The sequence below is a fragment of the Pinus tabuliformis genome, chromosome X, assembly GCF_031772625.1.
Source record: "Pinus tabuliformis cultivar Carrire ecotype Pingquan chromosome X, CPIR1, whole genome shotgun sequence".
In the NCBI taxonomy this organism is placed as follows: Eukaryota; Viridiplantae; Streptophyta; class Pinopsida; order Pinales; family Pinaceae; genus Pinus; species Pinus tabuliformis.
The window spans coordinates 417,857,776-417,929,864 of NC_142308.1; the positions used below are offsets into that span (position 1 = coordinate 417,857,776).

Below are 72,089 nucleotides of genomic sequence, written 5' to 3' on the forward strand. Positions count from 1 at the left end.
TATGCAGGGGATCTTCATTTACAAGGGAGTAGGATGGCGCCTGCATTCAAATGAGATTATCATAGAGCCCCATAGCACAGCTGTTCCTTTTTCTTGTACAGTGGGCTGATTGCAGCCTAGCAAGCACATTAGGACTTCTGTAATTGTTCCGTTGTTTGACTCAACTCAGAATACTTGGCACTTTAACATGCATCACCAAGCATGTGAAGAGCCCAGAATAAAAGAAATAGTTCATTATAAAGAGAAAACCTCTACTGTCAAGAACTATCCTCATCTACTATTTTAATTGCAAACATGAATCTGAAATGCATGAGACATAAAATTGCCTTAAATTCCAGGGATTTGTGGTGCTGGACGTGTGTTATTTCTGAAGGAAAACCATAGTTTCTGTTTCAAAGTTGCATTGGCAGAAGGTACCAACTACTGGGCAGAGTTAAGTGTATTTTCGATACTGGAAAATTTAACAATTAAGAAAGGTACTGCTCAAATCCAGATACTGGGAGTTTCAGAGCTAGTCATCAACTGGGTAAATGATAAAATACAATATGCAGATTTTGACCCTATTAACACTAATAGAAAGAATTAAAGAGCTGAATGAAAATTTCCCTAATAGGTTGTTGTAAACATCGACCTATCTAAAGTGAGAAACGTGTTTATTTATAAAAAAAGTTGTTGGTTGAATCATAAAACCCAAAACAAGGAGCAGTGGGCCATGTACTTGAATACTCTTTGTTCATACAACAGAGAACAGTTCTATTAAGATATAACTAAACATGCCAGATATAAGTAAAGATATATACAATGAAAGTTTTGTTGGCTTGTATGCATATGTACAATAAAAGCATTATGTAGAGATGTAATTGAGAAAGAGCCGCTAATCATATATGCATGATGGGCCATGGCATCGGCAACACCAGTTAGTGTTTATTGTGGTGCCATGTTGTGCGAGCTGTTCCTGCAGTTGATGTCGCATCTGCCTGTGTGCATCCCTTTCATGGATGTGAATTGTAAGCTTAAGTAGTTTCCTTATATTCTTTAACAACGTAATTGCTGGGCGCAAACGGTAAAGTGGCATGGATGGTTGTGGCAGGATCCTTGTCTGCATATCTTGTAATGTAAGTTCTTGTTGTTGGATTTCTTCGCAGCACTCGTACAACTGTCGAAGGTAGCATGTATTCATACCTGTTGGCATCCAAAAAGGAAACACTGTAACTGACAATGAATATGTTTGACGATTTTGTTTGAAAATTCGAAATAAATTAAACGATTCCAAATGAGTATAAAATCATATGAAATTAAATGTAATAGCAAGAAATCTATGTGAAACTTCGTTATGTAGTGAGTGGTGTTTACCATGTGGGTAATTCTGGAAGGCAGGTTGTATGATTGGCTAAAGTGTATTATCCTGGATAGATTTTGATGCAAGGAATAATTCCTCTTGCTGTCTACGCTTAAGATATGGATTCTTGTGCATTTGTGCAATACGGGAGAATGGGAATGCTGGATTGATGTGTATGTCCGCTAGTGACCGCACTCTTGAAATTGCAGTGAATGTTAGCCCTTGGCGTTCTCTGGTTCCGATGTCCACTGTTGCTTTGTCTAATGTCATTCCTTGTGACTTGTGGATCGTTAAAGCCCATGCCATTTGAAGTGGTATCTGACGGTGTGCACCCCTTGTGATGGGAGGAATGGGTACATATGTTGGGTGTGAAATGTCCCATGGTGTTCCTTTGTATTGTTGAAAGTCAATAACCACAAAGGATGGTAATGCTGGGGGCTTTGAATCAGTTGAATACAATATTGAGACGACCTTCCCAAGCGCGCCATTGACAAGGCCTACATGTACCCATAAGTTGCTGGTGAGTATAACTTTTTGTTCACTGCATAAGAGCACCTTTGCAGGTAGGTGCTCATCTTCTGTTGTAGTAGGAGTTCTCTGTCTTTGTTGTTCCACAGAGCAAAGTGCTACTAGGATGTTCAATTGTTTGAGCATTTTCTTATTATGCAAGACAACTGCGTTGTTTGTCGCGAATAGGTGCATGGACTCGTCGAATGTGCATTTCTCTTCATGTGTAAGAGAGGGACTTGTTCTTGACATTAGATGTTGCCAATCTTCAAGTGTAGATATTCCATTCCTAAGATTTGCAAGTATTTGCCGGAAAGCAACTTGGGACGAGCTAGCTCCTTGTTGACGGAAAACGGTTGAAAGTGTTATGAATATGTCGAAGCTGCGCCAAAGTGCAATGCCACGCGATGTCCCAGCATATAAAGGAATGTCTTTTACAGGTGGGAGTTGGCCTAAATCTCCGACAAGGATAATTGAGCGATTACCAAATGGTGTATTCCGATGAAGAGGGAATGCCTCTCTTAGACGATCGTCAATGCGAGAAAGCATTTTTGGACCAATGAAGCTCATTTCGTCAATGAGGATGTATTCTACATGATGGAGTTGCTCTTGCAAGTATAGGAGCGGCTGGGCCTTCAAGAGGATGCATTGTCTGGATAGGGATATGAAGGGCAGAATGAATTGTGAGGGCATTTATGTTGAAAGCTGCAACGCCGGTTGGTGCAAGTAACAATAAAGGGTTTTTGTTGGCTGGCGAGTTTTCCACAAATGCTTGGTGAAGGCATTTAATCAAATGGGATTTTCCTATGCCAGCTGTTCCTTGTACGATGATCTTCCGTGGGGATTTTGGCGAAGGGGTTTTGAAGTGTGAAAAAACAGCGGTGAAAGCTATGCTTTGGGTAGGGGATAATGTATGCTCATGGAGAAGGTTGGAAAATGAATGATGTTGGTTTTCAATGGGTGAGCGGTTGAATTCAATGAAATTGATGGCAGTTTCTTGCAAGGGGGGAGGGACAGTATTTTGTGACCAATTATGGTTGACATCGAAGTCGCGGTAGCCAATCATGTCGAGGTCATCAATTGCAATATTGTAACTTGGGTGTAGTTGAGAGAGGATTTACCATTCATCCATCTGAATGGAATCAGGGGGGGTGTGTGGGGTAGGTTGATCTTCAGTAGGTGGGCTTTGCGGGTTTTCGGGTTCGTGATGGACATGCCATGGTGTATATGCACCCTTTTTTTGTTCCCAGTGTGCAATAATTTCTGCATCAGTTGAACCTATATCATCAGGGAGTGTTCGGAAGGGGAAATACAAGAGTAATTCACTCCAACAGAAGGTGGCATAAGAAGGATTAGTAGAGGAAGGAATGACATTGTAATGGGGCAAGACATGTACAATCATTGGGGGGAATATGTGTTTCCAGTGGTTTCTTCTCCGCTGGGCAGAATATGACCACGAGCGAGCAGCTTCAAGGAGGGGCAGTGCTTCTAGTGAGGCAGGCATGTTCATATACGCAACGATAAAGTTGGGTGTCGAACCAGGATTTTCAGTATCTTGCGAAACACGTTTGAAAACAGCCCTGTTGACATTCAAAGAATGGAATGTACGGCTGCAAAGAGAGAGAGGTAGCTTTTGTAACATATGGCATATTTCTTGTGCACCAATGTCTCTATCTGCAATGGTTTCTGTAAGGAGTTTCCGGATGACACCACTAGTAGGTGCTTCTGGAAGGGCACTTTGTGATAGTCGCGATAGCATTTGACGGTAGCTCTCAGATCTTGTCTCTGCTTTTGTTGCATATTTTGAAATATATTTCAATACAGCATGGCGAGAAAGGACTGGTTGGCAATCAACATTTTCTCTCCAAATAGAGAGTAGATCGGCGTTGTGAATATTCAATCTTTCATCATTGTGAGTAGGGACATAGGTTTTATGACCCTTATCATCAATGAAAAGTGAAGAAGTGGACTTCAATTCCCATGGTACTCCATATCGGCAGCTAAGCACATTGTCTTTCTTACGCAGACAGGAAGATTCATGACACTTTGTATGACGTTGAACGCAGTTGACAAGCTCTGTGTAGTCTTCAAATTGATTGGATGCGAATATTGCTGCTGTGTCAAGGAGACACGGGTTATGAATTGTTGACTGGTGAAGCGGAATAGTTCGGTGTTCTGCCTGACGTGGATTCCAAGCAGTTACGTAGTGGTCGAAATATTTCTGTGCATTAGCAATTTCTAATGCATTGTCCCAATCAAGTGTGTCCATGTCTGGTGCATTTTGTAGCCAAAGGAAGCCATGAATGTGTGCGGATCCTCTATGTTGCCATTCGTATCTGAATATAACATGAAGGGTACAATCAGTTAAGACATGTATATGCAATGTATAAAATTAATATAGAGGGATATGGATATTAAATAATACCTGCACCAGTAGTCGGTTGCATGGAGGCCTTTTTGAAGGATTTCTTCAAGGAAAATTGTAAATCTACAATGCATATATTGGGCTGTTAGATGTGGGTTTTTAATTATGTTTTGGATTTTCCATTGGAAGGGGTTGACTGAAGTGGACTGAACACTTGTGGGCATGATCGTGTGCAAGTCATGCCATTTAGTATCAGCTGCACTGAGAGTGAAGAAGAATGTTGGGCTTCCTATTTGCGTGATCATGTCAGTCAGCTCAGATCGGCGTTTGTTCCAGAAAGACCGTGTTCCTCGTAGAGCTGACCCAAACCTCATTATTTGCTCTGGCAATCTTGAACCTGGAGAGTCATGAAGACACTGGCATAGGTCTGACACCGTTGTTGGCAAGTTGTTCTCAATGTACTTCTTCACGAAAACACTGGTTGTTGCTTGGCTGCGGTGGCGCATTAGAATGTTATAAAGATAGTAGTGGAATCTTGGGTGTTGGCCAAAGCGGTTATCATGGTAGTGAAGCAAGTGCAAAGCATATTCATGCATTTCAACTTTTGTAAGTCTTGGTTGCATGATCATTGCAATGCCTGTAGGGAAGAGTGTGGGGAATGCCATGGCAAGGAGGCTGATGGTTTTGTATTCATTTATAGCGGTTGGAGATATCAGAGGCCAATCGATAGAGCTTGTTGAACTTGAATGGGTCGAGTGCAAATAGTTACAAATGTGGTCACGCTCGGTACATGAATTTGGGAGGACTGGAACGAAAGAAGGGGGTTGTATTTCTAATGGAGGTAGCATGTCATCATCAGGATTATAAGTGGAATCAGTAGTGGTTTGATGGGGTTCAAAAGAGGAGGTGGTTACATTGTGGAGAAGAGAAGAAATGTCTGTAGGGAGATCTGGCAGCGTAGAAATTGTAGATGAATTCAACTGAACATCACGGTAGTAAGGGTCATATTTTATTTTGTATTCAAGGGCTGCAAGGACACGTGATTTGCAAACGTAGAATTCGTAAGCCTTTTCAGATGTATTTTGCCTTTTCACAATGAGGATGTCTAAGTCAGAGAGCATCCGGGGTAAGTATTTGGCAATACTGGTGATATCTTGAGGGAAACTAATTGTATGGCCACTATATTTATATTGACCACCACGGGAATGAGTGACTTGTAGAATGGGGTTGACACGTGCGATGAGCATTTCTTCAACTTGGGTTAATTGGTGAAGGACAAAGGGTTGTTCTCCAGGGTCCATGTTGTTTAGTTCAGAAAAACGATTGGTAGATTTAGATGATGCACAACGAAAACAAGTGAGTCTATTGTGGAAGAGCTTTGTTTTCATTCCTGGGTATGCTTCCTTGCATGTTGTGCAAACGTGCAAGGTAGAAAGTCCATCAATCCTTTCTCGAAAGCGACGGTGTTCTTCGTTAAGGGGAGGGTTATATTCATTTGAGGTGGGAAGGGATGTAGAGGAAGTAGTAAGGTTGTTGTGTTGTTCATAAAGTAGTCGACGTCGTGCATTTATTTGATCCTTTTGTTGTGCATAAAGAATACGCCGCCGCTTGTTTTTGTCCGCAAGTTGATTGTTTGGTGGCATATCTAAACAAGTACAAGTAGTAGTTGTTAGTTTTCATAAACAAGTAGTGCATGTTTGGTATCTCATTTTATTGTGTGCACATCCATTGTGAAATTGGAACATTATATTTTGAACATAGATTTAAATTTTTTTAGTTCAACATCGGTGAAGATAGGTAGATTAGGTAGAAGGGAAAACATGCAATTAGGAATGATATGAAACCATATGTTATTTCAGTATCTATCATTGAGAGGAGAGAAACAAGATTAAAAATAATTTGTTCCCTTTTCTTACAAAAATTGTTGTTTGACATGTTTGAGCGATAAAATGAATAGCTTAGGAAGCAAGGGATCAATGTGTAGCATGTAGACAACGAACGACAAAGATATGTAGTGACTCTTTACATCTGTTGATATTTATATTACGTAAAATGTAAATGGCAAACATACATATGTTGGAATGAATGGAAGAGAGTATTTGCATTGAAAACTACAGGGTTCATCATAAAAACATGGGTGTGTAATTTACAAAGATGAGACAATTAGTTGTGTGGAAATGTTTGTTTATGTACAAAAAGGCGTGGTAGATGACGCCCTAAGAAAAAGTTCACAGGCGGCGAACAATAGGTCGTTTTGAAGCGATCAGTGCTTGAATGTCAGTGAGTGCTTCCTTGCATGCAGAGGCATATTGAATTTCCTCTGAATTGATCAGTGTTGGTTGCAAGCGTTGAACACCGTTGAAGTAATATGTTTTAATGGAAAGTGTTAGTTGGAAGCGGTGCCCTGAAATCCGGCCACAAATTTCCTGTAGATCAGTTGGTTCGATAGAAAGTAGGAACAGGTCTTTAGCTGTGATGCCCATGAGCTCGTTCCCTGCATCATTGAAAACTGTGACGTTCTATAGATTCCCGATGTGGTCATGTAGATCAATTTTAAGTTTGTAACGGTAGTCACATTCTGGGAAGTCACCGTTACATTTTGTACAATGCCAAAGATTGTTAGAATGCTCCACAACCTTCTTCATGCACTGTTTTCCATTGAAATCTAGTGGACATGCTAGAAAGTAGAAGTCATCCATATGAAGAGCAGTAATTGTTGCTCGAACTGAAACCCAGATTGCTTTATTAGAGGGCTGCATGCCAGCAATCTCATGAAACATCTTTCGTGGTAGGGTACGTTTCGAAGCAACACCATAGTTTCTACTCAAAGATGGAGAAGAAGAGCTATAGCCGGTTTCACGGAACCATGCATGTAGTTGTTGAGTTTCTTCAATCTGTGGATTTATTGTGAGAGTGGTCGTTGGTATCGTCCCTATTGTGGTGCCATTAAATTCAGACACGCGGCCTCCTTTGATTGCAAGAATTGGTGGGTTGTCGAAAGAGTAGAATTCAGAAAGATGTTGTCCGATATAGTCACAGTGTTCTCCCCATAATGTTACATCAATGCTAAAACCCGACCTGTCCTTTAGTATGAGTGTTTTCCTTAATGTCTCACTTCCATCTTTTCGTCGAATTGTTGATGCAGGTGACGTGGAAGTAACAACACCAATGACATCTACATTTGTATTTGGAGGTGCATTTTTTACGTCAGCAATATTCTTGAAGTGAAAGCTCTGGTAGGGAAACGTTGGATCATCTGTAGGACATGGATTGATAGTGGAAGCAGCAGACAAGTAAATCTCCCATTTGTTCTTGAGGTGGTTGTAGTTTGGATTTGCTTCTCTCACTGTGCCATTTGATACAATGTATAGTTGCCCAACCTGAATTAGATTGTAAAGAGATTCGGCCAGTTCAGCAAATGCAGAAAGGTGGATCTCTTCCTTATCACGGTTGATAAGGTCAAATCCGAAAACTTTTCCTGAGCCTCGCACATTGTTGTATGACTTCAATGATGTCTTCGCAGATGCTCTACCTTGGATAGACCAATACTTTCGGTAAGGGTTGAGTGCCGTGAATGGAATTGTTGTAGTTGTTGCCGTAGTTGGTGGGGTAACTGAAGAGGGCAAGGTATCTTTAGCTGACGAAGAGCTAAATTGGGCTGAACCCGGCTGTGCATGTTGCAGCGTCGATGTGTCCTTCATCAATGCTGCTGTGCGCTTCACAACTTCAAGCTCAACGACTCGGATGGACCTTATGTAAACAAGTAAGAAATGAATTAATAAAGATTCCATTTTCCTTCGTTTGATGCAAAAAACGGCTAGGCGGGAAAAAAGTAAAAGAGGGTGATTTCAAATGGTGGGCCTTACGAGGAGTTTTGGAGCACTGTGCAAGCTGCTTTTTTGAGCAAAATTATTGATCCAATTTGGATGTCTCCAGAGACAACTTGTGGGCCATATGCGGATGGTAGCAAAGTCTTATGTTGATGTGCTCCATCAGATAGAGTAATGTGGAAGTGCGAGGATGTTGTTTTCAATGAGGTAACGGAACCTACATCGATTATTTGAAGTAGTGGTTGAATCTCGGTGCAACCATTCAGCAATAGAGGAATGGCATTCGGTGTCAAGGTTGTCTCCATAATAGAACAAGAGGTTTCTTTTTCCCGTGAGGGGAGTACCTGCAATTCATCAATTTCAGCACAATACAGAATTCTAGTCAAAGAAGATGTGACATGAATGGGGAATCTAATCTAAGAAGGTTAATTGTTGATGGTGAAACAATAATAAGGGCACAACCTACACGGGGAGGAGAATAACCTCTCATATTAACGACCGAAGGTAATCCACGTTAACAAAATGCTTGTTATTTGATTCAGGGAAAAGCTACATATTGTTGGAATTTAGAAGCACCTTAAGCGGCTCAAAAATGCTTATAGTCTTACAGCACCGGCAAAACATCAATGAAATAGGAACATTTCTCAGCCAATCCTAATACTGATTGTACACATTAAGAGATGTTGTTCAATCAAGGCATTTGCCATGTATTTCACTCACTTAATTTACCCTTTCCAGACCCTTCTAAAAGGCTGATTGGACTCCATATGGATTTGTAATAATTTATGATATATTAAGTATCATGTGAACAATGCACAATTTTTTTTCCTTTAATATGATATATTCGGGTGTACTCACTGTGCTTGTGCATTTCTGCACATTTTAGGGCTGTTGAAAAGGAGGCATTGCATATAGTGAACACGCTCTTCAAACACCATGTATAGCTATTGAATCTAAAGGTTCACACAGTCCTTCAGTCCAGGCATATAGAAGAACTATCAGAAACAGGACCCTGAAAAGAGCGGCCAGACCATACCAACAATCAGATTCCATCAGTCACATAACAGTGGCCAGATTGCGGACTATCATGGGCAGTTTCTATTTATTTGCAGCCTGACCAATCCACCTAAATGCAGCGATCTGCAAAAGAGGAGTAATTCAATTCCCATTTTCTTCAGGGAAAAGCTACATATTGTTGGAATTTAGAAGCACCTTAAGCGGCTCAAAAATGCTTATATTCTTGCAGTACCGGCAAAACATCAATGAAATAGGAAAATTTCTCAGCCAATCCTAATACTGATCCTACACATTAAGAGATCTTGTTCAATCAAGGCATTTGCCATGTATTTCACTCACTTAATTTACCCTTTCCAGACCCTTCTAAAAGGCTGACTGGACTCCATATGGCTTTGTAATAATTTATGATATATTAAGTATCATGTGAACAATGCACAATTTTTTTTTCTTTAATATGCTATATGCGGGTGTACTCACTGTGCTTGTGCATTTCTGCACATTTTAGGGATGTTGAAAAGCAGGCATTGCATATAGTGAACATGCTCTTCAAACACCATGTATAGCTATTGAATCTGAAAGTTCACACAGTCCTTCAGTGCAGGCATATAGAAGAACTATCAGAAACAGGAGCCTGAAAACAGCGGCCAGACCATACCAACAATCAGATTCCATCAGTCACATAACAGTGGCCAGATTGCGGACTATTATGGGCAGATTCTATTTATTTGCAGCCTGACCAATCCACCTAAATGCAGCGATCTGCAAAAGAGGAGTAATTCAAACTGCCCTTAAGTTTTTCAAATTGCTTTCACACTTATGTTTCAATTTCAAGGCACATGAAAGCTTGTTAATCCGGCCTCAAAGTTTGCACTCTTATGACTTTTCTATGAAGAAACAAAATTGTCAAACACTGCAAGTGGATTTTTCAGAACAGACTCTCTGTAATTTTGAATTTGCATACATTCAAAAGGGACCAATTTAGAAATAGGAGCTCATGGAGCTTTTTCAAAACTGGCACTTGGAGGGAACGTGGTTTCCCTCACCTCCTAACTATCCTTAGGTGTGCAATTGTTAGTATGTCAGTTTCTCCCTCCACAAATGATGCAAAGAAGGCCCTTCAAGATGCCACATCCAGCCTCTAAAGGCCTCCCAAGTACTCCTTTCCTCCACAAAAACCAGTAAGTACAATCTCTATGTATCCTCCAAAATGGGTAAGTGGACTTTCAAAGTGAATGCTCAGCATCAAAAGCCCCAAATATTCGATCTCCTCACCATCAATCTAGGCTTCTGAATGTAGTTTGATTCAAACCAATATTTTCTTGGGCATCACCACATTTTTACCAACAGACAAGAAAACTCAATCAAGACAAATGTGCTTCCCTGTTACAGTGATATCACTGGGACAGCCACCAAGAACACAGCATCAGAGCTAAACATGAGCAACTAAAATTGTTTTCTACAATGACACATGACTACGAGAAATAGTAATTTGCAGTTTGTCCAGTTCACTCCTTGGGGACCTCAAACTGAGTTGTGAACAGGTTCAACCTGTTCAATCTGCTGGTTTAATCAATTTGACCAGGGCCCAACCAGCCAGTTTGATTGTTTAAAATCTCCATTAAAATAATTAACATTTTATGTTTTTTTAGCTAAGTTACCAGAATATCGATACAGATCCAGATGGAGATCCACCAGATTTATGAAAAGCCAGGATCCAAATATGGCATGGAAATGACAAGTAAAAAGGACATAAAAATGTTTTTTTAATAAAATAAAAGAACAGAGTCAAGATTCAAAGCCATTCACGAATCACAAGAGTAGAATTACATGTTCTAACCATAACCAAAAAAGAGAATTCTCATACATATTAATATTCACCGTCCATGTACTGTAACTGATAATTTGATAAGTTATTACCATCATTGATTATTGATGATGTTAAGGACCATTTCGGCAGAAGCATGTAAGCAGGTCATGACTCATAACAGTTTTGTAAGCCACGTCTACATGTCCATGATAGTGGTGAATGTGGTTTTCTTGAAGGATATGACATGACTAAATAAAAGTGTAAGTGACCAACATCGCAGCACATAAGAATCGATTAGACATTGAGAACAGGTATTGACATAAGGATAAATCAAACCTTGATTAGGATTTAACCTTAAGTAGTATCGGATGAAGCTTTTCATTAAAAAATCAATTTCTCGGGTATCAACTGGTCAAAAACACCCCTGGAATATTTGGGATCCATTTCTTGGGCCCAACATCTGTTTCCTTCTCCAGGGGATCCGTTTCTGTGAACCTGTTCACAGAAACAATTCATAAACCTAGCCCTCAGCCGATACCGATCTGAGTCTAGTTTGATCCAGGACCTATTCAAGTCCAATTCGAGCTTCTAAAACATTGGTAGTTTGAAATTCAACATGCACTCCCTACGAAATAAAATATCAAAGACTTTTTAAGGGATTTCAAAATAGTCAAGGTAATTTTGGACTTGCAATTTTACATCTCGATAAGACTTGTTTAGCAAACTCAGAATACTCAGAAAGACGAGTAAAATCATAATTATATCAAGAAAGAACTATAACAAGGTAAAGCTATCAGGATTGAAGACCAAATTTACTATCTATGACTTGAAGATCTGTAAGACCATTTTAAAGAAAACGAAAATTGTTGAAAGCCAATGTTGGTGCAATATTTTACCTATACCAGGTTACAAGGTGTCCAGTTTTAATAGCTCGCACCCAGGTTCAAAAACCTTGAAGACATAGGTGTCCAGTTTTAATAGCTCACACCCAGGTTCAAAAACCTTTAAGACATAGCTGTGTTAATTTGACCAGTAGAATTATCTATCTAATCTGAGATTAAGTGGGAGTCTTAGCATCCTTGATAAGCAACAGATACCGAGTATTTCAACAGATGAGACCAGGTGAGGAATACTCGACATATTTAACAGAACAACCTCTGTTGTTGGGCAATCTAAGCCAAAGGTCGAGTCCATTTCCTTAAGAAAGAGCCATTTACCAACAAAACACGGAGGCCATATGAGATGCATGTGCACAGTTCATCGTAAAAAGGAGGGCAGTATAGGCCAGAATTTTAAGGAATCATCTGCTTGAGTCTAGGGATTTCTATCTCTGTCCAATGCACAAACTAAGGGAATTGACGTGATGTGCGTATACACGAGTTAGAGATTTTGCTGTAAACGATATTTGAACAGACTGTCAAATTAAGGTTTTACAACAGAACCTCTGCTGATGACTGGTCTAACTATAATGAGATAAATAAATAAATAAGAGATTATAAAGAAGGAATAAGATAACAGTCCATAACCACAGAGAAGATAGGTGGTTAAGGCATTATTGTGGAACAAAAAAATTTCATATATAAATAAACATCCAAAGACTAAGAAAGAAACCATGAACGAACTTGCCTGGAGCGATCACCTCTGTCACGGCTAAACTTGCAGGTAAAAATAGGAGGACTGTCTTCAGGGCGTCAGGGATTTAGGGTAAAAATTGACCACGTGATGAAAGCTACCTGCAGCGAGTTGGCAGCAGGGGTCAAAACCGTAGCTGTAGTGGAGAAAGCCGCCTCTCTTCATAACCAAAAAAGACGCAGCAGCAATAGTTGCATTCAACAGACCGATGGATAGAATGAATGAAAAGAAAATGAACACAGAAATAGCGATCACCTCTGTCACAGGTAAAAATGCGCTGATGAACTTTTCCTTGCGCTTGCAAAATGTGAGGACTGTCTTCAGGGCGTCAGGCTGTCGAAGAAACTGGAAAATAAACCGTGAATGAGGTTGTGCTCTAACATCCATAGGAACCCCAGAACAGTTAGACGACGCCGCCATTCCCTCGCAGAACATAAATATCCACGACGCCACTCCCTCAGAACTGTTCCGCCACTCCCTCGCAGAACCGTCCCGCTGAAAAACTCCTGGTTTTCTACCTGCACGAGACTGAAAAACTCCTGCAGAATCCGATGCCACGTGTCACTATGAGGAGCGAAGGGGCCATTCAGAATCCGATGCCACGTGTCAGCACGAGAGTGAAAGGAACGACGAAAGTCTGTTCCAAAGGAAGGCCTATCGGCCTAATTAAAACAAAAAAATTAGTTACACAAATGCTTAAGTGTGAGTGCAAAGAATTCCTAAAATTTATTTTTTATTTTATATTTTTAAATAATGATTAAAATTGTGAAGAAAAAAGAGAAAATCTTATTTATTGTAGTGTTGAATTAGATTTTATTTTTTATATTGCATCATGATTTAAAATTGAATTGTGAAAATATATGATATAGGTAAGGTTTATTGAGGAAAATGATTGAACCAAGTCCATTTAATAACAAAAATCAGCAAGGGAAAAAATTAAATAAAATCAGCAAGGATAAATCAGTATAATATGCAAGTTGTTACTTTTGTTTTTTAAATTGGTCATGGTTAGTAAAAGCTTGAAACATAATGGCAACAAATTATTATTTTTTGAAAAGAAAATGTTAATTATGGAAAAATCCGTAACTTTGGATTTTTTTTTTTTTTAATTAATTTATGAGGATACTTAGCATTTAGAGATTTTTTTTTAACAATTTTTAATTATGAGATTTTAATTTTAAACCACATAAAATTAGTTATCCACCAATCAAAAATTAGAAATTCAAATTTTAAAAATTCAAGAAATAATTTTCAATTTCTAAAAAAATAAGTTGAATATTTAATTTTACAAAAACTTTAATAAACTTTGGAAATAGTTTCTAAAGAATTGCAAATTAATTAAAAGTCAAAGCATTTTGACCCAAAATGATTACAATATACCTATTTTAAAAAATATATTTTAAATACATTTGATAAAAAAATATTTGAAAATTATATTTCCACAAGAATTTTTATAATACAATGTTGTTCATGATGATGATTAATGTCCATTAAGACTAATATGGTTTATTGGACCTTAAGAAAGTAACCTATTAACTAAGGCTCTTTCATTTTTTATTTCTATGATAAAAAAGAAGGGAGAGAAGCATCTTAAGATCATTATGGTTTTGTTGACTTAATAGGTCAAGAATGTTGGTAGCATGGAAAATGTTTTGAAAAGAAAAGATGTGAGTCATGGTCAGGCAATCCAAGAGAAAGTGTTTTTAATCTTCAACTCTCTTAGCATTGCAAAGGGGGGAGATTCTATTGTCCTAAGGTGTTTAGGAATATACCAACACTCGATTTCACTTCAAACCTCATGAGAGTTAGTTCTTATATTTACAATGCTCATTTTCTTCTTAGCATTGGTCAACACAAAAAGATAATTCTAGTTAGCAAGAGTGAGGTTAATCACCTCCTTATAATACCTTAGCTTCATTTTCCCCTCTAGCTCTTTATCATCCCATAACTTATCCTTAAATTTGGAAGTAATACCGTTTTTAATATTATCCTTATTTTCCAAGATGATCTCCTCCTTTATCCCCCAATGGTCGAGCCAGAATTGAGCATCCTTATGCCAACCTCGCTTGAGTCAGATGGGGGTTTTTTGGCAAGATTTAGAAGCAATTTTGGGGAACTTCTTGGCTTCCATGGTGTAAAACTTCTTATACATCAAATAACTAAATATAGTCATGCTTTTAATAGGGGAAATGCTAGCTTCAATCAAGAGAATAGGGTAGGGAGTATTTCCATTAAGCTTGAGGTTGTAAGTTATAAATTGTTTTTGGATCATCTCATTCTTCCTCCACGACTCTCTAGATATATTACAGCCCCAAACCTCACATTCATATAAAATAGCAAGGGTTACGAAAGTCTTAAAAAGGAACATTTTTTTATTCCATACCCAAATATCAGCCGACTTACAATTGTTTTCATGATCATAGTAAGCTTTCCAGCCTCCTAAAATCCTTTTATCAATGCTACAGTACCGATTGAGCTTGTTGTCCCTTAAGAAACCAACAGGGAAAATTTTAAGAAACCCCCCTAAATTTATAAATATAATAAATGGGCAAATCTCCATGGTATATAGGAAAAATGGAAGGCGATTTTATCAATAATATAATATGTATATATAATTTTTTGGCGAATCTCTCACCAAGCATGGCGAATATTTTACTCAATTATAAAATCTTGTAAGATCTTGGCGAGTCTTTCACTAAATAATAAAACTTTGTAAAGTCGTAGTGAATCTTAGCATAGGCTACATGCTGGTTGAATTCCCCCATTTAAATAGGCTACATTCCAGGTCAATACCATGGGTCAATACCATGTGCCATTTTGGTGAATACCATGGGTCAATACCATGTGCCATTTTGGTGAATACCATGGGTCAATACCATGTGCCATTTTTATTTTTATTAGAATATTTTACTCAATTATAAAATCTTGTAAGATCTTGGCGAGTCTTTCACTAAATAATAAAACTTTGTAAAGTCCTAGTGAACCTTAGAATAGGCTACATGATGGTTTAATTCCCCCATTTAAATAGGCTACATTCCAGGTGAATACCATGGGTCAATACCATGTGCCATTTTGGTGAGTGTTCGTAAATATAAGGTGACTTATGGAGTAAATATAAAAAAATGTTTTATTTGTTTACCATACCTCTCGTTTATTTATATTTTTTATTAATTTACCATACCTCTTTTACAAATGTGGTATTTGGCCCATAGGATTCACTTAAATAAAACCTCTTTCTTGAGCCTTCATAAATAGAACAAGGGTTATGGACTAAATATAAAAGAGGTTTTATTTATTTACGATACGTCTAATTTATTTATATTTTTATTTTTTTACCATACCTTTTGAGTTAGTATAAAAAGACGTTTTATTTATTTACCATACCTCCACTTTACTTATATTTTTATTTGTTTACACCCTTACATGTATATAAGGTGACTTATGGAGTAAATATAAAAAATGTTTTATTTATTTACCATACCTCTCATTTATTTATATTTTTATGAATTTACCATACCTCTTTTATAAATATGGTATTTGGCCCATAGGATTCACTTAAATAAAACCTATTCTTGAAAATGGGCGAATGGATTCACTTAAATAAAACCTATTCTTGAAAATGGGCGAATGGAAGGTTGTAAGTCCTAATTTCAAGGGCTAAATTTACCTTTTTTACCATCTCCCTTAAAATAAGGTGGGCTATTTGAGGTGATTTGTAAAAATGTACTATGATACAAAATATTCGCCCACTAAAAATTTAAAACCCCTTAATTTCGCTAAAGGGCGAACATTCGCCCCTAAAATTATCCTTGGAAACCAATTTCTTGGCTATGTAGAAATTGTGCTTAAGACATTAATGTTTATTATTCTTGTCACTTATTTGTATGATGTATCCTCAAGTGAAGGACCTGAAGGGCCTGACTTTTAACCCTTAATACTTCGCTGATATGAAAGTCTCAGAATGCCATATGATTGCTGGATATAAATGCTGAGTGAAGAATGCTTTTAGAAGTTAGAGACAATATGCTTTTTTTTCACATAAACTATTATCTGTAACTTAGAATAAATGTAGAAGTAGGAACTTTAAGTACAGGAGCGCTCTTTTAAGGAATTTGAAATTCATTCACATAAGTAAAAAAAGACCTGTAGCTTCATTACCATACTTAAAAAAAGGAAGACACATGATGACACATAACAAAGAAATTACGAAAGCATACCCAACAATGTGTGGAAAACTCTTGATTCTTTCATTAATCATCAATTTTATCAAGAATACAATAGCATAGCCTCTAGGCTCTTCAAAATTCGAACCCTTTTTCTATAATTTTGCCTCTTCTTATACATCATGAGACAGTTGGTAGCCACCAAAACTGTCAAACTGCTTAACTATTTCCTAATTGTCTAAAGTAACATTCATTACAAAACATTACATTGGAGGGTAAAAGACACCTCATTCTTCTCAAGAAAAAAAAATAGCAAGAAGTAACATAAATTATAATATGACTAGTGATGGTTACTCGTTGTTCGAATCAATGACTTGAGTATGTGGTCCTGTATTTTGCAAATTGTAATCCTGTAGATGTCTTGATGACAGTGAAACTACTTTAACGCAGCAAAGTTGCATCTTTACAGAATTCCGTGTGTAGACCTGTGGATTATGGGCCCACATATATATTGGAAGTAATCTGACTGGAAAAAACATAAAGAAACCCTTATGGCCCACGTATATATCGGAAGCATTCTAATTGGTGGAATCAAAAAGAAACCCAACCAATCATCGTCAATCTGTCATTAAACGCTTATGTACGAAACCCAAAAGGAAACAAACTCTAGTTCAGAACATATTGGGTCCGCCTTTTCCACAAACCTTTACCTTCCCCATGGAAACTAAAGGAAACAAAGCTGCAATTCATAGACTTCTCGGCTCCGAAATTTATAATAAAACACATGCACTTTTTGACGCAATATCCATCGGATCTCGTCCCTTCTTGATGAGTGGCTGTGATCGATCCGGACTTCAACGAATTAAATCACATTCCATAAACCATCGCGTCCATTTTCTGGATTAAAATTTGTCCTTTTTAACCATGTGATTACTGTTGTATCTGAATCCTTCAAGCGGACGACCCTGATTAACTGAGGTTTTAACTCGGTTTTATAATTTCTTGCGCCCGATTTTGGAGTTATCCTATGCGCTTGTTAGCACGCGATTACAATTAGACCTATTGCCTGTCGATCGGATGGCTCAAATCTTCTCTTGGGTTTCTCACGTTCAAAAGCCATCAATAATATGAAATAAATCACTTCTTTCGGATTTCCACATTTTCTTTAATTTTGTTAGAACATATTTTTTTTTTTTTTTTGAGATAAAACTAAAAATAAAATTAAAATGACAATGGATGCTACAACATCTGGCTCCACCTAGGGATAGTGCTTTTGAATCGCAGATCAGTGCCTTCACCTCCGGCATGGAGTCACATATTGCTTAGCCAATTTAAATTCTATGGAATTTGTACAATGAATTCACTCCAGTATCTATAATGATAGGATGCTTGTGCTTCAGAATTGAAAATAATGTTTGAGGTACTGCCCATTGATAGACAGTTGTAAAGTTTCACCATCAAGATTCTCTAGGAAGAATGTATTATTTGCCCTTGCTTCTATAATTCTGAATGGGCCATACCAGATAGGATCAAACTTCCCATGTTTGCCCTTAACTTCTCTTCTAGTATCCCACCTTAATACTAAGTCTCCAACTTTAAAATCAATTTCCTTGGCCTTTCTGCCAAAAATACCCTTCATCTTTGATTGATACATAATCAAATTATCTCTTACCTTATCCATGCTTTCACTCAACTCCACTACCTTATGCATTCTTCTTATCAGAGCATTGGGCTCTTCTTTTGCCTCCTGAATCATCACAATCACAGGCTTCACAAGATGACTAGGGAACAGAGCTTGAGTTCCATACACTAATTCAAAGGGTGATTTGCCTGTAGACCTTCTTATAGTCACTCGGACAACCCATAGAGCAAACTTTAACTTTGAATCCCAGTCTTTCTCATTCTCTGTAATAGTTTTCATAAGAATTCTCATCAATGTTTTTTTAGTGGATTCGGCCAATCCATTTCCTTGTGGATGATAAGCTGTTGAATGAGATAAGATAACATTATACTTTTGACAAAAAGACACAAACTTACTTGAACTGAACACTTGAGAATTGTCTGTTATGATTTTGACAAGGCATCCAAATCTGCTGAAAATATTTTCCTCTAAAAACTTCATCACCACCTCGCCATTTGCCCTTTTAGTAGGTATAGCTTCTACCCACTTGGTGAAATAATCAATAGCTGTAAGAACACACTTGTGTTTTCCACTTGAAGGTGGGTTAATTTCTCCAACAAAGTCTAGTCCCCATTGTTTGAATGGTTCTTCTATGAAGACTGGGATCAAAGGCAAGGGAGCTAACCTTTTCTTCTCAGCAAAAAGCTGACACTTCTGACAGCTTCTAAAAAACTTGTATATATCACCAAATAGGGTGGGCCAATAAAACCCTGCCTGGAGGATTTTATGTGCAGTAGCTTTCCAACTATAATGTCCACCACATAACTTCTCATGATAATCTTTAATGGTCTCTATAGATTCATCCTCTGTTAAACATAACAATAAAATTCCCACAGGATCCTTCCAATACAATCTGCCCTCTACAATCACATATGGTTGTGCTTTGATTTTTAATGCTCTATATCTTGTTCTATCTAAAGATTGAGGACAAGAGAGAAAACATAAATAATGAACTATGTGCTTTTACCATTCTAAACATAAAAGTTTATATCGAACCTTCATACCTGGGATTGATTTTTCTTCATCTTCTTCAATTATTTCCTCATTCACAGGTGTTAGCAAGTTGATTCCCAGTGCCTGAAAATTTGACTCTGTCAACATCTTTGCAAATCCCTACCCTTTCACCAGCTTTGTGGGCTTTATGTCCAGGTCATACTCTTGAATCTTGGCTATCAATTTTCTTCTTTTTCCTTCCACATCACTCTGGACTAAGACATCCTTTACTGCATCATTTGGTACATAAGAAATTATCTGTGACTGCAACACATAAGTCTTGAAGGAGTTTAGGGCTTTTACCAAAGCATATACCTATTTTTCAAGAATATTGTACTTTAGTTCAGCATCTTTGAGAATCATGCTAAAGAAAGCAACTGGTTGCTCCTTTTCTTCATCATTTTTCTATAACAAAACAACAGTTATCGAATTAAGTGATGCAAATGAAAAAAATTGAAAACGCTTTTGATAATCAAGGCTAATTAAAACTGGCGCTACTTTTAATGCTTCTTTAATCCTGGAGAATGACTCTTTGGCTTCCTTGGTCCAATGTACTTCATTTTCTTTCTTCAACGTATTGGTAATCTCTTTTACAATTTCAGCATAATTGGACACAAACCTCCTTAAAAAAATTATTTTTCCCAGAAATTTTTGAATGTCTTTCTTACCCCTAGGCAGGTGTATTTTCTGCACAGCTTGCACCCTTGTTGGATCTATCTTAACTCTATCTCTAGAAACAATGTGCCCAAGTAGTTTGCCTTCTTCTAGAGCAAAAATATACTACTTAGGATTCAAAGAAAGCCCAAATTTTCTACATTTCTCAAAACTCTTTTTAAGATGGTTCATATGCTTCTCATTAGACTTAGAGAAAAAAATGATGTCATCCAAGTATATCATTACAGACTTATCACCTACAAATTCAATGTCGATCACCCTCTAAAATGTTGTACCTGCATTCATCAACCCAAAAGGCATTTGAGCATACATAAAGGTTCCCCAAGGAGTTGTGAATGCAGTCTTTTTCTGATCTTCTTTATCAGCAGCCACCTTGTTATACCCAGAGAACCCATCCAGCATGGACATTCTGAATAATCCAGTTACCTTCTACAACACATGATCCATTTTAGGTAACAGATAGTTATCTTTTAAGGAAGCCCTATTTAGATTTTTGAAATCCACACATAATCTTATTTCTCCCTTTTTCTTCTTTATAGATAATAGCTTGGCCACCCAGTCAGAGTACCAGAGTGGAACTATTATCTTGGCATCAAGCAGCTTTTTGACTTCTTTCTTAATCAATGGTAAAAGCAAAGGGTTTATCTGCCTGAGTTTCTGCTTAAATGGTTTAATCCCTTCTTTCAAGGGAATCTTGTGTTGAATAATACTTACATCATATGTTTTGAGATCCTCATAGGACCAAGCAAAAACATCAATATAGTCCCTGAAAAGATCAATATATCTCTCCTTATAATTAAGTGGAACTCCATTAAATAATTTGACTAGCTTGGGCTCCTTCTGGGTTCCAATATTGTGATCTTGAATCTGATCATCCTGTGGAATTTTCTCTGAACTAACAGCTACATCATTGGAGTTAAAAAGTCTTTCAAGAGGGACAGCCCCCCCTGGCAGAATATTATCTTTCAATTGAATAATTTTTTGATTAACTATGGAAATTTTCAAACCAGTTACTTCTGCACCTTCTATTGTTTCATCTTCATCCTGATCAATCTCGATGCCATGAAAATCTTCAATCATAGTCAAGAATTCCTTAACCTTTTGATCATCCTCAAAAATATGCCAGTGTTTTATATTATCTGGAACATAAGGCTTGTGCCTCATTTCAACCTCATATCTTAGCTTTGGATTTATAGGAGGCCTAAAAGTACTGGTAGCCACAGCCAAAGAATCTACAAATCTATTTCCATCTCTTGAAATGAACTGTATGTTAAAAGCCTCAAAGAAGTTCTCAACTAAATCCCACACTTCATTTCTGTATGCCCTAAGCCTAGGGTTTTTTGTTTGACAATGGTTCTTTATTTGCTTTATAATCAGCTCTGAATCTCCAAAAACAGAAATTGACTGGACTACCATTTGTTTTGTTGTTTGCAGAGAAATGATCAAGGATTCATATTCTGCCTCATTATTAGTCACTTCAAACTCCAATTTAAAATAAAAAGGGATCATATTACCTCTCAGTGCAATTAAAAGGAAACCAACACCCGTTACTTCTTTAGAATAGGCTCCATCAAAGAAGCACTTCCACACCCCTTCTGTTTGCAACTCTATATTTACACTGGCTAGAGTAAGTTGCCTTTGGTTATCTTTAGCCAACTCTGCATTGTCATGCAACATGAAGCAAGAAAAGTCATCTTTTTCTTGGCTATATACAGGTGAATTACTTACTTCGTTCTTTATGATTTTTTTAACAAATCTTGCTTCTTTGCACAGTCTTCTTTCTTCTCCACCAAAAATTGGTATGATAGTATAAATAAAATCCAGTTTCAAAACACCACCCAATTTAGCCCCCCATGGCCTAGATAGCAACATTCCAAACCTAACAGGGATATCTGCTACCACTACATCCATTACCAAGCTTCTAGCTGGGATCTGGGCTAGTGACACCACCATATCTTTAATGACCCCTAGACACTTGACTTTATTTGAGTCAAAAGAATATAGGTCTCTACAAGGTTTTATTAACTTGTAGGTTTAATTGTTTCATCACTGATAGTGGCATAAGGTTATGTGAAGCTCCTGAATCAAACATACAATTATGCAAGAGGAAATCATCAATCAGAAAAGAAATGTAGAAAGGAGGTGTTGAAGAATCTACCTCCTCCACATATGGACCAAAAACCACTACTGGTTTATCTTCTTGTAGATTCACAGTTTCATTTATATTCACATTCTAAGATAGATTGATAAACTCAACACTCTCTTTGGTAAACTGGTGTCTTGACCAACTCTGTGAGGAGCACCTGAACTTTGATTTTTTCAAACTCTTTAGTACGACTAAACACATGAACTTTTTTAGTATTCCTTTCATTTTCATCTTCACTTTTCTTCATCACTAAAATCTCCTATTCAATGCAAATAATTCTTTCTAAAGGAGTTTTGTCACTTTTATCTTGAGAAGACTCACCTTGAAGTATTTGAGTCTTGCTTTTTGTATTTTGTTGTTGCTTTCCTTTATTTAATTGTTTTGCAGGTTGTGGTTCTTGTGGAGTCACATTTTGTAGGGGAGCTGGAACTTGTTGATGACCTTCATTTCTTGAATTCTAGATCCTTTCCTTGATCCCAAGTCATATTTCTTATGTAATTCTTCCTGCATAAAATCAATAAACTGCTTCCAATATTCATCAATTTCATTCTCATCATAAATGGCATCTATTTTAGCATATTCTTCTCCCTCAACACCTATTTTATCTTCATCTACTACATACAATGTGGAAATATGATCATGGTCCCTGGAATGCTCCGGTACTTCATCAAGATCTGCCTCTAAGTAAAGTGATGCTTGAACCTGATCTTGGTCTTTTCTCTCCTTCTGCAAAATTTGCAGAGGTTGTCTTCTATATTGAGGATTAAAGTCTCTATTATTTTGTGCTTGCCTCTGAGAATTCTTACTCTCCAATTCCAATTTAATCAATTTATTAGACAAATTTGTAATTACATTATTCATATCCTCTAATGTTTGACTTTGAGAGGATTCCTCTTTACCCTTTCCCTTATCTTGAGTAGGCTGTGTCTCTGGTGCTTTACCTGCAACCACCAGATTTTCTTCTATTTCTAAGGCATCAGTTTGGATCTAATCAAGGGTTGTGGATCTTCTCTCCCTCAATGTGAACCCAAAATCTAATTCAAATGCCCCTGCAAAAGTTATTTTTGCACCAGCAGGAGGGGGCTTGATCTCCACTGGAAGACTGTTGTAAATTTTATTGAACCTTCTGATGAACTCAACAACACTTTCATCAGATTTCTTCTTAATAGCATTAAACTCTGTGAGTGAATACCCATGGTCTCTTTTCTCTCCCCATCTCTGGTGAAAAGGCGTTCCATCTCTTCCCATGTAGGAATAGAGTTATTAGGAAGCCCTTTAAACCACTTTCTTGCTTCACCATCCAAGGATTGCACAAAAAGTCTTAAAACAACATCCAGGTGTTCAACATTGAGGTTTTCTGCAAAATTACAAAACACTGTTATATGCTTCTCTGTTGTTTGTTCATCCTCCCCTAAGAAACGAGGAAGAATTTTTAAGCATTATTGAGGCATTTGATTCAACTGTTGTGGCAATTGAATAGGTGCATACCTATTCAACAAGAATGCAGGTGCTGCCATGTTTGCTCCTGAACTTACTGAAACTTGAGTACCAATAGATGTAGAACTTGCCTGAGGAGTAAATGGAGTATGAAAACGTGGCAATGTAGTTATAGGTTCAGGTTGAATAACTATAACAGATACTGAGAAACAAACAAACTCTAAAGACTGTTCTTAACAGTTGGGTTCTTGAAATGAAGTGGATGTAAAAGGTAACTATTGGTCAAACAAAGGTGAATGTTTGGATGAAAGATGTGTTGAACTGCTGCCAGGTGCAAACAGTGTAGGACTTGGTGTAACTGGAGTTTCTGGCCTTCCAACCCTCTTGGAAACTAGTCTCTCTGGGTCTGAAAGGGCTTGAACTTTTTGTTTTGAGGTATCTGACCTTATATGAGACCTCTTTGAAGCCAGAGTTATTATTTTCTGTTCAATACAACCAAATATTTCCTCCTCACTGAACAACCAGAGGAAAATATTAAAAACCCAGGGAAAAGTGTTCTTGACTTCGTTCCCTGGCAATGGCGCCAATTAATGTTGTCCCTTAAGAAACCAATTTCTTGGTTGTGTAGAAATTATGTTGAAGACATTAATGTTCATTATTCTTGTCACTTATTTGTATGACGTATCCTCAAGTGAAGGACCTGAAGGGCCTAACCTTTAACCGTTAATACTTAGCTGATATGGAAGTCTCAGAATGCCATTTGATTACTTTATATAAATGCTGAGTGAAGAATGCTTTGAGAAGTTAGAGACAATATGTTGTTTTTCAAAGAAACTATTATCTGTAACGCTTTGAGAAGTTAGAGACAATATGTTGTTTTTTTACAGAAGCTATTATCTGTAACTTAGAAGAAATGTAGAAGTAGGAACTTTAAGTAAAAGAGCGCTCTTTTAAGGAATTGTAACTTCATTCACATAAGTAAACAAATACCCGCAGCTTCATTACCATACCTAAAGAAAGGAAAACACATGATGACACATAGCAGAGAAATTATGAAATCATACCCAACAATGTGTGGAAAATTCCTGATTCTTTCATTAATCATCATTTTTATCAAGAATACAATAGCATAGCCTCCAGGCTCTTCAAAATTTGGACCCTTTTTCTATAATTTTGCCTCTTCTTATACATCATTGGACACTTGGTAACCACCAAAATTGTCAAACTGCTTAACTATCTCCTAACTGTCTAAAGTAACAGTCATTACAGAACATTACATTGGAGGGTAAAAGACACCTCATTCTTCTCAAGAAAACAAAATAACAAGAATTAACAGAAATTAGAATATGACTGGTGATGGCTGCTCACTGTTCGAATCTATGACTTGAGTATGTGGTCCTGTATTCTGCAAACTGTAATCATGTAGATGTCCTGATGACAGCTAAACTGCTTTAATGCAACAAAGCTGCATCTTTACAAAATTTTGTGCATAGACCTGTGGGTTATGGGCCCACGTATATATTGGAAGTGTTTTGATTGGTGGAAACACAAAGAAACCCTTATGGACCACATATATATCGGAAGCATTCTAATTGGCGGAATCACAAAGAAACCCGACCAATCATTGTCGATTTATCCTTAAATGCTTATGGCCAAAACCCAAAAGGAAATAAACTCTAGTTCAAAACATATCGGGTCTGCCTTATCCACAAACCTTTACCTTCCCCATGGAAATGAAAGGAAACAAAGCTGCAGTTCATAGACTTATTGGGTCCGAAATTTATAATAAAACCCATGCACTTTTTGACGCGATATTCGTCGGATCTCATCCCTTCTTGATGAGTGGTTGTGATCAATCCGGACTTTAAAGAATTAAATCACATTCCATAAACCATCGCATTTGTTTTCTGGATTAAACTTCATCCTTGTTAAGCCCATGATTACTGTCGGATCTAAATCCTTCAAGCAGACGACCCTGATTAACTGAGGTTTTAACTCAGTTTATAATTTCTCGCATCCAATTTTGGAGTTATCATCCGCGCTTGTTAGCATGCGATTACTGCTAGATTTGTTTCCTGTTGATCAGACGGACCAAATCTTCTCCTGGGTTTCTCACGTTCAAAAGCCATCATTTTGTTCTTGAATCTGCTCATCCTGTTGTTTTTTCAATATGTTGTTTTTTCACATAAACTATTATCTGTAACTTAAAAGAAATGTAGAAGTAGGAACTTTAAGTACAGGAGCACTATTTTAAGGAATTTTAACTTCATTCACATAAGTAAAAAAATACCTACAACTTCATTACCATACTTAAAGAAAGGAAGACACATGATGACACATAACAAAGAAATTACGAAATCATACCCAACAATGTGTGGAAAATTCCTGATTCTTTCATTAATCATCAATTTTATCAAGAATACAATAGCATAGCCTCCAAGCTCTTCAAAATTCACACCTGTTTTCTATATTTTTTCCTCTTCTTATACATCATGGGACAGTTGATAACCACCAAAACTGTCAAACTGCTTAACTATCTCCTAACTGTCTAAAGTAAGAGTCATTACAAAACATTGCATTGGAGGGTAAAAGAAACCTCATTCTTCTCAAGAAAACAAAATAACAAGAAGTAACAAAAATTAGAATATGACTGGTGATTACTGCTCATTGTTCGAATCTATGACTTGAGTATGTGGTCTTGTATTCTGCAAAATGTGATCATGTAGATGTCCTAATGACATCTAAACTGCTTTAACGTAGCAAAGTTGCATCTCTATAAAATTATGTGCGTAGACCTATGGGTTATGGGCCCACGTATATATCGTAAGTGTTTTGATTGGCGGAAACACAAAGAAACCCTTATGGCCCATGTATATATCGGAAGCATTGTAATTGGTGGAATCACAAAGAAGCCCGACCAATCACCGTCGATCTGTCCTTAAACGCTTATGGCCGGAACCCAAAAGGAAATAAACTCTAGTTCATAACATATTGGGTCCGCCTTTTCCACAAACCTTTACCTTCCCCACAGAAATGAAAGGAAACAAAGCTGTAGTTCATACACTTCTCGGGTCTGAAATTTATAATAAAACCCGTGCACTTTTTGACGCGATATCCGTCGAATCTCGTCCCTTCTTGATGAGCAGTTGTGATCGATCCGAACTTCAATGGATTAGATCACATTCCATAAACCATCGCATCCATTTTTTGGATTAAAATTCATCCTTGTTAACCACGCAATTACCGTCGGATCTGAATCCTTCAAGCGGACGACCCTGATTAACTGAGGTTTAACTCGGTTTTATAATTTATCACGTTCGATTTTGGAGTTATCCTCTGTGCTTGTTAACCCTGATTACCGTTAGATCTGTTGCATGTCAACCGGACGGTTTAGATCCTCTCCTGGGTTTCTCACGTTCAAAAGCAATTAATAATATAAAATAAATCACTTCTTTCGGATTTCCACATTTTCTTTTAGTTTCGTTAGAACATAATATTTGATTTTTTTTATCTTTCTGATAAAACTGAAAATAAAATTAAAATGAAAACGGATGCTACAACAGAGCTAATGATGAATATCAATATATAAATATTTGTATGAGGAAACCTTCTCCAAGTAATTGTTATCATAAATTAAATTATCATAGTTGATCTTTTGGGGTTTAATTATCAGGAGTTTAGTCTTTGTTGGTATTGACAATCATACCCATCTTGGATCAATAATCATGGAGGATTCTAAGTTACTTGTCAAGATCATTAGGGCTTCTAGTTAGAAGAAATATATCACCAACATAAAGGAGAAGAGTAATGACTATACCATTGAGCTTGCATCCATAAAATCCTACAGCTTCTAAAAGCTCTTCTAGCTTATTAATGTAAATGCCAAAAATTATGGGGGACACGGGACATCCTTGATTAACTTCGACATTGCATTTAATCTCCTCATACCAACCCTTGGTGGTCTTAACCTTGCAAATATCATTCTCATATTCCCTAGTTACAACAACCCTCAACTTGAGAGGAACCATTATCTCATTGAGTCTATGCCATAACTTCTCCCAAGGAATTATGTTGAAACCTTTTCTAAAGTCAACAAACCAACACAATTAATCAATTTTACTATTTTGACACTCCTCGACAATGGCATTAAGAGTGAAAAGGTGGTTAGTAGTAGAGTGTGTCTCATAAAACCAACTTGCCCTTTAACTCTTTTACCATGGATTTCAAGTCAAAAGCTAATCTTCTTTTCCTAAATGAGACCATACAATTTGCCTAAAATATGGCTAATTATGATAGTCCTATAGTTAGAGGGAACATTTTTATCCCCACTTTTAACGATAGGAACAATAAGGCTTTGGGTCCAAGGCTTAGGGAAGTCGTGTTTCACCGCCAAATTGAGGAGTTTGTGTATATGAGAGATAAGAGTAGACCTTCCCATTTTGAAATTTTCAGCTTGGTAACCTTTAATATCCTTCTTAATCCTGAACTCCACGTCTACCAAAGAAAATATGTCTTCCTCTATAGGAGTCTTTACGATGTTGTCCATGGTGTCCAAGGAGTCATGAATGTTCTTAAGATAGATATCCCATTCCTTTAAAGGGATCAAATTATTTTCTTTCGTTTTACAGGTAAGAATATTCCTCCAAAACTTGTTAGGCTCAACTTTAGAGAGATTAAGAAGATACTCTTGCATCATATTTATATAGTACTTTATCTTCCTTTTGATAAGATCTTTGTACACACTTATTTTTTCAAGCTTTATAGTTTTGTTAGGAGCATCTCTAATTTCTTTCTTGGAAATCTTACAATCATTATCATACCCAAGGGTTGGAACTCCTATTGTTGTTTTTATACAATACCTTGGTAGAGGATCTACTAATGGTATTGGAAAGGGTTGTAGTAAAATTGTGGTATATTTTATCAATGTTACCATTATACATTGAGAGATCTAAATCTCTTGTTAAATCATTTAAGAAGAGATCCATTTTTATCTATGAGATCAAAAATATGTTCAAAATTCCTTGAAACCAATGCCAAATCGTAGTGCTCGTTGTCTTGATTCCAACGTTGCTTGAATCACCTCAATCCGATGTCGTATGAGAAAGCTATGATGTTTTGAAGTTTTCTCCCAACAGCTAAAAAGTTAACTTGCAGGGTTGACTTGGTTGTTGACTCAGCAGGTTGTACAATTAACGTCACCAGCTAACTATGCAGGGTAATGTGTTAGATGGACCAATTTTGTGCTGACACATGGCAGGTTCATATAGGTCGGGTTGGCATTTTGTGAATGGTTGTTGATTGAACGAGTGACCCAATTAGGAGGTGCCACATGGCCTAATGAGACAAAGCCACATGGCCCACTGTTTTTGGGGAAAAAAATGTAACAAGGTTGAAGGGCCTTGAGGGGGTTTGACCCCTAAAGCTCCTACAAAGTAATACCATCGTTTACCGTTAAACCACAACAATAGTTCTTAACTGAAATGGAACTCTAGTTATATTTGAATTGAAGTTGTTGGTGCATTAGGGGAAGGGAATAGGGAACCTGGCCCCATCCCCAGGTTTTTATGCATTGACATGACTGGGGTTAACAACATAGGGGGTGGGTAGATAGGCCTCAACCCTCAGTTCCAACAGACCAACGTAATTGTTGGGTAGAGTCATGGCGAAGGGGGCGGGTGGATAGGCTTGACCCTTGGTCTTATTGTTGACGCATGACCACTACCCAATGCATAGCCAAAGGGGCGGGTGTGTAGCCCAACCCTTGGCCACATGGCCCATATAACTAGGACCAATGCCAAAGAAATCAACACTTAAGGCCTTATGAGCGTGGTTAAGTAGGTGACAAATTGCACCAATTGTGACAAGAATCTCACTGATCCCAGGTGAAATTATCCCTTGGCAGTCAACGAAAAGGTGGATTTCATAGAATAGTTAGCCAATTGTATCAATTTGTAGGGCAGATGATAGAGAATTGGAGAAATAGGCCTAACTTGGTCATTCTTCAACGTTTTTGAGCCCAAGAAGAGCCTAGGCATGGGTTTTTGGGTGTTCTGAACTCAATGGCAATATCATTTTTTGCAAGTTGAGATATGTAAATTGATGTAATTAAAAATTTGAGAATATAATTTAAAGGCCCAACATTGGAAGCTAAACCTGCAGACGTATCCCAGGAGGGGTGATCTCCATCATCAAATTGTTGTAATCCTGCCAAAACCGGTCAAGGGACATTTAGGCCCAAAACAAGTGCCCAAACAAACAGGATTTACCGCAATCCCTCCAACACCAATCAAGGGATTCCTAGGCCCAAACAAGAATATACACTACTAGGTTGTACCACAATCCTACCAACACCAGTCAAGAGATTCCTAGGCCCAAACAAGCCTCGATGCCTTTATATTTCTTCATCAATACCTTAAGGAATTTTCTCATCTCCACCCTAAGGTTTTATCGTAATCCCACCAAGACTGGTCAAGGGATTCCTAGGCCCTTGGGAATTTTCCTAAGACAACCTCACCCGGTTCCAAAACCATCCAGCAATCCAAAGCTCTACCAAATGAAAGAATCCCATCACACCATGGCTATCTGAAAATGGCAATGCAAGGATGAAACCATTGTTGCACCTAGAAAAATCCATGCCAATGACAACAAGATAACCAAATACATACATGTAAGTACCATGCATTCACATACTAGCTAGGAACTCACACATGCAACCTGTTGCATGGAAGTATTCATGTTGAATCTTCTTGATCCAAATTTTCCTTGCTTGATCCTTCCCTTCCTTCGCTTTCTTGTCCTTCCTTTGCCTTCCTTTCTCTAATGCTAGAGTGCTCCAAGAATGATCTAAGTTTGCAAGAGTATGAGAGAATAGAGAGAGCTACAAGCTAAAACTGACAAAAGGTTAAGTAAAAAAAGTTGTGAACTAATCCTTAGAAGTATTTTTATTATTAGGGTCTCTATTTTCTTCAATTTCCCATAATTTTACTTCAATTTCCTCCTCACATGCAATTTTGTTACCTTTCACCTTCCTTTTCTCCTATTTTCCATTATTTTCATAAATAAAATTCCAATTAATGCCTCTTTTCCTTTTCAATTCTTTTGCCAATGCCTTTGCCAATTTCCTTAGCCATAATAAACTGAAATGAACACCCACTAGGATGTTTTGTACAACATTTAGCTTGGAATACATGTCTCATGACCTTGGTCTTATTTTTCCTTTATTAACTTTATTACATGAACTTTTAACCCGGGGTTGTGACAGACCCCTCCCCCTTAGGGGAACACCATCCTCAATGTTTTATGACACTTATGACCAGCAGACCACTGAAAAAAAAAACATATTACCCATGGAGCTTTATAACCCAGCTCGTTGCAGTATTTACAATGACGTCATGCTGAAAACATGACAATCATACCGTTTACTAGAGCTTATAACACAACTCATTATAGTATTTACAATAATAACCATGCATAAATATGTACATATACCAAAACTCCTTTGCCTCAACTGATAAATAATGAAGGATACATAGCCTGCATTGGCCACAAGGGAATATAGAGGCTCACACCTCCACCCTCAAAGTAATACCAGGATTCACCTCCTTCCTAAGAAGTCCAAAATCCACTGCCAAAGTCAACGTCTGCATCCAATATCTAGCACTATGATCTTTGCGCTACTTGTTCTCTCAGTGAACAATTATCGACTCATTGTTCAAGGGCACACTCAATATGCATCTGATTCCATCTAGCAATGCTAATGACCAAAACAAATCCATCCCCCAGCCTTCCCTTCTCTGCTACACAGTCCCTCGGGAAATCTGGTAACCCCCTTCTGTGCATTCACTCACCTTCCAAGTTCCTCAGCATCCCCTATCTCGGGTGATTCATACCTTGGAAAGGATTCCTCACATCAGAATGCCCAAAAAACCAAGGCATATCCCTACCTCAAAACCATCATATCGGTTATAGAATGCTCATTGTAACCAATGGACACTATTGGGTACCATTGTCCCATGATGGCCCTGCTCCTAAATGCTTTACCAGTACATTGTTTCTTGTTCTAATTCCATTTTTTTTTTCTTTCTATTTCTCTGGCATTCAATCCAAGCCCCCAAACCAAGCATTTCCATGCTTTCCTGTACCAAGCACATAATTCTCATTAGACTCGAAACAAATTGAAATAAATTCAAATCATACCTCATTAGTAGCTCGTCAATAAGGTACACCTACAATTCTATTTACTTCATGTCACAATAAGTCAAACTAGCTCTTTGATCAAATCATCATGTATAAGAATATCACATCAATTGAGCTCAAAACGCAACCATCATAAATCAAAATCATAGATCACATGCATAGTCAAAACTAAATTAAAATATTCATACTTATCCTTCAATTGGTTCTTTTCTCATGCCTTGGCTCTTTCCATACACACACTGGATCAATTACAACACCCAAAAAACACCCAGTGCCTCTGCTTCTCTTCAATCGCGTACACATACACCTGAGTGTACACCACACACATACAACAAAGAACACCATGCAATACATGCACACAGACCCGCCATATAATACATACACCTATACTCGATGTAAAACACAACAAATACACCTACACCCAGTGTACAACACAACACATACACCTACACCCTGTATATACCACAACACAATGCATACACCTACACCTCATGTACAATGCATAACATATACGTACATAGAGTACAACATAATGAACACACATGTCATGATACCACGACTACAAAATAACACATGTACACAACACAATATGTATGATATGCATGCAATACCACATGTACCACATGTACACAATACCACCTATACACAACACCACCTGCACAATTTGTACACAAAACCACATATATACGACACCACCCTCACAACGTGTACACAACACCACATCTACACATCATCGTGTGCACACGTCACCACCTGCACAATGTGTACACAACAACGCATGCACACAACACCACATGTATAACATGTACATAGCACCACATGTACAACATGCACACAACACTATATATGCCCAACATTGTACGTACAATGTGTACACCTCACCTCATGTACACAACACCATTTGTACATAGCACTACAACAATGCATATACAACATGTACATAACACCATATATGCATAACATCACATATACAAGATGTACGCAACACCATATATGCATAGCACCGCATGTGCACAACCTTACAAGTACAACATGTACAACATATACAGAATAATAGTATTGCACATCCAGAGACCACGTTGTCTCTACCGGGCACCTCTAGTGTATCTGCACTATCCATGCTTGTCCCAGCATGCCACAGATCCCACTGCTTTCATTCAATTGATGTATCCTTCAGTTTTACTTTCCATAACATAAACATAGGCATAGCATAAACACATAATATCAATTCACATCCACGTGATACTAACCCCATAGATTTGTCAAGGCTACTCTTTCCACTTGATTCCTCATAAAATCAGGAACCTCTTCATGCCATTCACTTGCATAGGCAATCATTCTTCCATGAGAATGATCCTTGACGACCCTGACAGACAACGACATACATACATATAAACATTAGCATAAATCAATCATGATCCCCGATGACCCTGTCTTACAATGGCATATGTACATACATATATACATATATAGGCATTAGCATAATCATCAACACAATTACCATATGTCATAAGTTCAAGGTTAAGAGAACTCCCTTTATCCATGCAACATATGCACAACGTTGAGAACAACAATTCCAAACATAGCCAAGGCATCTAATGACTCAAATCCATTTACTTTACCTTTCTCATGACTCTCATGTCACCGTCCATTTATCCCAATGGACCCAACCAATGTAATTGGTTGTCATAATATTGCCTCCAACTGCCCTTATACATGCACCGGGCTTCATCTGGGTCTTATATTATCTATTGGGTTTCATTCAACTCTCCCTGAGCTCCATTAACTTTCCTCTTTCCCCAACCAATTCCCAAGACCCTCAAAACATAAAAGGAAAGAACAAGAAACAAACAAGAAGAAAACCATGGAAAACCGATTGCAATACTACATCACAACAAAGTGGCATGGTCATGCACCAGACATAAAAAAAACTGCAAATCAAGCGCAAGCAAGTCACAAAGCACCGAAAGCACAAAACTAGTAAGAGACACCATGACTCAACCCCATGGGTTCCCAGTGCTTCCAAAGGAAAGCTCAACCCGAGCCTTCTTCAAGATTTCATGGCAGTCTCTTTTTTCATGCAATTACTTGCATCATACTGCCATAAACACACAATTGTTAGTGCATAAATAAATATAACAATATATTAATTACTTACCTCGTTGTTCCAAGCACACTATCTTGTAACTAAACATGTACATATATCATCTCTCAAGGGACTCCAATTCCTTGACAAGTCTAGTCATAACTGAAAATAAGTTATTATACCTGTCAAATACATGTTCATGAATCTAGCACATATCCACATAATGTCAGACAAAATCAAGGCTAAGAAGACCTCATGTATTCATGCAAAGCACTCATTCATTTGGAATTGTGGTTTTCAAACATAGAAAAAGGAATTACCACCCAATTCCTTTCTTTTACCTTTTTCATTGCTGCAATTGAGTCTTATTAGATGTTATCACATCACCCAACCATTAGTTATATAGACAAATCAATTGTTACCTTGTCATGTTAATACGAAGCATGTTTCCCTGCAACTGTTCACAAATGTCAATCACACATTCCAAATATCAAGACATTGTGTCTATTAATTTGAAGTCATCATTTACCAATACTAACGACCATGTCATAATCAACAATAAACTCAAATTCGTTAGTCATACTACTACAATTAGCACCCATTTTCACTCAAGTGCATATCAGTTGCCTCAGCGCATATTGTGTTAGTACAATTGTCTTAAAACAATATCATTCCTTCATGCAATCGTATAGACACATACTGATATCATGCAATTAATAAAACATTCAGACAACCTGTAAACATACCATGTTAGATAAAATAAACAGATGACGTAATCACACTCATACCTCAATGTATCTTAGGGGAGGCTATGACATCTGCACAAGTCAGTATAGATTAGTATGACACAATATCACAAGTATATAGACTCATACCTGAATATCATAACCATAACTATCTGCACAAACCAATCCAAAATAGAACAATACATAGTAGCATCAAGATCTTAAATGCAATGACCATAATCATCATGCATATGACCACAATTCATACAACAACAAGTTACTACCATTTATGACTATTCAATGCATGTGTATATGACCACACTGATCAACTAGAATTTAGCATGCATGTAACCACAACAGTAATAGAATGAAAAACATTTCCATAAACATAATGCTTATAACAACCACTAACCAAAATACATGCATGCCAAATGTACAAACATGTATGACGATCCACACTTACCCTAAGGTCTAGTGTTGTAACCTCTCTTTGATGATCTACATCTCCTGCTCTATCTCAACAAAAATGTCAACCTCATAAAATATGAACAACATGATAAACATCATAATGATTGTTAGGCCCCTATACTACTAGTGTAACCCCTTATTGTTATTAGTATAACCCACTTATTATATTGATGTACCCATGTTGTGCCCATATTGTTACTATTGTGCCCCATAGAAGCCCACTATTGTTATTATTGTGCCCTTACATTATTATAGTAATGTCGGCTCTGATTATGTTATGACCCCTTAGACTCCTATATATAGAAAGGAGGTCTTTTCATTTGTATCATCCAAGAATTGTTCATTTATGTAATGTAAAAGAGGTTTCCCCCTCGAAGAGGCTGAATTCTAAGGCGTTGATCTATCTTTTCTATCTTTTCTTAAGCTGGTTTCATAACATTTGGTATCAGAGCTTTGGATTCTAGGGTTTCGCTGCTCCAAACAGGTCATCGTGGAATTTTCGCTATAACTTTTTTTCTGTGACGTTTCAGAAGTCGCAAAAAAAACCCATTTGAGAAGAAATCGCATTGAACCTTGGATCCGAATTTCAGAGATTTTTGCGTGATATTTGCAGAGATATGATCTGAGGAAGTTGGTATTTTTGCAGACTCTTGAATTACAATCAAAACAGGTGACCTGGGGAAAATCGTCATAACTTTCTCTCTGAGCATCGGATTGAAATTTCGTAAGAAGTTACAGAAAGAGGACGGACTTCAGTTTTCTTGTATATATTTTTCAAAGTCAAAGGTTGAAAAATTGACACGTGGAACTTCATACAAGTTCGCTCTTCTGGACTGGTGGCATTGGAAAGAGGACACAGAGGGCTACTATAGGTAGCAATTTCAGAACTTAAATATCCGCAAGTACAGAGTTACAGTCGTTTCAAGATCGAGGTCCTAAAATCAAGAAAAAGCAAGATGAGGAAGTTTGATGGCAAGGATCCGGTAAATTGGATACTTCAAATGGAGAAATATTTTGATCTACATGGTGTACCACTGTTACAAAAGGTATGTATTGCATCTTCATATTTAGAACCGGATCAATTTTTATGGTATAAAGGGCTTTGTTCTCGTAAACAACTTGTTACGTGGTCAATTCTCACGGAGGAAATGATAGCACATTATGAGGATACAAAGAGCAACACCTTCTTTAGGGCAACACCACAACAATTGGAAAGAGTAAAAGGGTTTTGTGACATATTTGAATGTAAAATCATGGCAACAAGGAAGTCTACCGCTCACAAATTTAAAGATGGACGTGTTGTTTCTTCTAGCCTTCCACAACCTACAAGGGTTACACCACAACAATTGGAAGAAAAAAGAGAAAAAGGGCTTTGTTACAATTGTGATATCAAATTCACTAAAGGTCATAAGTGTGCTGAGAAGAAATTATTTTACATAGAATATGAAGAGGAGGAAGAAAAGGATCAAGAAACATCAAAAGAAGAAGATGTACGCCAGGACCCCACCCCAAAGAAAGAAGAAATGAATCAGACCATATCTTGTAAAGCATTGGCAAGAATTACCACTCCTCAAACTCTCAAGATAGAAGGACATATCAAGAAGAAAAAGGTGCAAGAAGTGAAAGATAAAATCGGGAAAGAAGAAATGAATCCAACCATATCTTGTAATTCATTGTTCGAAATTACCACTCCTCAAACCATCAAGATAGAAGGACGTATCAAGAAGAAAAATGTTCAAGAAGTGAAAGATCACATCGAGCATCAAGAAATGAATCCGACCATATCTTGTAAAGTATTGGAAGAAATTACCACTCCTCAAACTCTAGAGATAGAAGGACATATCAAGAAGAAAAAGGTTCAAGCAGTGAAAGATCACATCGAGCATCAACAACAAGTTCTCCAACTTTTGAAGGATAACGCCACTGTGGTGCAAAATCAAACGAAACAACAGGTAGATCAACATCGTAGTGAAAAAAATTTTGATGTAGGTGATTGGGTATTTTTACTGCTACATCTCAAGCAAGCTATTTATGAGAAGGAAATGTTGGCAATATTACATGCACTTAAAAAATGGCAACCTTACCGAATGGGAAGACTCTTCAAGGATGAGGATGTGGAAGCATTATTTTGTTCTATTTATATTATCCAACCAGATTGGATAAATGAAGCAAGGGATGAATGGAAGAAGGACGAAGAAGTATGGCCACTTATTCAAAAGTTGCAAAAGATCCCAATTCAAACAATATTGCCAGAAATTGAAGAGGAAGTAAAAATCACATTGGAACCTGGAGCAGTCACCGAAACAAGAACCGGACAGCTACGAAATCGATCAATTTTAGAGTATCTCATCAAGTGGAAGAACTTACCCGCTGAATATTCCACATGGGAGGACAATAATTTTATACAGAAGCATCAAGAACTACTCAAGCGTTGAGGACAACGCTTTTTGAAGGAGAGGGGCATGTTAGGCCCCTATACTACTAGTGTAACCCCTTATTTTTATTAGTATAACCCACTTATTATATTGATGTACCCATGTTGTGCCCATATTGTTACTATTGTACCCCATAGAAGCCCACTATTGTTATTATTGTGCCCTTACATTATTATTGTTATGTCGGCTCTGATTATGTTATGACCCCTTAGACTCCTATATATAGAAAGGAGGTCTTTTCATTTGTATCATCCAAGAATTGTTCATTTATGTAATGTAAAGGAGGTTGCCCCCTCGAAGAGGCTGAATTCTAAGGCATTGATCTATCTTTTCTATCTTTTCTTGAGCTGGTTTCATAACAATGACCACCATGATGCATTCACAACAAACACATAGACAACTAACACGCATGCATGACAAACACATTTTGCCCATCTAGTCCAAGTGTTCAACCAGGAAGCTTTAATATCAACTTGGTATCATAGATCACCCAAAGAGAATGAAACCAACTCTTATACCAACCTGTAACACCAACCTCCTAAGTCCTCTTAAGGAAGTGGGGTCAACTAATGACCACTAACTCGCCACTTGACACCTCCTACAAGAGGTATTTTTCACTCAGGGGATAAACAACCACCCTAGGTGGCTAAACCCTGATCTAGACCTCTTTTTCACAGCCTTGGGCTCTCAACTGCTCCCACAAAAAGTTATCCATGTAGTTGGAAGCCTCCAACTGCTCCCACAAGCTTACATCCCAGCAGTTACACCCCAAAAAGTTCAATTCGGACCATTTGATCCCAGATTTTGAGCCTAAATTTAGGTCAGCCTCCATACCACTACCCAGAACTTGGTGAGAATTTCCAGAATGATAAATGACATCAATACAAAGACATCCATATAGAATTTTCTCAAAGACTTGACCTAACAACGCCTAACCATGACAGTCATTTCGGCAAACACATTGTGAACATGTAATCTATAGGTCATGAATGCATATCTAAACATAGGGGTCTAATACTTATTTGAGAATCATAAATAAGGTCTAATGCACTCTCATAATAGTTTTAGTAACATCTATTAGGTCATGCATTCAATAACCATTCATTTACTAATCAAAACATGATAAGAGCCATAACTACAATCTATCATGAAACCATGCTTATAACCAGAATAATAACAATGATAGAACAACCATCAAAGCCACATAATAACAAGTATAAATAATCACGAAATAAAAGAGGAAAAGAGCTCTTATTAACATATGCAAAATCCAACCAAGTCAAGGACTTCCACATACCACCCGACCATAGATTGGGTTGAACCAAATATTTCTTTCGGCCAATCACCCTCGTTCCATATTCCAAACATGAATGTGGGACTCACAAAAAAACAACCATGGATCCCTCAGGCTTACTTCAATCCCTCCAAAATCGGTCAAGGGACTCCTAGGTCCAAAACAATCACCTACAAAATCAAGATTTACCGCAATCCTGCCATCATCGATCAAGGGATTCCTAGGCCCAAACAAGAACATACACTATCAGGATTTACAGCGATCCTACCAACACCGTCAAGGGATTCCAAGGCCCAAACAAGCTTGGATGCCTTCAGATTTCTTCACCAATACCTTGAGGAGTTTGCCTATCTCCACCCTCAGGCTTTACTGCAATCTTGCCATAATCAGTCAAAGGATTCCTAGGCCCTTGGGAATTTTCCTGAGACCGCCTCAATCGGATCCAAAACCATCCAGAAATCCAAAGCTCAACCAAATGAAGTAACCCCATCACACCATGGTTATCCGAAAATGAAAAGGCAAGGTTGAAACCACTATCGCACCTGTAAAAACCCATGCCAACAGCGGAAAGAGAACTAAATACGTACATACATTTACCATGCGTTCACCAACTAGCTAGGAAATCACGCATGCAACCTATTACTTGCAATTATTCTTGTTGAAGATGCTTAATCCAATTTTTCCTTGATTGATCTTGCTTTTCTTTGTTTTCTTGTCCTTCCTTTGTCTTCCTTTCTCTAATGCTAGAGTGCTCTAAGAATGCTTTGAGCATGCAAGCATATGATAGATTATAGAGAGCTCTGAGCTAAAAAATAAATAAATAACCAACAAAAGTTGTGAATTGATCCTCAGAAGTCTTTTCATTATTGAGGCCTCTATTTTCTTAAATTTCCTCCTCACATGCAATTATGTGACCTTTCACCTTCCTTTTCTCCTATTTTCCATTATTTTCACAAATAAAATGTCAATTAATGCCTCTTTTCCTTTTCAATACCTTTGCCAATTTTCTTAGCCATAATAAAAACCGAAGTGAACACCCACTAGGATGTTTTTCCAAGCATTCAATGCGGAATACATTTCTAGTGACCTTGGTCTTGTTTTGACTATATTAACTTTATTACATGAACATTCAACCCGAGGTTGTTACAAACCCTTTCCTGTGTGTGAATCATCCTATTATTATTTTCCTTGCAACTTTTGATTTATGCCTTCAAACTTCTCAATATATTTTCTATATCAGGAGATTATTCATCTCCTTGCGGTTAAATAGATTTGTAAGTAGAGTCACATGAACTATAGCCCACCATTCTACTCGTCATCTCTAATCGTCTTCTTCCTGCAAGCATACTACATTAGATAAACTAAATACAAACATGATCAAACCATACCTTAGTGAAGTTAGGGAAGCTTATCACATCTGCACAAATCAGTCCAGATTAGCACGATACATATACATACATCATGATATCAATAAATCAACATCATGGATGATGACATCAGAATGTAATAATAACCTCATGCATGAAAACCATAACCATCACAATGCATGTATGACAATATACATTTATCCCATCCATTCCACATGTTTGAACCTGAAAGCTCTAATACCACCCTGTGGTATCAAATATCACTCAAAGAGAACAAAACCCGCTTTGATACCACCCTATAACGATGCCTCCCACATTTACCCGCTTTTACAAGCTCTCCAGGGTAAACATGAGTTGAGTACTACTATGACATGACCCGACCTCCAAGTTCTAGTTATGGTAGTGGGGCCTACAAACCAACAACTTACTGGCACCCATCAGAGACTTCATACCACTCAAGATCCCAACAACCACCCTTGGTGATCAATCCTTGAGCTGAAACTCTTTTCACTGACTTAACACCCCAACTGCACCTTTGACACACTATGCATGCAGTTATGAGGCTCCAACGACACCCATAAGCCTGCTTGCATGTTGTTATGACAAAAGATCCCAATTTATGTGCATGCGATCACGAGATCTATGCCACTTTTTCAGGAAATCCTTCATACCGCTACCAAAAATTGCCTGTATGTTTCCAGAAACATATAACATGATAACAAGGGTATCCATTCAAAATTTGAACATGATCTTGACTAGAACATGCCTAATACAGGATAGACATTTCATCAAACATATTTTCAACATGAAAGCTACAGGTTATGAATGCATATCCGATCATAAACTTCTAAAATTCATATGATAATCACCAAGAAGGCTCAATGCCCTCTCAAGTTAGCTACAACAACACTTGTTAGCCCATTCATTCATAAACCATTCCATAAACTATCAAATCATGAGCAAGATCCAAAACTAGAGTATATCATAGAACCATGTTTATAACCAACATATAACCATAATAGAAACCATCACCAAATAACCTTAAAATACACATAATAACAAATACATGTACTCATTAATTACATTAGAAGAATAAACCATATTAGCATATGCAAACCCAACCAAGTCAAGGACTTTCATATACCACCCGACCATAGATTTGGCTGAAAAAAATCCTTTCTTTTAACCACCCTTGTGCCATATTCCAAGCATGAATGTGGGATCTCATGGGATAAACCAAGACATAAAAAAACAAGGACTCCAGAGGTTAAACAACCTCCATCCTCAAGCTACTGTGATCTCACCTAAACCGGTGCTGAGATCACAAAACCAAACCATGCTTGAATGCCTCAGGATTTCTTCAACATACCTTAAGGAATTTTCCTGTCTTCGCCCACCTGTCAAGGTTTCCAGGAGAAAACCATCTCTACCCCCAACCTTTGGTATTTTCATGAGACCACCTCACCTCATTCCAAAACCTTTCAACAATCCAAAGCTCAACCAAGAATGAATCCCATCACACCATGATTGTCCAAGAAATGGAAAGGAAAGGCTAAAATCACTGTCAAACCAGGAGAAACCCATGCCAATGACAACAAATGAACCAAATAAACAAATACATGCACCATGCATTCACATCCCAACAAGGAAATCACACATGCAACCTGTTACCTACAAAATATTCCTGCTTAAGTTTTTGATCCAACTTTCTCCATGTTTTCCATGATTTCCTCTACTTGTCCTTTCCCTTACTTTGTTTTCCATTGTTTGCTTGCTTGTTCTCACTCTCTCTCTCTCTATAAAATTGATCCAAGTTGACACTGACCAAAATATGTGAATTGTTTCTCAGGTGCCTTTTTATCATTGATGCCTCCTTTCTCTTCATTTTCCTTCATTTTTCTTTAATTTCCTTTGCATGCATATTTGTGTCTCTTCACCTTCATTTTATCCTATTTTCTTTATTTCCTTAATTAAATGTCATTTATTGCCTCTTTGCCTTTGCCAATTTCCATAGTCATTATTGAACCACAAGTGATGACCACTAAAGTGTTTTCTCAATATTCAACTTGGAATATGTGTCCCATGAGCTTGGTCTTATTTTTCCTTTATTATCCTTTATTACATGAAACTTTAATACGGGGTTGTTACAATCCACGCATCCCTATGAGGCATGGAATGGGAGGAAGCCAAGAAATCTATGTGTGGAGGTGTTTGGGCACCATGTTTATCTCCATGTACAATATGGGAAGGAGAGGCATTGGGTGAGAAAGTATGAAGTGGATTTATGGTCAAATATGATGGTTATTCAAGTATTTATATAGTCTAAGATATAGTAAACAAGAAGCTTATCAAAAGTAGGTATATTGTATTTGATCAACATACATTATTGGTTAAAGGAGTGGGAGATGTGACATGGAAAGTGCTACTAAGAAACCAATGCAAATATTGGACTTTAGGGGTGATAACATTGGTGTTAGTTCTTTTAAAACCATCAACATTGTAAGGGGAGTCAATTCCCATTTGAGACACAATGGAGGAATCTATGGATAAGGAGAATATTAAGGGTGTAGAGGAGTTAAAACTAGGGCTTATGAGCATTGAGGAAGTGGACAATATTAATAGTGAATCACTAATAATTTAAATAGATTTCAAAGGCCATCACAATGGTTCATGATTATTCTATAATGTCAAGCATACTTATTTCATTACTATCAAAGGAGCCTCAAGGAGTCAACTACCAAAAAATATTTCACTCGTGGTGCAAATGTCATCAATTAAGGTGTGCTCATACTTGCTAAATTACATGGTATAAATGTGTATCAACTTTATGTAAATGAAAATTTCCCCAGTGGAGAGTTAGAGAAGATATACATGTTGTAGCCTAAAGCATATTTGAAATCCACAAGATGACGTTTGGTTTGAATGTTGTAGGAGGTTTCGTGTGGTTTAAAGCAATCTTCCAAAGTGTGTTGCCAAAGGATTGATGGGTACCTAAAGGCACAAGTATTTGAGAGAATCCGCCTATTGATTCAAATACTTACTTCAAGTATACATGTTAGATCTTCTAAATTCCAGCAATGATGCAATTTTTTTTGCAAATATTTGTCAATATTAAAAGTTGAAATCCAGCATCACAACTAAATTTTATATGGTCAATTATCTAAAGACATGATTCCAAAGATGTAGGTTGAGTTGCAAGCAATGAAAAAGTGTTATTTGTAAATGAAAATTCCATCATGATGTATATTATGGTATGTACAAGAATAGACATCATTTTTGTTTAATTTGATTGAGCCAATTTTCTTTAGGTCTAGGCTAAACCATTATTAATCAATAAAGAGAGTTTTAAGATATTTTTAGGGTACATAAAACAAATCTCCTACCAAGTTTCTAGGGTATGGAAATGCAGAACACAAAAATGCATCTAAGCGATATGCTAAGACATCCCTTACATTTTAAGATTTTAGGTTGAGTGTCCCGAGTGGGAAACTTTTCACACATAAGTTTTCTTTTAGGGAGATAATGTGAAACCTTCAACATGGATTTTTTCCATCTTGAAATGGTGAGGAACACAACCCCATGTAGAACTTCTTCAAACATGGACATTACTTTTGATGGAAATTGATACATTAAAGTTAGTAAAATTTTGTGATGGAGATTTGAGCAATGGATGTGGATGATCAAATATTTAAGTCCAACTAATGTTTCAAACTGATTAGAGGAATAATATCATGAGCAATTAAGTAGCCAAACATTGATGCAACCAAGGAATTGATTTGGTTTAGGAGATTAACAAATTAAATTTATAAATTGACTGGAGGAATAATATCATGAACAACCAAGAAGCCAAGCATCTAAGTAGAGTATCTCATCTGCAATGCAACCAAGGAATTAATTTGGTTTAAGCGATTTAATGGACAACATTGCAACACATCAAGGGCTATTCTCTGGTAACAAAATAAATAAAGTTTCTTTTGAGAACGAATGACATACAATTACATTGAGAGGTGCTCTACAACCCAATATGAGGGAGATGTTGTAAAGTCGTGTAACATCATGTAATGTTATGTCTGCTCAAAATTAATAATTAAAATAATAATTATAATTATTAATTAAGAAAAGTGAAATTATCAAAATAAGAATTATAATAATTAAAAATTAAAATTTGAAAGGTTAAATGTCAACTCACACATTTTCAAAGAATCACAACTACAATGAAAATCAACTTCTCACTTCTCAAAATGCAACTATAGTAATAACAAAGTCAACTTTTCTCTTCAGGTACAATCTAGAAGGGCTTCCAAACATCCAATGATATTAGGAAAATTATCGATGACAAGGAATATTAGGAAAATTATTGATGACAAGGAATGTGTTAAGTTTTGTCCTTTATCATTATGTTGAGGTATTTCCTGTATTTTTTGTGTTTATTTAAATGTACACATGTGAATGCCAAAGTTATCATGTGTTTCTTTAAATCTACATGTGTGAATGCCAAAATTATCATAAGCATTTACGTATAATTTATTAATGTATTCTAGAGAAAATTTTAGAGTTAAAACTCTCGAGGTTTCCCCTGCATGGGGTGATTTCGTTTAGGAGATTAACAAATTAATTTTATAAATACACTAAAAGAATAATATCATGAAGAACCAAGAAGCCAAGCATCTACACGTGTGAATGCCAAAAGTACCATAAGCATGTACGTATAATTTATTAATGTAATGTAGAGAAAATTCTAGAGTTGAAACTCTATAGGTTTCACCTATATAGGGTATGATTGCTTTCCCCTGCTCCACAACAATCAACCTGAAACTAATATTATTAGCAAGTGAAAATTAGAAATTTCTTATAGTTAAAATATTTTATTAATGTGTTATTCAAAACTAACATACATCCATCTGATTCCTCTCTGCTCTTGGTAGTAGATGGAAAGTTAAATTGAATCTATACTAATTGTAATATCATCAAACCAACATAAAAAAGACTTGCTTTCCCAAATAATGATATTAAACCAACATAAAAAAAACTTGCTTTCCCCAATAAAAACTTGTTTTTCCAAATAATAAATGAAAAATAAGAAATACATGCAGAAATAATTTATTTTAAGATTTATAAAAAAATAATAGTTTTTTTACATAACGATCAGCTACTCTATTTGATTTCAGAAGCATTACAAATCTGATCCCTCAAATTTACCAAATCACACATAAATTTAGTGATTTTTATTCTATGCTTGCCCAATATATTCTACTCATACAATCAGGGTTCATAGGTTTCAATACTAAATTCTGTGTAATACCTAAAATGAGTGAGTTTACCAATTTATTCTATGCTTGCCCAATATATTCTACTCATACAATCAGGGTTCATAGGTTTCAATACTAAATTCTGTGTAATACCTAAAATGAGTGAGTTTACCACTTCGGTTCCAACATCTGCTCAAACGTGCATATGGCAACAAAATGTTACTGTAATTCTTTTTAAAATCCATACAACTTTGGTATGCAATTTACAGCGACCTCTTGTTTATAATATATTAAAATATATTTTTTCCTATTCAGTTTCTAAACTGAACTCAACTTCAAAGACCAAGAAAGCCTAGACCATCAAAGCATTTGGGAAGACGATTTTGATTATTCAAGATAAGATAATTTGAACATAGATTCTTCGTAACAATAACGCTTGTTCAAAGTTCAAAGCTTTTAAAATTCAAAATTGTAACAATTTTTACAATACTAAAATTCTAACGTATTTCTACAAACCCTTTCTGTATTGAATTCAGGGAACCTCTATATGTCAAGGAATTTAACTTCAAAGATGCCATCCACCACAAAATCTGTAAGAAACTAAGGAAAACTTGAGATATCACTGTTGACTTCCTCTCGGACGTTTAATTGCCAATCACGTTTATCACACATCTCAGACTCTCGCCTTTAATCATGTAATCAAATGCCTTGTTGATATCGGCAAATGAAACCTCATGTGTGATAAATTTCTCCAATTCAAGCTTCTGCCAAAAAAAAGAAGTTAGATTGAAAGACTAATTACATGGAGATCAAAGAGTAGTGATGTTTGCCAGGAAAGGAAAGAAGCAGCAGCAGGCATGGCCTGGGAGAGCCATTTCTATCCTAAAATCTAAGGAAATGAATGAATCTTCATAGAATAAGAAATAAAAGAAAGTCCTACCTTTTCCAAATACAACTCTACAAGGCCTGGCAAATCGGTACGGGGCTTATAGTTTCCAAAGAAAGTTCCTTTCAATGTCCTTTCGTTCAGAAAATTCACGGGGCTGGTTGCAAAGACTGCGTCTGAATGAGGTACACCCACTAAAACGGCTACACCCCAACCCTGAACAAACACAACCATTTGATCAGTATATGCATAGTAGCTAAAACTGAGTGTACATTTACAATTTCGGAAGAAAGGGAAGGGAAGGCAGAGTAAATACGTCATGGCAGGATTCGAAGGCTTGAATCATGGCCTTGACATTCCCTGTGCACTCGATGCTGTAGTCCACCCCTCCATCAGTTTTCTCGGCAATAACCTGATAAGATAAGCTCCCAGAGTTTAGTTTTAATTTAAAACATTTCTCCGAATACAATACAACACAAAACTGAATTGAGCTTTAACATAATTTCTTTTACACATCTATTGAGCACCAACAAAGAGCAATAAATTTGAAAGAGAGAAAGAAAAGAGAAGTTGAAATCATTGTAGGCAGCTCAACCAACCTCTTGAATAGGCTTCTTGTAGTCCAGTGGGTTTATAAATTCCGTTAAACCAAAGAGCTTTGCTGAAAGAGGACAGATTACAAAAACGATTCAAACAACGAAATAGAAAGGAAATTCTTGAGTCAACAGACATACAGTGATTAACAAATGATGGAAATGGGCATTTTACAACCTTTTTCAAATCTGTCACTGTTTAAATCGATTCCAATTATTCGAGAAGCTCCTGCAATTCTTGCCCCTTCAGCAGCCTGCGTGCGTAGTTAAGCCCGGGTCAGATGTCTAACAGAAAATTCAACAGTAAACTCGTCATATTGATCCCATAAAAAGAAAAATTCAGAAATGAAGCTGAATTTTACTTACGGCAAGGCCAACACCCCCAAGGCCAAATATTGCTACTGACGAACCCTTCTTGGGTTTGGCTACATTCAAAGTCGCCCCCATCCCTGCATCCACAATAAAATGAATTTTGAATAGGAATTCCAATCAAGGAAACGATCATGGTGATTTTATTAACAGTCGAGCGAGCAGAACTCTAAGAATTCAATCACCCACTTTATAAATCAATAAACAATGTAAACTAATTCAATTATATCATTGTGATCTTTCACAATCATCAGCGAATTAAGTTTCGAAAACCCCAGAAAATAATTTACCTGTTGAGACCCCACAACTCAGAATACAGACTGTCCAGAGGAGCCTCTGGATTAATTTTGGCAAGGGAGCCAACATGAGTAACTGTATACTCGCTGAAAGTCGATGTACCAACGAAGTGGTAAATAGGTTTCCCATTGATTGAAAACCTCGACTTCCCATCACTTATCATAACCCCTCTGTCAGTATTAATTCTTAAAAGGTCACACATGTTGCTCTCCTCTGACTTGCAGTGTCTGCATTCTCCACATTCTCCAGTAAATACAGGAAGCACAGTGTCACCCTCCTTGAGGTCAGTCACCCCTTCTCCAACACTCTCAACAACTCTGTGTCAACCAACCTATAGTTAGTGACCAATAAATCACAAGAAAATTACTGTCCCTTTTGCCCTTTTTGAAATTCTATGTCTGCTAGTATGCCTAATTAACTTTTTTGAAGTATCGATTTATGGACAAGAACAGAGTGTATACCCAGCTGCTTCATGTCCCAAGATGCGGGGAAAGAGAGGAGTTTGGCCCTGCAACCAAAGCAATAACAGTCAAGATTTTTTTTATAATAAATATTTAAAAGTAATTTAATGGTATAAAGAGATGTCAGTGTGTTATACAGTATCCAACGTTAATTCTTCTGTATGTTTAATAAGTTTAGTTCTAATGATAATTATTCATAGTATACCTTTGCTTCCCAGAAATAAAGGTCTGTATGACACAAGGCAGTATAATGAATTTTGACTCTGACTTCCATTGCCTGTGGGGAGCCACCTCCACTTCTTCAATCTTCAGAGGCTCCCCTGCTGCCCATGCAACAGCAGCTGCAACAAAAGTACAAATATCAAAATATATCAGAACACACATACAGTAAAAGTACAAATATCAAAATATATCAGATTTCAAGAAACACATATACAGTCTGCATAAATCCATCTTAACCCTGAAAATCAATTTTGCCTGAAATGATATACATGAAATAAATAGAATGTGGGTATGATTCCTTGCACTGAACTAATTAGTTCACCTTTGCATTTGATAACCTGGCCTGCAGTAGAGCTTGCCATTTTCCTTTCTGCGCAGATGGTATTTTCTTTTGTAATCGTAGTATGATGGTGAACAAACAGACTTTCGCATTGGTGTTGCAGGCACATAGGCTTCCTGAATTTATATTCCTACTTTCCTTTGAAACACCGACAATCGATTGCGGGTGAATACTTTGGCATTAGTGGGCATCCAGCTGTGATATTCATTTATTTAATTGACCATGGGGCTTCCATCTCATTCCGCACATGAATTTGATTTGTTGAGCCTAACTACCTTAATACTGGCGCCAATGGTTCCATGCGATAGGTTAGAAGTTCGAGTTACTTTACAGATTGTCCAAGAGCGCGGGAGCGGGAGCTGCGAGGTTAAAATTAAAAGTCTCCTTTTTAAAATTTGATGGTTTCAGCGCACCAGGTTTGGCGGAACCGCTGGTGTTAGTTGACCATTATGGGGTCCTACTATTATCGGGTCCTACTCGGGTTCAAAACCGTTGTGTGTGGGCAGATACCGTGGGTTCAGATATACAGGGGCAGCCCGTCTCACCGCCTCTGTGATTTATCAAATTTTCTATTAAAAAATTTAGTAAGGGCGACTTTTATCTTCAACCATTTTTATGAGATTGAAGTCCGATACTGTGCATTCGTTATCATTCGCTTCTAAATTCTAACAATATCTATCGTACAATAGCTTTACCAATTTAATAAAATTAAATTAAATAGATTGATTTTTCTTTTAATTGAATTTTTTAAGGTTAATATATGTTATTTTTATGATATTAGCATGATTAGTTTATGATTTGAATAGATATAATTTAGAAATATTTAAATAGTCAAAATTATAGAAATATCTAAATAGTCAAAATTATTTAGAGATTGTATCTGGTTTAGACTAGACTAACCCATGTCTAAATTTTTATAAATTTCAAACCTGTAATTTTTTAGGATTTGAATAGATACAGTTTAGAAGTATTTAAATCATCTAGAAATTGTACCCGGTCTAGACTAAATTAACCCATGGCTAAATTTTTATAAATTTCAAACTTATAACCTTTTCACAATAGAGTGTCTTAACAAAAATCCTCTCACAAAATTATACCCATAAATTCAATTGAATAATTTTTTTTTTTTTTTTTTTTTTCATACTTTGATTTTTCTTTAAATATATTAAAACTTTAAACATAATATTTTATTATAGAAATAGAAAGATTTACCATTTAGCTTAAAAAATGTTTTATTATAAAAAAAAAAAAATCATTCACTAAATGAAAATCTCATTTACTTTTAAAATTAACTTTTAAACATTTTTAAAACTAAATAAATTAAAACGTGAATACTTTTAAACATTTTTAAAACTAAATAAATTAAAAGGCGAATGAATTCAATTTATTTTATTAATTTATCTTTTCCAATCCTATAAAATTTTATTTTAATTTTTAATAGTTCAAGTTTTCTTAAAATCTATTAAAACATCAATACAAAATTTTATTATAGAAAGTCCAATCAATTAAAGTTTTATTATAGAAATTCCAATCAATTAAATGGAAATATAATTTTTTATTTTTTTTTTATCAAATTTATTTTAAAAATATTAAAATTATTTAATTTTTCCTCCCAAAATTATATATTTTAAAAATAATCTATATAAATAATAATTTTTATTATAAATTTGGAAAAAATAAAATTATTCAAAATTAATATTCACTAACTAAAATTATCTTAATAACTAGTGCTTAACCTATGTGGCGCATTGTGAAAGTAGCCACGGCAATCACCTTGAAAGAAGCAGAAACCCCTCCTTCAAGAATGTGGTCACGAGGGATGGATGTTATGATTCAAGTTGTCAAATGCAAACACCCCATCAATTGACTTCGTGCCCAAGTCCTGTGGACAAAATAAAGATGATCCTCCACTAGGGGTGAATTGGCAAAAGGTAAATGCCTCCTTAAGGCAGTCAAACATTTCAAATATGAAATAAAATCAGACAAAATTGAGAGCTACATCCAACATATGCAGGATCATGCTTTAATATGCAAGTTCATCAACATTTGGCTAATGGAGAGAGCATTGGTTGGATGGATCCAACAAAAATGGTAGTTAAAGGGGCACGTTTGTAGAAATTTTGAATAATTTAACACATATTCAATGGAGATTATCCTGATCATGTACTATTGTGGAAAACATACACAATACATAAGCTCCTCTACGTTGATCATCAATATAGCAGCATCAATAACAATAAAACATCAAGAGCATTCACACATTAACACAGTATGTATCCCGGGGAAAGCATCTCGCTAAAAACCTCAACTATCTGTATATTAATGATTGGGTCATGTAACATTACACAACATAATACTTCTCACAAGTATCTCCACCTCTGTTACACACAATACAGCTCAGATCTGATCTCCAAATCTCTTCCACTGCTTGCCTGCCTCCACTGCTCAATACCTGCTCAAGAACTGATGAGAATGGCTCACCAAACTCGATTTTCACCTGCAAAATAGTCACTCACTCTTTGTGGACGTGAGCAAAGGCTAAAATGTGGGCCAAATACGTGAGCAAACTCATTGGCATACTCAATCCCTTGATTGTGCAAGATCTGATGCACAACTATAGTCACAACTGATAGCAATCTGATTCTCTACCACTTGTCCCTGTTGAACTGAACATGCACTGACATGCAACTGAGTTAACTGATGTATTCTTTAGTTGTATTATGAGTTAATAATTAGTTTAACAACTCATCATTAGTCTATCTGCAGTTAGACTAACTACAACTAGTTTAACTAAGTCAAACTGAACACAACTCCATCAACTGTACCTCCAGTCCACTAAACTCAACTCACTTGAGTTCTAACTGAAGTCATGCATGCAACAACTCAACTGACTCATAAGAAAAGCGTATTTCCTTCTGACAGCTGCATGTGCCACCTCTGTAGCTCAAACTGAAGTGCTCCAAGAGAATAAGATCAAGTTTATAGTCCAAATATTATTGTGAGATAATAATATTTGACTTTTCTATTTTTGACAGCCAGTCTAAAAATAGACTTTGATCACTCACACTGTGATCACTCACACTTTCATCAAAAATAGAAGTCCATCTATTTTTCCCAACTTGATCAATCATCCATAAACATAGACATGATCCATATGTCTAAAAATAGACATAGTCTAAAAATAGACTTGCGCCAAAAATAGCCTGCGGGCCCACTTAGTGAAGGCGACTCTTTTCACTAAGCTCCATCATCTTGTTGTATTCTCAACAAGCATTTCTTGTTGCACACTTTTCAACACTCCCTCTCAACAACAAAGGCTTCCTCTCAAACCCGATCCTGTAACTCTGGAATGTTCTCCATGCAACACATCTGGCTGGTCCACTTGCTTTGTCATCAAAGTCTCTGACTGCTATTGCCTCTGTCGACTGAAACTCTGCATCTCTGTGCTCTTCAGTATCTGACTACTCTAGCCTCTGTCACTTTGATCTCTGACTGCATCCGTGCTGCTGCTGGTTCTATCTCCCAGCATTGCATCCGCACTGCACCTCCCAACTGACCTTCCTGTTGGGATAGAAACACCCTCTGATGCTGAAGCTCTACCTGCTGCTGACAAGTGCTCCCTCTCTGACATCTGCGCTACTGCAACATCTCCATGCATCTCGCACCATTGCACACCTCTCTGTGCCACCTAGCACTGTGCAAAACACTTGTGCCTCTCGCATTGCTACAGCCTGCTAGCTATGCGCTGTCCTGGGATTCCCTGCACTGTCGCTCTCTCTGCCGCTCCATCCGCATCTGTCTCTACCCAATCAGTCAGTTCCTGCTACTACACATCGGGGCTCCCGTAGCAAGGTCTCATCCAAGAGGTTGGGTACCTCAAGGATCCTGCCCCTCCTCCTTGGGACAATCAATCCACATCACCCCACCTCCTACCTGAAGGTATGGCTGCATGCGATCCCTCAGCCCACCTGGCTTGAAGTTTCCCCCTACTGGAGGTCTCTGGATGAGTAGATATCTCTACTCGATCTCCTTTCAGCTTCCCTTGTTGTGGCTCCTCCACAACCTCCTGAAGCTGCTGCACCAATCGTGGCTCCTCCACAATCGTCTGAGACTTCTTCTGGCTCTGCATGTTGAGAGGTAATATATGCTCCCTCTCAACCACCAAGTCTCCATCAGTTGCCTTGTTGCTCAAGGCTTTGCATGCATCTTGAACCTCAAGAGCATACAGGTTCTTGACCCGTGAACCAATCTTCTTCACCTGTCTGGTGATGATGTGTCTAAGGAAAACCTTTCCCTTACTGAAGACTACATCATAGCCTCTGTCTTCCAGCATCGCAATCGACACCAAGTTTCTCTTCAGTCCTGGTACATACTTGACATCGGTCAAGGTAAGGCGAGCTCCATGCTCCCTCTGAAAAATAACTGTGCCTACACCTGAGACACTATACTTCTCATCATTACCCATCCCTATGAGTATCTGGAGATCTTTCTCCTCCAAAGTACTGAACAAACTTTTGTCACCGGTCATGTGGAAAGAAGCTCCACTGTCAAGAAACCAACCACTTCCCATCATGGATGAAACCATGCATGCGAAGAGTGTGAAGTCCAACTCAAACTGTGAAGCAAGTGAGGCTGCCTCACCTTCAGATCCTTCCCCGGATCCCTTCTTGGACTTCTTCTTTGGGCAATTAGTAGCATAATGACCCAACTCATGACAACGAAAGCATCTCACCTTCGCCTTGTCAACCTTCTTCCCATCATTGGAAGAACTGGATTCGGAAAGAGAAACCTTCCCCTTCCCCTTCTTCGCCTTACTCGCTAAGGCACAGTTCTCCTCATCCTGCATGGATGAAGAACCATCTCTGGTGCTCCGCCTGATCTCCTCCTGCACAAGATCTGACCATAGTCTTTCCCATCCTGGCAACTTCTCCCGACCATTGACAGAGTCCTGATAGGAATGCCAATTCTTCGGAAGACCAAGGAGAGCCAAGCTCACCAAGTCCTCATCATCAACAGTAACCCCCACACTTCCCAGCTCATCTCGACACTGAGTGAACTTCGTGAGATACTTGGGAATATTGTCACCCTTCTCGCATTTGATGTTTCTGAGTTTATCTTTGAGCGCCAGCTTCCTCTGATCACTCTTACTTTGGAATAATTCTGTTAATGATTTCCACATCAAATATGGAGTAGCCTTTCCATGGAAGCTGGACACAATGTGATCCTTCATGCCCTCCAACAGAATTCTTCGACATTTTGCGATCTTCTTTTGCCAAGCATCAGCTTGAGTAGCATCAGTAGGCTTTGGGATATCCGTATCTATGAACTCCTTCAGCCCGTTATCATCCAATACTGCCTCCATCCTGTCCTTCCATGCAATATAGTTTGAGCTGCCCTCAAGAGCATACTCCAATCGCAATCCGTTGAAAGACATTGCTGCGTTGTCACCAAGAAAACACTGCTGCAAATTCGAATTCCACCAGCAACCAACTCAACTGCTTCCGATCTAGAATTCGTGAGAACACAATATTTCTCGTACAGAGATTGACTGTATGGGCTTTCACCGAATATTTCACCTTCCAAAGGAAGGATGAATCCAGAGGCTACCTGGCCCGATTACAGGCTCTGCCTAGAGAAATAGAATGTAAACACTTCCTGAATAGTAGATCTGATGATCAATCCTCGCTTGATATCCTGTAAAAATCTCTTCTACAAATCAAGCAGCTCTGATACCATGTAGAAATTTTGAATAATTTAACACATATTCAATGGAGATTATCCTGATCATGTACTATTGCGGAAAACATACACAATACATAAGCTCCTCTACGTTGATCATCAATATAGCAGCATCAATAACAATAAAACATCAAGAGCATTCACACATTAACACAATATGTATCCCGGGGAAAGCATCTCGCTAAAAACCCCAACTATCTGTATATTAATGATTGGGTCATGTAACATTACACAGCATAATACTTCTCACAAGTATCTCCACCTCTGTTACACACAATACAGCTCAGATCTGATCTCCAAATCTCTTCCACTGCTTGCCTGCCTCCACTGCTCAATACCTGCTCAAGAACTGATGAGAATGGCTCACCAAACTCGATTTTCACCTGCAAAATAGTCACTCACTCTTTGTGGACGTGAGCAAAGGCTAAAATGTGGGCCAAATACGTGAGCAAACTCATTGGCATACTCAATCCCTTGATTGTGCAACATCTGATGCACAACTATAGTCACAACTGATAGCAATCTGATTCTCTACCACTTGTCCCTGTTGAACTGAACATGCACTGACATGCAATTGAGTTAACTGATGTATTCTTTAGTTGTATTATGAGTTAATAATTAGTTTAACAACTCATCATTAGTCTATCTGCAGTTAGACTAACTACAACTAGTTTAACTAAGTCAAACTGAACACAACTCCATCAACTGTACCTCCAGTCCACTAAACTCAACTCACTTGAGTTCTAACTGAAGTCATGCATGCAACAACTCAACTGACTCATAAGAAAAGCGTATTTCCTTCTGACAGCTGCATGTGCCACCTCTGTAGCTCAAACTGAAGTGCTCCAAGAGAATAAGATCAAGTTTATAGTCCAAATATTATTGTGAGATAATAATATTTGACTTTTCTATTTTTGATAGCCAGTCTAAAAATAGACTTTGATCACTCACACTGTGATCACTCACACTTTCATCAAAAATAGAAGTCCATCTATTTTTCCCAACTTGATCAATCATCCATAAACATAGACATGATCCGTATGTCTAAAAATAGACATAGTCTAAAAATAGACTTGCGCCAAAAATAGCCTGCGGGCCCACTTAGTGAAGGTGACTCTTTTCACTAAGCTCCATCATCTTGTTGTATTCTCAACAAGCATTTCTTGTTGCACACTTTTCAACAACGTTGATCTCGAGCCAGGTGCAAAGGGTTTCTTTACAGTGATTTTTGCAAATTTAGAGACAAAAACAAGGTGTTTGAGAATGACCTACATTTTTCCAATATTGCAGGGTTATTCATGAAATTCTAGCAAGAAAGGTGCAATCCAAACAAGGAAAAATTCCTAGTAGCCCTAATTTGAGTTTGCATATTTCCTCCGCCAAAATAATTTTGGGAGAAAATTTTAAAAAGTATTGGAAACGCAATCAAAGATTTTGTGAAAATATCTGAAGTGACCAAGCAAGAATGTTACATCTCATATTGGAGGTGTGTATATGGATATCTTCGAGCTTTCATATTTATGTGATTGTTATCGTGTTTCAAAAGGTTTTTTGAATCCTTCGCATTTATGCTAGTTTGAATCAATCAAAATCTTCTCCCTTGATAAACTTTGGAAACAACCTCTAGATTATGAGCATGTACCATTCAAATACCGTAGGTGCCATGAATACAACCATATTTTCAAGAATTGTCTCTTGAATCTCACAAAGGCAACAAAAGAAAATCAGTATAAATTAGATCATGAGGGCTTTCAGAAATTCCAAACTTGTCAAAAAAAACCCTTTGAGCACAAAATGCGACTAACAACAGAAGAGCACCTTCAATAAAAAAAACCATTATGAGACATTGACAAGAGAAGGGTAGGAAATGTCAAATTAGGTACATCCTCAAGAAATATATCAAGATAAGGGCAATGGAAAACCAGAGGAAACTCATAAGCAAAAAGTTCCAGAGGAATCCACAAAGAACATACCAATAGAAGAAATTGATATGCTAGACATACATGGGACAGGGAATGCTGATGGACATGGATATGGATGAAATCACACTCTCGAACCTCATTGAATAATAGACAAGCAAGGACCCGGAACATATACTAGATCAAAAAAAAATGTTGTTTAGATAGACATATCTTTGGCTAAAAATTAAAAGGAATGTGACTTCGAGGGGAGCAAGATCATCTCCAACAAGTCTTGAAATCCAAACACAATGCTTCAAAGATACTCCCAAGAATATGAAGGAAGACAAAAAGAGAGGAAGGGAAAAAGAAAAAAAAAGAGCTAATACAAGAGATTGGGTATGCACTTGTTAATTCTAGACAAGTGACATTTTAACTAAGGTGTTTTCCTCTACCCAACATCATTCTTAATGCAAATAATTATTGTGGTTTTCCTAATTCATTTGGAATTTACTGGTACCGTGGAATAATGTATTGCATCATGAAGTCTTGGTCAATAGATCTTTTTGTATGTATCTGGTTAGTCTATGGACATTTGGGATAAACGACATTAACTTTTTTCATTGGCTTGATTTCCAATGAGGAAAACCACAACATAAGGATTTTGATATTATGTAATCTAATATCATTTTAATAGAAAAAAGCTTAGTTACCAAAAAAAATAACAGAAACAAAAGCATCCCACAAATAATAGATTAGATCATCATAAATTCAATAAAATAAATATTATCATAAAATAAATAAAAAAACAAGATGACTTTTTAATTTAAAAACCACTTAGGTGGGCACTTCTTTTTAACTACCATATATATAGCTTTATTAGTACCCACTTAACTTGTGGTCGTGAATGTTGATATGGGAAAGACGATGAAAATAAGGGATTGGAGAGGAAAAAATAACCTTCCATTAGTGGTGACATGTTGATATATTACATTTCTCTATAACAACAATTGTTGTATTAAAAATTATACTCAAAGGGGAGTGAATTGGTATAATAGAATTTAACACTATTTAAAACATTCAATTACAAAATAATATACCAACCACATAAGAGCAGTGAATACGGGTTATACATTGAATCCGATCTAGGAGAAAACCACAAAACTTCTTTTAATTATTTGATTGAAGCAGGCACCAACCAACTGCTACAATATAGTTAGACACCAATCTACAAGAGACACCAATCCCCTTAGCTTTGCAAGCACCAACTTGTAGTAGACATTGATCCCTTAATATTTGAAAGCACCAACTTGTAGGAGACACCAATCCCCTTTGATTTGCAAAGAACCAACTTGCAAGAGACACCAATCCCCTTTGATTTGCAAGCATAAACTTACAATAGACACCAATCCCCTTTGGATATGTTGATCCAATTCATTTACCTTCTAGAACTCTGTTTCATCACATTTTCAGAGTGGATCTAGAAGCACCATTCTAAAACTCTTATGCTTCAACAAATTTTAATTCATATCTACTTCATTTTTTTCTCCTCAAGAACAAATCACTCTCCTTGGTTCACGTGCAACCATTTAACATACTATGAAAATTCCATGTAATAAAAGTAAATGAAGGAAAAATAATAACCACGGATGATGGAACACTTATTCCAAGCTAAATGTTGAGCAGAATCCTAGTGATGGGGATAACTTGTGATCGTTTATGGCTAAGGAAATCGACAAAGGAAATGGCTAAGGCTTTGGAAAGGAAAAATGGCATTTTTGGCACAATTATTTATGAAAATAATGGAAATTAGGAGAAAAGGGATGTGAAAGGTGATAGGTTGCATGTGAGGAGGAAAATAATGGAAAATGAAGAAAATAGAGGCCTCATTCATAAAAAGGCTTCTAAGGATCAGTTGCTAATCTTTTGTTAGTTCAGTTTTGGAGCTCTCTCATTATTCTCTCTCTCATACTCTTGGAGACTTAGAGTTTTCTTGAAGCACTCTTGGTGAGTGTGGAATACTTGGATTGTCGGACCAAGAAGGCAAAGGAAGAGTAGGAAAGTGTAAGAGGACATCACTATCAACAACTACATTAGATTTGCTTGCAGGTAACGAGTTGCATGTATGATTTCTTCACTAGTTTTTGTATGCATGGCATATGCATGTGGATTATTGGTCATGATCAGTCATTGGCATGGAGGATTTCTTGTATTGGCAGTGGATTGCCTAGCCTTTCTAATTCTTGGATAGTCATGGTGATTGTGGTTTTACTTTCATTGTTGGTTTTTGTTTGGTTCTCGTGTTTCCTTAGCTTGGGTTGAGTTATTAGTTCCTGGAAGCCCTATAACAGCTTGGTTTGGGTTACTGGTCCTAGAAGCCTTGGTTGGACAAATGCTTTGGAAGCCCTTGGTGTGTTGAGTCACTAGCCCTGGAAGCCTTGTTTGGACAAACGCTCTGGATGCCTAGTAGAAGTTGTGGGTTGAGTTACTAGTCCTGAAAGCCTTGGTTGGAACAAACGCTCTAGAAGCCCTGAAAGGCTTGGATGGAGACCAATATGATGATGGTTTTGTGATGTCTGACAGTGAGGTGGAATTACTGTTTGATGGGTTGAGGTGGATGGCCTCTAGAAGCCCTGGAAGAGTTTTGATTGATGTGTTCTATGAGATCCCAAATTCATGCTTGGAATATGGCGCGGGGGTGAATGGCTAAAGAGAGATTTGGATCAGCCATTCTACGGTCAGTTAGAATGTGGAAGTCCCATCCCAGGTTTGGATTTTGCATCATTAATGAAAGATTATTTCTCCTTGTATTTCTATGAACATTTTGATGGATTATATGTGGTCTATATGACTATACTTTCACGAGTATTTTTGTTGCTATTATGCTGCTTATGTATGTGTTTTTTGACAACAGCCATGTGTGGCTCTCATCATGTTTTTACTTGTAATTGAATGATCAATGTATCTATGACCTAATGGATGGAATGGCAGTTGATGTTTTGATGCATCAATGGTTTTTAGCGATTCTCAACTAAGTATGAGACCCCTATGCTCAGAACTTTTATTTACACCTATAGATTACATATTCGCGATATGTTTTGCGAAATGCCTGTCATGGCTAGTGGGGGTCCAGTCAAGGTATTGAACAAGTATTTTCTTTAATACTATCATTTCCATGTTATTTTATTGATCTGAAGAGATGGTTCAATTCTGGGTAGTGACCTAGGCTTTGGGCTTGAAAAGTGGCTCAAATTCAGAAGTCACTGGCATAACACTGGAAAATTTAGTCTTTGGTTGCTAGCAGGCAAGCCTGTGAGAGCAACTTTGAGTTTCTGGTCATTGTCATGCTTCTAGCATGAGAGAGATTGAGGATTAAGTTGTCCAAAAGTTCAGTGAGACCCAAGGGTAAGTTGTCTAAAGTATTGGATTGGTTTTTTAGGGCCCTGTAGCTGATGTTGAATGTTTGTATGTTGTGTTTATGTCGATTCCAATTCCTTAACATGAATTAGGAGGTCGAATCATATCATAGTGGCCTCTTGTCACATGTTTACCCTGGCTGGCCGGTTTCTTGGGTAGATGTGGGAGGAGGGTGTTACAGAGTTGTATCAAAGCATGGTTCACCCTTCGGACTGGATGGGCTATGTGTTGGTCATCCATGAATGTCAGTTGCATGTGTGTCTCTCACACTTGTCTTCCATGTGCTTGTTGAATTTGCATGATGTTGTCCATGGTTGTAGTGATGTCATCATGTGAAACTTGAGGTTGTTGTGGTGGAATGCAACGTCGTGAGTGTATGACTGGTTACATGTCAATTTATGTCGCTTACATGTATTGTTGTAGTATGCTTGGCTACATTCTTGCATGATTGGTTACATTCTTGTATGCTTGGTTGCATGTATCATTCTTGAAGGTTTGATTTCAAGTATTTTTCATTCATGCTTGATCATATGTGTTTATGCCTATGTTTGGACGGGTTATGCATCGCTTATGCATGTTCATGGTTGCATGTGGTCAAGTGTATAGTGACATAATGATGGTGGTTGTCATGCATGAGGTCGTGGTGTGTGTTGATGTTGAGGTCATGCATTGATGATTAGACCCTAGCTAGAATGATGGTTGCACGGTCATGTGCTTGTGTTTTATGTCTATAGGTTTTCATGATTATGATATATATGTATCATGCTGATTTATTTATCTTGCAAACTTGGTATCCTCCCCGAGCTATACTAAGGTATGTTGGTTTATTGTGATTTGGTTTAGCTGACATGATGTTAGGTCCCTATACTACTAGTGTAACCCCTTATTGTTATTAGTACAACCCCCTTATTATATTGTTGTGCCCATGTAGTCCCCATATTGTTATTATTGTGCCCCATAGAAGCCCACTATTATTATTATTGTGCCCTTACATTATTATTATTATTATGTCGGCTCTGATTATATTATGACCCCTCGACTCCTATATATGGAAAGAAGGTCTTGTCATTTGTATCATCCAAGAATTATTCATTTGAGTAATGTAAAAGAGATTTCCCCCTCAAAGAGGTTGAATTCTAAGGCGTTGATCTTTCTTTTCTATCTTTTTGTGAGATGGTTTCATAACATTTGGTATCAGAGCTTTGGATTCTAGGGTTTCGCTGCTCCAAACAAGTCGTCATAGAATTTTCGCTATAATGTTTTTTCTGCGATGTTTCAGAAGCTAACAAAAAAACGCATTTGAGCTGAAATCATTCTAAACTTTGGTTCCAAATTTTAGGGTTTATCTCACTATATTTTTGGATATATGATCTGCGGAATTTAGGTTTTTTGCAAACTCCCGAATTACATCCCAAACAGGTGACCTGGGGAAAATTGTCATAACTTTTGTTCTGAGCATCTGATTGAAATTTCATAAGAATTTGTAGAAAGAGGATGGCCTTTAGTTTTCTATATATCAGTTTTAGGTACTAAGGTCGAAACTGTGACACATGGCACTTCGTACAAGTTCGCTCTACTGAACTAGTCTATAATCAAGTCACTATGGGAGATTTGGCATAAATCTTCCTTGGAGAATCCAATCTTGATCAGACTTGTGGGGTTAGAAATAGGAATCAAAGGGCTAATGCAGGACATGATTTTAGATATTTGAGATCCACAGTTACAGAGATGCAACAGATTCAATATTGAGCTCTTACAAAGTGAAAAAAAGGCGTGTAGTTTTTTTTTAAATTTTGCATAAGATTGGTCTGAAAGCTCTAGCATGACTCGTGAAGAAGAGGAAGAAATGCAACACGATATATCAAAATTACAAGACCAAGTACAGCAAATTTCACTCTCACAAAAGGTAACTGGAGCTAAGATGAATGGCGTGGAAGCTAATAAGGATATGAGGTATAAGCAGGTTCACCATTGACCAAGATGCGTATACACGTTGGTTTACTATATACAAGTCGCGTTAACCTACACACGCATTTTCAAAAAAGGAAAAGCACGTATACCTTGAAAACTAAGTTTTTTGGTCCGAAGTATTTGGTCCATGGTATTTTGATCCATGGTATTGGTCCAAGGTATCTGGTTCGAGGTATTGAACCTAGGTATTTGGTCCCAAGTGGTTTTGGTCCATGGTATTGAGAAAGGCATAAAACTATAAAAGGAGGAGAAGATCATTAGGCCAAGGTGTGCAAGTATCGAATATCTGATGAAATGTGAGATCTAGTATGTAGGTTACTGAGTTATGGTGCATTGCTGGATCTAAACCAAGGATGAACCTTAGTGGATGATGAGGGATCAGATCTAATGATGGATTGGGATCTTAAGGTATAAAATGAACTATCATTATGTTTTTTGCTCATGTATATTCTAGATCTGAATATTGACGCATATATTATTCCGTAAATGATATGATTTGGGTATAACTGAAGTCTGAATAGCTGCAGAACTCTGAATTTATATTTTCAGATGTATATGCTAGTTGGCTTTGAGAAAAGTGCGTGTACACGCAGGTTCGACACATGGAAGTAGCGTATACCATATAACATATGTTTCAGTTGCTTCTCTTTACTGTTGCAAAGTTCTGGGTTCTAGTTTGGGTTCTGGTTACTGTATTCTAGTGATAGTATTCTAAATGATCATATTGATGAGTTGTCTAAGTGAATGATTGATTCGGCTGTGGTTGGTTCAAAAGGTGATTGGTTGATGCATATGTATTTGATGACTGAATGATGTTGTTGATGGATCCATTCTGAAAATTTATGAAACATGTTCCCTAGAGGAAGAGAGAAGGTCATAGCCTTCTGTAGGTCGACGCTTACGTACTAGCAATCATATTGGCTAGTACAAGAGCTAGGGGGTTGTAGCTCCCTTCCAGGCGAAGCTGGAAAACGAGAGAAAGTTGTAACCTTCTACAGGTAGAAGCCTGCGTGCTGGTATAGGTCAGCACCAGTACAAAAATTGTAAATAGATTTTCTTATTATTTAAAAAAGACAGAGACGTCAACAGCAGGTGGTTTTCACTCGCATTAGGTTTCCACCTTATATATTGGTGTTCATGTGTGTTTCTTATGTGTGATGCTTTATTCTGCTTTTATTGCACTGTCTAATGAATTCCTGATATACTGGTTAAAGTTCAATGCATGATAAATTGGGTAAATCAAAAGTTCTCTGCATATACGCTGGTTGCATTAAGTACAGTCGTGTATACACGCTAGTTCACTTAGCTGAAGTAGTGTATACAAATCTGTTTTGAAAATTAAATTATTGATCTGATAATACTGATTCACCCCCCCTCTCAATATTATTTCCAACAATTGGTATCACAGCAGGTCCTTCAGAATAAGCTTGATCGCTTGAAGGAAGATCCATCATCATAAGTAATCAAGAAAGCAGGGGATCCATCAGACCGCCAATCTTTAATGGGAGAAACTTTGTTTATTTGAAGATAAGAACCACAACCTATCTTCAATCACTTGGAACAGATGTCTGGGAAATCGTGGAAGGAGGATATACATTTCCATCAGCAATTCCTACAGATACAGCAGGTAAAAAGAAATATGAAACCAATGCCAAGGCTGTTAATACATTATTGGGAAGTCTATCACAATCATAGTTTGTCAAAGTTATGCAGCTCAAATCAGCCAAAGAAATATGGGACAAAATCATTCTAAGCTACGAAGGAGACTCTCAGGTAAAACGTGCTAAACTACAAACTCTCAGAATTCAATATGAAACTCTTAAGATGCACAATGATGAAATTATAGCTAGTTACTTCTTATGTATAGATGAGTTTGTTAATTGCATGAAGAATCTGGGTGAAGAGATAAAGGAAATTACCTTAGTTGAGGAAGTTTTAAGATCCTTGTCTGCTAAATTTGAATCAAAAGTATCTGCCATAGAAGAAAAACAGGATCAACAAACTATTACTATGACACAGCTTCACGGAATCTTAACTGCCTTTGAGATGAGAAAAGGAGGCCCATTAGATATGAGAGAAGCCGCATTTAAAGCTTCGACAAAAGGAAAATAAGAACTCAATGAATCATGACATATTTAATAAGAAGAAGATGAAGTAAACTTTGTCAAGAAGCTTCAACGAGGTTCTGGAAGATTCAGAGGTAAACTACCTTTCAAATGTTTTTCTTGTGGTAGAGTTGTTCATTATGCTGCCAAATGTCCTCATAAAGATAAATATGATTAAGGGAAGGAATCTACAAAATGGAATAGAAAACAAAGTGTAAGTAAAAAGAGCTACTATACTCATGAAGATAGTGATGGTTTATCAAACAGTGATGAAGATGAAAATAGTAATGACTACAGACGTCTGATGGCTTATGAAAATGATAATTTTTGGGATGCTTTAGAAGAAGATGACCTTTATGAAGAAATCTCTAAACTCAAAATCTGTTTAGAAGAAAGAAATATGATTATAGATACCTTGACATACCAACTTGCTGAAAGAGAAAAACAGTATGAAAAACTAGAATGTGAAATTGTGGGTCTAAGAAAGGATCTTGAGAAAACAAAAGCTCTCAATCTTAGATTTGCCAAAGGATCAAAAACCTTAAATGAAATTATCAAAGTGCAAAATTCTCCTCTAATAAATATAGGTCTTGGATATACTGAAGAAGCATCTCAATCAAAGAAGCTGTCAACCTCCACTAAAAGCTATCTTGATGCAGCAAAGAATAGTGAACAATATGACAATCGTCAGCAAAGGCATAAAGCAAATCACCAGGTAAATCAGGCTCAATTTACTTCAAGGATGAACAGAAGCCATAACCAACCTCAAGTAAATCATACCTAATTTGCTTCAAATATGAATATCAATAGAAACTATAATCACCAGGTCAATAGATTCGATAATCGCAAGAATTTCTTTAATGGTCAATGTTTTTCATGTCATAACTTTCGACACAAAGCTGCTCAATGTGTTTCTTACAAGATCATCATGACTAGAGAAGCACGAAATCAAAGGAATGTGACAGGGATCAAGAAAGTTCCTACAATAACTTTTCTCTTCTTGAAAATGAAATAGAATACTCAATCTGTAACAACTTCGGCCATGAAGAATCTAAATGCAGGAGTAAATTTTAGCAAATATCTCAAAAGGAGAAAACTCCATTAAATCCCAAAATATGGAGAAAGAAATAACTGCAAACAGAAAGATGTGGTATAGCCTTGTATGCAAAATGACAAGAAAATCAGTGGTACGTCGACAGTGGATGCTCAAAACACATGATAGGTGACAAAGAAAAACTTCACTCATATAATGCCTTAGAAACGGAAAAGAATGTCTCATTTAGAAAAGACACTCTTGTTGTCATAAAAGGTAAAGGCTCTATTTTCTTGAAAGAAAAGGTTAAAGCTGGGAATGTTATGTATGTTGATGGTCTAAAGCTTAACTTGTTGAGTGTCAGTCAAATGTGTGATCAAGGAAATGAAGTGGTATTCCGATCAAACGGATGTGTTGTTCATGAGCTTGATACAAGAGAAACCGTGATCAAAGGTACAAGAACTTCAAACAACTTACACATACTTAAGGGAGGACAACAACAGTGCTATCTAAGCAAAAATGATGAAAACTGGCTATGGCACAGAATATTGGGGCATCTAAGCTTTTCTCAAATAAGAAAAGCATGCAGGTTCTAGGTTGTTCATGACCTTCTTGATATTAGCATTCCTGAAAATACAATATGCAAATCATGTCAATTCGGTAAGCAAGCCAGATCTCACTTCATCGAAAAGGAAGGGTTAGATAATAAGCCTCTTGAATTTGTTCATACTGATTTATGTGGACCATCAAGGAAAAATTCACCTCGTGGAGAAGAATACTTTATATTGTTCATTGATGATTTTTCCAGAATGTGTTTGATAGGTCTTCTAAAGCATAAAGATGAAGCATTTGAAAAGTTCAAAGCCTTCAAATATTTGGTTGAAAATGAATCAGATCGCAAAATCAATTTCCTTAGATCTGATCGAGGAGGGGAATTTACCTCGGATGAATTCTTTGACTTTTGTGAACAACATGGAATAAAAAGGCAGTTCTCTACCGCAAGGACTCCTCAGCAAAATGGAGTGGTAGAAAGGATGAACAGAACTGTTCAACAAATGGCTTGAGCTATGTTAGATGAATCTGGAACTCTTGCAACCTTCTGGGGTGAAGCTGCATTCACCACTGTCACTATTCTTAACCAAGCAAATGTTCGGGTAAACGACACTCAAACTCCACATGAACTTTGGTATGGTAAGACTCCCACTGTAAAATACTTCAAAGTTTTTGGAAGCAAATGTTACATCAAAAGGACTGATGAAAAACTTAGTAAGTTTGAACCCATAGCAGATGAAGGTATTCCTCTTAGCTACTCTTCCCAAAGTAAAGGATATAAATGTTATAATCAAAGATTTGGGAAAATTATTGAAAGTATTGATGTTGTGGTTGATGAAGCATGCAAAAATCCAAAACAGATAAAAACAAAAGATTATGACAATGAAGAAGATGAGGATCATTTTCTGACATCAAATCACACTGATTCTGAAGAAGAAACCAATAAAGCACTAGAAGAAGAGATAACAGTAGAAGAAAAGACTCCGTCCAGGTATGTTCAGAAAAATCATCCAAAAACACAAATATTAGGGGAAAAAGGGGCAGGTGTGCAGACAAGAAGAACTATTGCAGAAGCCTCAAGCTATCTAGCGTTACTATCTTCCACCGAACCTCAAAATGTAAATGAAGCATGCAAAGATGAATGCTAGGTCAAGGCCATGAATGAAGAACTTGAGCAAATTGAAAAGAATAATACTTGGGAATTAGTTCCGAGACCTCATGATAAGAATATCATAGGAACTAAATGGATATTCAAAAACAAGCTGAACGAAAATGGAGAAGTTATTAGAAACAAGGCCAGAATTGCTTGTAAAGGATATGCTCAACAAGAAGATATAGATTTTGAAGAAACTTTTGCACCTATTGCTAGACTTGAAGCCATAAGGATGTTTCTTTCTCTTTCTAGTTTTCAGAAATTCAAAATATACCAAAGGATGTAAAATCGGCCTTTCTTAATGGAGACTTAGAAGAAGAAGTTGATATTGAACAACCAAAAGGATTCATTCTTGGAAATGATGCAAAACTTGTATGCAGACTTAGAAAGGCTCTCTATGGTCTAAAATAGGCTCCAAGGGCCTAGTATTATCGTCTTGACAAATATCTCCACCAACAGGGTTTTTCAAAGGGGTCAGCAGATAGAAATCTATATACAAAGATTGACACTGATAAATTGCTAATAATTGTTGTTTATGTTGATGATATCATTTTTGGTAGCAATGAAGAATCCATGAGTCAGAATTTTTCTTCAGTAATGCAGCAAGAATTTGAAATGTCCTTGCTTGGTGAGCTTACCTATTTTCTTGGTCTACAAGTTCAACAAAACAAAGATGGTATTTTTCTTTCACAAACCAAATATCTCAAACAGATCTTGAAAAAGTATGGCATGGAAGATTCTAAACTAGTATGTACCCCAATGGTAACAGGATGTAGTCTCAGCTCAAATGATGAATCAGCAGCAATACATCAACCAACTTATAGATCCATGATTGGCAGTTTGCTTTATCTAACAGGTACCCGACCTGACATCATGCATGCAGTAGGAATAGTTGGAAGATTCCAAGCAAATCCAAAGGAATCACACCTTCAGGCAGTCAAAAGGATTTTCAAATATCTTCAAGGAACACAGAACTTTGGTTTATTGTATCCTAGAGATACAGATCTTACACTTCATGCATATATAGATGCAAATTGGGCAAGAAGTGTTGATGACAAAAAACGAACTAGTGGTGGTGCATTCTATATGGGTTCCAGGTTAGTGTCTTGGTTCAGCGAGAAACAAAGTTCAATTGCACTATCTACTGCTGAAGTAGAATATGTGCTTGTTGCATCTTGCTACACACAACTACTTTGGATGATGCAAACCTTGCAAGACATTCAAATCACATGTACTCCAACCATCTCCATTCTATGTGATAATACAAGTGCCATCAGTGTTTCAAAGAATCCAGTCATGCACTCCAAGACCAAGCACATACCCATCAAATATCATTTTCTACATGAACAAGTGCTTGAACAAAAGGTCAAGTTGGAGTATGTTCCCTCCAAAGAATAGGTTTCTGATATATTCACTAAACCACTACCTAGAGAGACATTTGAATATCTCAGACAAAAGCTGGGAGTAGTTGCTCCATCATCCTACTGTTAAATCCTATTTTCTTTAGAGAAATGTGGTTATACGCGCGTTGCATGGAGTGTAGTCGTACATAGGCAGGTTTCTATGGGCACAGTCGCGTATATGTCAGTTTGAAGAAAAGCAGTGGGCCAGACTAAAAAAAAAAGGGGTTTTCTATGGTTCTGTCAATTATTTGCTCTATTTGATGATGGTTTCAATCTGCTGATAACATGTGGAAATATATTGGTCCTCATAAAGTTGTTGATAACTTGATGTATATCTGATTGATGATGATGCTTTGATATCTCTTACTAACATATGAAATGATCAAATCTGACAGTGAACAGGTGGAATAGGTTCAGGGGGAGAACATGGATGTTCCCTAGTGATGATATAATGAAGGTTCTTGTGGAAAGATCATGCAGTTCTTGATAAAGATGTCTATGGTGTTTTCACATACATATGATATGATTTTGTGCTACGGCTTGGAGATATGACATATGCTTAGTTGAGTCATGGAAGGTTATGATAAGGGAACGAAGCAAGTTGATCTTGATGAGATCAAGAGGATGATTTGATATATTTTGACATACTTTGACACAGGTTGATGATATTTTGGGAACTAATGATGGAAATATACAGGTTACAGGTCTGGATGTTGTTGACAGATGCTTATGGTGCAAATCATACATGGTGTATGATAGTTGCTGATGACTATCATGGTCTTGTTTAGATATTTGATCTCTGTCATGTATATCATTCGATGTAGAGGTCATATAAAGATCCATGATGTAATAATTTGTCTCTTGATGAGTCATTTTTGGTCATATGATGTAATTTGTATCCCCACTATGCATGGGATGTATGATGTAATTTTTCTTGTTTTTGTCATGTATAAACAATTGGTATAGCCCCACTTGGTTGGGTGGATGATTCAAATTTGGTATATCCCCATTTGGTTGGGAGATGGATGTATGAGTCATTGGTGATAGGAAGATCATTGGTGATAGAGTCATGTTATTCTTTTAGAACATCTTTTTGCAGGCTTTGCTTGTGCTCAGGGGGAGCATGACCCTTTGCCCTTGATGTCAAAGGGGGAGAGTGACTTGGTGTGGTTGTTGCCATCAAGTCCAAAGGGGGAGATTGTTGGCATTATGATACATGTATTGTCCTTGATGGAAACTCACTCAAATAAAAGATCAAAGTATAGTAGGTAAACAACAAAGGATTACAGATTAGTCTTCACAGATTGAAGAAAGAGAGGTATACACAGGTTCACCATTGACCAAGCCGCGTATACACGCCGGTTTACTATATACAAGTCGCGTATACATACACATGCATTTTCATAGAAGGAAAAGCGCGTATACCTTAGAAAACTAAGTTTTTTGGTCCGAAGTATTTGGTCCATGGTATTTTGATCCATGGTATTGGTCCAAGGTATCTGGTCCGAGGTATTGAACCTAGGTATTTAGTCCAAGGTATTGGTCCTAAGTGGTTTTGGTCCATGGTATTGAGAAAGGCCTAAAACTATAAAAGGAGGAGAAGATCATTAGGCCAAGGTGTGCAAGTATCGAATATCTGATGAAGTGTGAGATCTAGTATGCAGGTTATTGGGTTATGGTGCATTGCTGGATCTGAACCAAGGATGAACCTTAGCGGATGATGAGGGATTAGATATAATGATGGATCAAGATCTTAAGGCATAAAATGAACTATCATTATGTGTTTTTGCTCATGTATATTCTAGATCTGAATACTGACGCATATATTATTCTGTAAATGATATGATCTGGGTATAACTAAAGTCTGGAATAGCTGTAGAACTCTGAATTTATATTTGCAGATGTATACGCTTGTTGGCTTTGAGAAAAGTGCATGTACACGTAGGTTCAACACATGGAAGTATCGTATACCATATAAAATATGTTTCAGTTGTTTCTCTTTACTGTTGCAGAGTTCTGGGTTCTTGTTATTGTATTCTAGTGACAATATTCTGAATGATTAGATTGATGGGTTGTCTACGTGAATGATTGATTCGGCCGTGGTTGGTTCAAAAGGTGATTGGTTGAAGCATATGTATTTGATGATTGAATGATGTTGTTGACGGATCCAGTCTGAAAATTTATGAAACGTGGTCCCTGGAGGAAGAGAGAAGGTCATAGGCTATAGCCTTTTGTAGGTTGACACCTACATACTAGCAATCATATCGGCTAGTACAAGAGCTAGGGGGTTGTAGCTCCCTTCCAGGAGAAGCTGTAAAACGAGAGAAGGTCGTAACCTTCTGCAGGTAGAAGCCTGCGTGCTGGTATAAGTCTGCACCATTACAAAAATTGTAAACAGATTTTCTTATTATTTAAAAAAGACAAAGACGAAAGTAGCAGGTGGTTTTTACCCACATTGTGTTTCCACCTTATATCTTAGTGTTCATGTGTGTTTCTTATGTGTGATGCTTTATTCTGCTTTTATTGCACTGTCTAATGAATTCCTGATACTCTGGTTAAAGTTAAATGCATGATAAATTGGGTAAATCAAAAGTTCTCTGCATATACGCTGGTTGCATTAAGTACAGTCGTGTATACATGCTAGTTCACTTAGCTGAAGTAGCGTATACAAATCTGTTTTGAAAATTAAATTATTGATCTGATAATACTGATCCACCCCCCTCTCAGTTTTATTTCCAACATTTTCTAGTAAACCTTTAAACTTATCATTGCTATCCTCTTATTTAAGGGAGATAAGCTATCCTCTAACAAATAATGATCACAATTAGCGGAAAATATTCTTATTATAGAAATTGATAATATTAATAAAATATTATTAAAATATAATGAAATAAAATATTTTAATTTAAATTATTCCTAACAGCTAGTTTTCAACCAAATACATTTTATTTAATATGAATAAGTCAACCCCTAACAAATAATATTATATAAATTAATTATTTTTAGATAATATTATTATATAAATTGATATCATTAAATAATTGATTTATAATATCGAAATAAAATATTTAATTATTACATAACAGCTAGTTTCTAACTAAATATTGAATAATTTAACAGACATCTCCTTATCACTTATTATTAAATAATATTTTACTTTCCTTAGCAACGAATTTACTAACGTCTAATTTTCAATGACTAACTCTGGGCAATGATGCATCCATACTATTTATTCCTTCAGATCGATTGATTTCTCACCTTTGTCCTGAGGATGAACCACATTAGTTGGTTCGAAACATCGACCAAATCCTAATGATGTGATTAATCCGAAAGACTTATACATTATAGATCACAAAAGTCTTAGATCTAACATAAGATTATGTTGTTTCATATGGACATATACATATTTTATTTATAGTTGAGTGAAAGTAAAATATTTTGTCACTTCTCCTTAATATGGACAGTAAGTGTCTGATAGTAAGATTATTGATGTTTTACAATTTTTTTAATTAAACAAACCAAACACTATATTCATTTTTTTTTTTTTTACAGCTACACATTTCTCTCATACTGGGTTGTAGAATGAGCCTCTCAGCTCAACAAAGTAACATAAGTAATTAATAGACTAAAAACCTTGGAGCAAAATAGAGATAGGTGCATAGTAATTTTGGATGAAACATTAGCCCCAAAATTATCATTTGTTACAATTGATATGAAGTATCCATTTTACTCTTAATCACGTGGAAAAGAATTCATATGTAATAAACTAGCAATTACCCCAAAAAGTGCAAAGAGAGACCGATAGGATTCTTAAATTGAAAAATGTGTACTTCGATTTTCATAATCAAGCAAATAATAAGTGAAGTTTGGTTTGAAAGATTGAATTTTGGATGATGCATTTATCTTTGAGCTTCACATTCACTGTTGTGTATCACATTTTTTTTAATAAAATAGTGGTCATAAATATGAAGGGAGTGCAGTTAATGGAATTGGTGAAGGCAACAAAGCATATCTGAAAGTTTTCATAGTACATCATAGATTACTTTACTCAAAATGATAGTGCAAAATAACACATAAAAGATTATATCCATGAGTTTGACAATCTTCTCGACATCTAAACAAGTTTTTCCAACCTAAATTTATTTCTCTTCTTTTTCTCTTTTGGCCTTTCTTTATGTTAAATGTAATGAATTTTCCAAGAAGACTTATGGTTTCTACTTTATGGACAGATGCTCCTT

General features: G+C 36.9%; 2 protein-coding genes, 1 long non-coding RNA gene and 1 pseudogene across 4 annotated transcripts; all 4 read right to left on the reverse strand.

Moving 5' to 3' along the window:
- Nucleotides 1-1,013: 1,013 nt before the first annotated feature.
- On the reverse strand, nucleotides 1,014-2,416 carry LOC149140329 (ATP-dependent DNA helicase RRM3-like). The gene is made up of 2 exons (XM_089450952.1): nucleotides 1,797-2,416; nucleotides 1,014-1,182 (listed from the first exon to the last, which is right to left on the reverse strand). Exons 1-2 carry the CDS (start codon nucleotides 2,414-2,416, stop codon nucleotides 1,014-1,016), a joined length of 789 nt encoding a protein of 262 aa, XP_089307078.1.
- Nucleotides 2,417-12,496: 10,080 nt separating this feature from the next.
- On the reverse strand, nucleotides 12,497-13,058 carry LOC149140330 (uncharacterized). Its single transcript, XR_016265244.1, has 2 exons — nucleotides 12,753-13,058; nucleotides 12,497-12,656 (listed from the first exon to the last, which is right to left on the reverse strand). It is a non-coding gene; the product is annotated as an uncharacterized LOC149140330 (long non-coding RNA).
- Nucleotides 13,059-45,831: 32,773 nt separating this feature from the next.
- Nucleotides 45,832-46,659, reverse strand: LOC149140331 (alcohol dehydrogenase 1-like). The gene is made up of 3 exons (XM_089453262.1): nucleotides 46,615-46,659; nucleotides 46,353-46,514; nucleotides 45,832-46,176 (listed from the first exon to the last, which is right to left on the reverse strand). The coding sequence occupies exons 1-3, from the start codon at nucleotides 46,642-46,644 to the stop codon at nucleotides 46,057-46,059; spliced, it is 312 nt and encodes a 103-aa protein (XP_089309388.1). The 5' UTR covers nucleotides 46,645-46,659; the 3' UTR covers nucleotides 45,832-46,056.
- LOC149140332 (alcohol dehydrogenase-like) lies at nucleotides 46,645-48,739 on the reverse strand (annotated as a pseudogene). The gene is made up of 8 exons (XR_016265069.1): nucleotides 48,563-48,739; nucleotides 48,230-48,359; nucleotides 48,019-48,065; nucleotides 47,551-47,874; nucleotides 47,258-47,340; nucleotides 47,070-47,145; nucleotides 46,898-46,959; nucleotides 46,645-46,710 (listed from the first exon to the last, which is right to left on the reverse strand). The product of XR_016265069.1 is annotated as an alcohol dehydrogenase-like (transcript).
- Nucleotides 48,740-72,089: the final 23,350 nt, after the last annotated feature.

Excerpts from the sequence above, each read along its gene's own strand:
- LOC149140329 (XM_089450952.1), bottom strand. The coding sequence starts at position 2,416 with ATGAGCTTCATTGGTCCAAAAATGCTTTCTCGCATTGACGATCGTCTA. Across the intron at positions 1,183-1,796 it reads GGGAAGGTCGTCTCAATATT|GTATGAATACATGCTACCTT; the intron begins GTATTCAACTGA and ends GGATGCCAACAG.
- LOC149140331 (XM_089453262.1), bottom strand. The coding sequence starts at position 46,644 with ATGATTCAAGCCTTCGAATCCTGCCATGAC. Across the intron at positions 46,515-46,614 it reads CCTTCGAATCCTGCCATGAC|GGTTGGGGTGTAGCCGTTTT; the intron begins GTATTTACTCTG and ends GTGTTTGTTCAG. Across the intron at positions 46,177-46,352 it reads TAGAGTTGTATTTGGAAAAG|AAGCTTGAATTGGAGAAATT; the intron begins GTAGGACTTTCT and ends TTTTTTTGGCAG.